This window comes from Bombina bombina, chromosome 11, assembly GCF_027579735.1.
Source record: "Bombina bombina isolate aBomBom1 chromosome 11, aBomBom1.pri, whole genome shotgun sequence".
In the NCBI taxonomy this organism is placed as follows: Eukaryota; Metazoa; Chordata; class Amphibia; order Anura; family Bombinatoridae; genus Bombina; species Bombina bombina.
Window position 1 is genome coordinate 199643633 of NC_069509.1, and position 72089 is coordinate 199715721.

General features: G+C 44.0%; 1 long non-coding RNA gene across 1 annotated transcript; it reads left to right on the forward strand.

Annotated features, from left to right (window-relative positions):
- The first annotated feature begins 10679 nt into the window (after positions 1-10679).
- Positions 10680-58857, forward strand: LOC128642053 (uncharacterized). The gene is made up of 4 exons (XR_008399616.1): positions 10680-10844; positions 42507-42536; positions 49754-49811; positions 58648-58857. It is a non-coding gene; the product is annotated as an uncharacterized LOC128642053 (long non-coding RNA).
- The last annotated feature ends 13232 nt before the right edge of the window (positions 58858-72089 follow it).

A 72089-nucleotide genomic window follows, 5' to 3' on the forward strand; every position in this document is an offset into this window, starting at 1 on the left:
TAAAGGTCTAGCCCAGTGTCCCTTTTTATAAAGGTCTAGCCCAGTGTCCCTTTTTTTTAAATAAAGGTCTCGCCCAGAATCCCTTTTTATAAAGGTCTAGCCCAGTGTCCCTTTTTTTTTTTTATAAAGGTCTCGCCCAGTGTCCCTTTTTATAAAGGTCTCGGCCAGTGTCCCTTTTTATAAAGGACTCGCCTAGTGTCCCTTTTTATAAAGGTCTAGCCCAGTGTCCCTTTTTTTTAAATAAAGGTCTAGCCCAGTGTCCCTTTTATAAAGGTCTAGCCCAGTGTCCCTTTTTATAAAGGTCTAGCCCAGTGTCCCTTTTTATAAAGGTCTAGCCCAGTGTCCCTTTTTATAAAGGTCTTGCCCAGTGTCCCTTTTTATAAAGGTCTCGCCCAATGTCCCTTTTTATAAAGGTCTCGCCCAGTGTCCCTTTTTATAAAGGTCTCACCCAGTGTCCCTTTTTAAAAGGTCTAGCCCGGTGTCCCTTTTTATAAAGGTCTCGCCCAGTGTCCCTTTTTATAAAAGTCTCACCCAGTGTCCCTTTTTATAAAGGTCTAGTCTAGTGTCCCTTTTTATAAAGGTCTAGTCCAGTGTCCCTTTTTATAAAGCTCTAGCCCAGTGTCCCTTTTTATAAAGGTCTAGCCCAGTGTCCCTTTTTATAAAGGTCTGGCCCAGTGTCCCTTTTTATAAAGGTCTAGCCCAGTGTCCCTTTTTATAAAGGTCTAGCCCAGTGTCCCTTTTTATAAAGGTCTAGCCCAGTGTCCCTTTTAAAAAAAAAAAAAAGCTCTAGCCCAGTGTCCCTTTTTATAAAGGTCTAGCCCAGTGTCCCTTTTTATAAAGGTCTGGCCCAGTGTCCCTTTTTATAAAGGTCTAGCCCAGTGTCCCTTTTTATAAAGGTCTAGCCCAGTGTCCCTTTTTATAAAGGTCTCGCCCAGTGTCCCTTTTTATAAAGGTCTGGCCCAGTGTCCCTTTTTATAAAGGTCTGGCCCAGTGTCCCTTTTTATAAAGGTCTCGCCCAGTGTCCCTTTTTATAAAGGTCTCGCCCAGTGTCCCTTTTTATAAAGGTCTAGCCCAGTGTCCCTTTTTATAAAGGTCTAGCCCAGTGTCCCTTTTTTTTAAATAAAGGTCTCGCCCAGTGTCCCTTTTTATAAAGGTCTGGCCCAGTGTCCCTTTTTATAAAGGTCTTGCCCAGTGTCCCTTTTTATAAAGGTCTCGCCCAGTGTCCCTTTTTATAAAGGTCTGGCCCAGTGTCCCTTTTTATAAAGGTCTGGCCCAGTGTCCCTTTTTATAAAGGTCTGGCCCAGTGTCCCTTTTTATAAAGGTCTGGCCCAGTGTCCCTTTTTTATAAAGGTCTCGCCCAGTGTCCCTTTTTATAAAGGTCTGGCCCAGTGTCCCTTTTTATAAAGGTCTTGCCCAGTGTCCCTTTTTATAAAGGTCTAGCCCAGTGTCCCTTTCTATAAAGGTCTGGCCCAGTGTCCCTTTTATAAAGGTCTCGCCCAGTGTCCCTTTTTATAAAGGACTAGCCCAGTCTCCCTTTTTATAAAGGTCTAGCCCAGTGTCCCTTTTTATAAAGGTCTAGCCCAGTGTCCCTTTTTATAAAGGTCTAGCCCAGTGTCCCTTTTTATAAAGGTCTCGCCCAGTGTCCCTTTTTATAAAGGTCTAGCCCAGTATCTCTTTTTATAAAGGTCTAGCCCAGTGTCCCTTTTTATAAAGGTCTAGCCCAGTGTCCCTTTTAATAAAGGTCTCGCCCAGTGTCCCTTTTTATAAAGGTCTAGCTCAGTGTCCCTTTTTATAAAGGTCTAGCCCAGTGTCCCTTTTTATAAAGGTCTAGCCCAGTGTCCCTTTTTATAAAGGTCTAGCCCAGTGTCCCTTTTTTATAAAGGTCTCGCCCAGTGTCCCTTTTTATAAAGGTCTGGCCCAGTGTCCCTTTTTATAAAGGTCTAGCCCAGTGTCCCTTTTTATAAAGGTCTAGCCCAGTGTCCCTTTTTATAAAGGTCTCGCCCAGTGTCCCTTTTTATAAAGGTCTCACCCAGTGTCCCTTTTTATAAAGGTCTAGTCCAGTGTCCTTTTTTATAAAGGTCTAGCCCAGTGTACCTTTTTTTAAAATAAAGGTCTAGCCCAGTGTCCCTTTTATAAAGGTCTAGCCCAGTGCCCCCTTTTTTTTTTATAAAGGTCTTGCCCAGTGTCCCTTTTTATAAAGCTCTAGCCCAGTTTCCCTTTTTATAAAGGTCTCGCCCAGTGTCCCTTTTTTTTAAATAAAGGTCTAGCCCAGTGTCCCTTTTTATAAAGGTCTGGCCCAGTGTCCCTTTTTTAAAATAAAGGTCTAGCCCAGTGTCCCTTTTTATAAAGGTATAGCCCAGTGTACCTTTTTTTTTTATAAAGGTCTTGCCCAGTGTCCCTTTTTATAAAGGTCTAGCCCAGTTTCCCTTTTTATAAAGGTCTCGCCCAGTGTCCCTATTTTTTAAATAAAGGTCTAGCCCAGTGTCCCTTTTTTTAAATAAAGGTCTAGCCCAGTGTCCCTTTTTTTAAATAAAGGTCTAGCTCAGTGTCCCTTTTATAAAGGTCTAGCCCAGTGTCCTTTTTTTTAAATAAAGGTCTCGCCCAGTGTCCATTTTTATAAAGGTCTAGCCCAGTGTCCCTTTTTATAAAAGTCTCGCCCAGTGTCCCTTTTTATAAAGGTCTGGCCCAGTGTCCTTTTTTATAAAGGTCTAGCCCAGTGTCGCTTTTTATAAAGGTCTAGCCCAGTGTCCCTTTTTATAAAGGTCTAGCCCATTGTCCCTTTTATAAAGGTCTAGCCCAGTGTCCCTTTTTATAAAGGTCTGGCCCAGTGTCCCTTTTTATAAAGGTCTTGCCCAGTGTCCCTTTTTATAAAGGTCTAGCCCAGTGTCCCTTTTTATAAAGGTCTCACCCAGTGTCCCTTTTTATAAAGGTCTCACCCAGTGTCCCTTTTTATAAAGGTCTCACCCAGTGTCCCTTTTGATAAAGTTCTAGTCCAGTGTCCCTTTTTATAAGGGTCTAGCCCAGTGTCCCTTTTTATAAAGGTCTGGCCCAGTGTCCCTTTTTTTAAATAAAGGTCTAGCTCAGTGTCCCTTTTATAAAGGTCTAGCCCAGTGTCCCTTTTATAAAGGTCTAGCCCAGTGTCCCTTTTTATAAAGGTCTTGCCCAGTGTCCTTTTTTTAAATAAAGGTCTCGCCCAGTGTCCCTTTTTATAAAGGTCTAGCCCAGTGTCCCTTTTTATAAAGGTCTAGCACAGTGTCCCTTTTTTTTAAATAAAGGTCTAGCCCAGTGTCCCTTTTTATAAAGGTCTAGCCCAGTGTCCCTTTTTATAAAGGTCTAGCACAGTGTCCCTTTTTTTTAAATAAAGGTCTAGCCCAGTGTCCCTTTTTTTTAAATAAAGGTCTAGCCCAGTGTCCCTTTTTATAAAGGTCTCGCCCAGTGTCCCTTTTTATAAAGGTCTCGCCCAGTGTCCCCTTTTATAAAGGTCTAGCCCAGTGTCCCTTTTTATAAAGGTCTAGCCCAGTGTCCATTTTTATAAAGTTCTAGCCCAGTGTCCCTTTTTATAAAGGTCTCGCCCAGTGTCCCTTTTTATAAAGGTCTCGCCCAGTGTCCCTTTTTATAAAGGTCTCACCCAGTGTCCCTTTTTATAAAGGTCTCACCCAGTGTCCCTTTTTATAAAGGTCTCACCCAGTGTCCCTTTTTATAAAGGTCTAGTCCAGTGTCCCTTTTTATAAAGGTCTAGCCGAGTGTCCCTTTTTATAAAGGTCTAGCTCAGTGTCCCTTTTATAAAGGTCTAGCCCAGTGTCCCTTTTTATAAAGGTCTCACCCAGTGTCCGTTTTTATAAAGGTCTGGCCCAGTGTCCCTTTTTATAAAGGTCTAGCCCAGTGTCCCTTTTTTTAAAATAAAGGTCTTGCCCAGAGTCCCTTTTTATAAAGGTCTCGCCCAGTGTCCCTTTTTATAAAGGTCTCGCCCAGTGTCCCTTTTTATAAAGGTCTAGCCCAGTGTTCCTTTTTAGAAAGGTCTCGCCCAGTGTCCCTTTTTATAAAGGTCTCGCCCAGTGTCCCTTTTTTAAAGGTCTAGCCCAGTGTACCTTTTTATAAAGGTCTAGCCCAGTGTCCCTTTTTATAAAAGTCTAGCCCAGTGTCCCTTTTTTTTAAATAAAGGTCTCGCCCAGTGTCCCTTTTTATAAAGGTCTTGCCCAGTGTCCCTTTTTATAAAGGTCTAGCCCAGTGTCCCTTTTTATAAAGGTCTGGCCCAGTGTCCCTTTTTATAAAGGTCTCCCCCAGTGACCCTTTTTATAAAGGTCTAGCCCAGTGTCTCTTTTTATAAAGGTCTCCCCCAGTGACCCTTTTTATAAAGGTCTCGCCCAGTGTCCTTTTTTATAAAGGTCTAGCCCAGTGTCCCTTTTTATAAAGGTCTCACCCAGTGTCCCTTTTTATAAAGGTCTGGCCCAGTGTCCTTTTTTATAAAGGTCTAGCCCAGTGTCCCTTTTTATAAAGGTCTCACCCAGTGTCCCTTTTTATAAAGGTCTGGCCCAGTGTCCCTTTTTATAAAGGTCTAGCCCAGTGTCCCTTTTTTTAAAATAAAGGTCTTGCCCAGAGTCCCTTTTTATAAAGGTCTTGCCCAGTGTCCCTTTTTATAAAGGTCTCGCCCAGTGTCCCTTTTTATAAAGGTCTAGCCCAGTGTCCCTTTTTAGAAAGGTCTCGCCCAGTGTCCCTTTTTATAAAGGTCTCGCCCAGTGTCCCTTTTTTAAAGGTCTAGCCCAGTGTACCTTTTTATAAAGGTCTAGCCCAGTGTCCCATTTTTAAAATAAAGGTCTAGCCCAGTGTCCCTTTTTTTTAAATAAAGGTCTCGCCCAGTGACCCTTTTTATAAAGGTCTAGCCCAGTGTCCCTTTTCATAAAGGTCTCGCCCAGTGTCCTTTTTTATAAAGGTCTAGCCCAGTGTCCCTTTTTATAAAGTTCTAGCCCAGTGTCCCTTTTTATAAAGGTCTAGCCCAGTGCCCCTTTTTATAAAGGTCTCACCCAGTGTCCCTTTTTATAAAGGTCTGGCCCAGTATCCCTTTTTTTTAAAGGTCTCGCCCAGTGTCCCTTTTTATAAAGGTCTAGCCCAGTGTCCCTTTTTATAAAGGTCTAGCCCAGTGTCCCTTTTTATAAAGTTCTGGCCCAGTGTCCCTTTATATAAAGGTCTGGCCCAGTGTCCCTTTTTATAAAAGTCTAGCCCAGTGTCCCTTTTTATAAAGGTCTAGCCCAGTGTCCCTTTCTTTATAAAGGTCTAGCCCAGTGTCCCTTTTTATAAAGGTCTTGCCCAGTGTCCCTTTTTATAAAGGTCTAGCCCAGTGTCCCTTTTTATAAAGGTCTAGCCCATTGTCCCTTTTTATAAAGGTCTAGCCCAGTGTCCCTTTTTATAAAGGTCTCGCCCAGTGTCCCTTTTTATAAAGGTCTAGCCCAGTGTCCCTTTTTATAAAGGTCTTGGCCAGTGTCCCATTTTATAAAGGTCTGGCCCAGTGTCCCTTTTTATAAAGGTCTAGCCCAGTGTCCCTTTTTATAAAGGTCTCGCCCAGTGTCCCTTTTTATAAAGGTCTTACCCAGTGTCCCTTTTTATAAAGGTCTTGCCCAGTGTCCTTTTTTATAAAGGTCTAGCCCAGTGTCCCTTTTTATAAAGGTCTAGCCCAGTGTCCCTTTTTTTTAAATAAAGGTCTAGCCCAGTGTCTCTTTTTTTTAAATAAAGGTCTAGCCCAGTGTCCCTTTTTTTTTTTATAAAGGTCTCGCCCAGTGTCCCTTTTTATAAAGGTCTAGCCCAGTGTCCCTTTTTATAAAGGTCTCGCCCAGTGTCCCTTTTTATAAAGGTCTCGCCCAGTGTCCCTTTTTTATAAAGGTCTCGCCCAGTGTCCCTTTTTATAAAGGTCTCACCCAGTGTCCCTTTTTATAAAGGTCTCACCCAGTGTCCCTTTTAATAAAGGTCTCACCCAGTGTCCCTTTTTATAAAGGTCTAGTCCAGTGTCCCTTTTTATAAAGGTCTAGTCCAGTGTCCCTTTTTATAAAGGTCTAGCCCAGTGTCCCTTTTTATAAAGGTCTAGCTCAGTGTCCCTTTTATAAAGGTCTAGCCCAGTGTCCCTTTTTATAAAGGTCTAGCCCAGTGTCCCTTTTTATAAAGGTCTCGCCCAGTGTCCCCTTTTTTTAAATAAAGGTCTCGCCCAGAGTCCCTTTTTATATAGGTCTCGCCCAGTGTCCCTTTTTATAAAGGTCTGGCCCAGTGTCCCTTTTTATAAAGGTCTGGCCCAATGTCCCTTTTATAAAGGTCTCGCCCAGACCAGTGACCCTTTTTTTTAAATAAAGGTCTAGCCCAGTGTCACTTTTTTTTTTATAAAGGTCTAGCTGTGTCCCTTTTATAAAGGTCTAGCCCAGTGTTCCTGTTTTAAAATAAAAGTCTAGCCCAGTGTCTCTTTTATAAAGGTCTAGCCCAGTGTCCCTTTCTATAAAGGTCTAGCCCAGTGTCCCTTTTTTTAAATAAAGGTCTAGCCCAGTGTCACTTTTTTTTTTATAAAGGTCTAGCCCAGTGTCCCTTTCTATAAAGGTCTAGCCCAGTGTCCCTTTTTTAAAATAAAGGTCTAGCCCAGTGTCCCTTTTTTTAAATAAAGGTCTAGCCCAGTGTCCCTTTTTTTTTATAAAGGTCTAGCCCAGTGTCCCTTTTTTTAAATAAAGGTCTAGCCCAGTGTCACTTTTTTTTTATAAAGGTCTTGGCCAGTGTCCCTTTTTTTAAATAAAGGTCTAGCCCAGTGTCCCTTTTTTTAAATAAAGGTCTAGCCCAGTGTCACTTTTTTTTTATAAAGGTCTAGCCCAGTGTCCCTTTTTTTAAATAAAGGTCTAGCCCAGTGTCCCTTTTTTTAAATAAAGGTCTAGCCCAGTGTCTCTTTTTTTAAATAAAGGTCTCGCCCAGTGTCCCTTTTTATAAAGGTCTCGCCCAGTGTCCCTTTTTATAAAGGTCTCACCCAGTGTCCCTTTTTATAAAGGTCTCACCCAGTGTCCCTTTTTATAAAGGTCTAGTCCAGTGTCCCTTTTTATAAAGGTCTAGCCCAGTGTCCCTTTTTATAAAGGTCTAGCTCAGTGTCCCTTTTATAAAGGTCTAGCCCAGTGTCCCTTTTTATAAAGGTCTCACCCAGTGTCCCTTTTTATAAAGGTCTGGCCCAGTGTCCCTTTTTATAAAGGTCTAGCCCAGTGTCCCTTTTTTTAAAATAAAGGTCTTGCCCAGAGTCCCTTTTTATAAAGGTCTCGGCCAGTGTCCCCTTTTTATAAAGGTCTCGCGCAGTGTCCCTTTTTATAAAGGTCTAGCCCAGTGTCCCTTTTTAGAAAGGTCTCGCCCAGTGTCCCTTTTTAGAAAGGTCTCGCCCAGTGTCCCTTTTTCAAAGGTCTAGCCCAGTGTACCTTTTTATAAAGGTCTAGCCCAGTGTCCCTTTTTATAAAGGTCTAGCCCAGTGTCCCATTTTTAAAATAAAGGTCTAGCCCAGTGTCCCTTTTTTTTAAATAAAGGTCTCGCCCAGTGTCCCTTTTTATAAAGGTCTTGCCCAGTGTCCCTTTTTATAAAGGTCTAGCCTAGTGTCCCTTTTTATAAAGGTCTGGCCCAGTGTCCCTTTTTATAAAGGTCTCCCCCAGTGACCCTTTTTATAAAGGTCTAGCCCAGTGTCCCTTTTTATAAAGGTCTAGTCTAGTGTCCTTTTTTATAAAGGTCTAGCCCAGTGTCCCTTTTTATAAAGGTCTCCCCCAGTGACCCTTTTTATAAAGGTCTAGCCCAGTGTCCCTTTTTATAAAGGTCTCGTCCAGTGTCCTTTTTTATAAAGGTCTAGCCCAGTGGCCCTTTTTATAAAGTTGTAGCCCAGTGTCCCTTTTTATAAAGGTCTCGCCCAGTGTCCCTTTTTATAAAGGTCTCGCCCAGTGTCCCTTTTTATAAAGGTCTCGCCCAGTGTCCCTTTTTATAAAGGTCTGGCCCAGTATCCCTTTTTTTTAAAGGTCTCGCCCAGTGTCCCTTTTTATAAAAGTCTAGCCCAGTGTCCCTTTTTATAAAGGTCTAGCCCAGTGTCCCTTTTTATAAAGGTCTGGCCCAGTGTCCCTTTTTATAAAGGTCTGGCCCAGTGTCCCTTTTTATAAAAGTCTAGCCTAGTGTCCCTTTTTATAAAGGTCTAGCCCAGTGTCCCTTTCTTTATAAAGGTCTAGCCCAGTGTCCCTTTTTATAAAGGTCTTGCCCAGTGTCCCTTTTTATAAAGGTCTAGCCCAGTGTCCCTTTTTATAAAGGTCTAGCCCATAGTCCCTTTTTATAAAGGTCTAGCCCAGTGTCCCTTTTTATAAAGGTCTCGCCCAGTGTCCCTTTTTATAAAGGTCTAGCCCAGTGTCCCTTTTTATAAAGGTCTTGGCCAGTGTCCCTTTTTATAAAGGTCTGGCCCAGTGTCCCTTTTTATAAAGGTCTAGCCCAGTGTCCCTTTTTATAAAGGTCTCGCCCAGTGTCCCTTTTTATAAAGGTCTTACCCAGTGTCCCTTTTTATATAAAGGTCTCGCCCAGTGTCCTTTTTTATAAAGGTCTAGCCCAGTGTCCCTTTTTATAAAGGTCTAGCCAAGTGTCCCTTTTTTTTAAATAAAGGTCTAGCCCAGTGTCTCTTTTTTTTAAATAAAGGTCTAGCCCAGTGTCCCTTTTTTTTTTTATAAAGGTCTCGCCCAGTGTCCCTTTTTATAAAGGTCTAGCCCAGTGTCCCTTTTTATAAAGGTCTCGCCCAGTGTCCCTTTTTATAAAGGTCTCGCCCAGTGTCCCTTTTTTATAAAGGTCTCGCCCAGTGTCCCTTTTTATAAAGGTCTCACCCAGTGTCCCTTTTAATAAAGGTCTCACCCAGTGTCCCTTTTTATAAAGGTCTAGTCCAGTGTCCCTTTTTATAAAGGTCTAGCCCAGTGTCCCTTTTTATAAAGGTCTAGCTCAGTGTCCCTTTTATAAAGGTCTAGCCCAGTGTCCCTTTTTATAAAGGTCTCGCCCAGTGTCCCTTTTTATAAAGGTCTGGCCCAGTGTCCCTTTTTATAAAGGTCTAGCCCAGTGTCCCTTTTTATAAAGGTCTCGCCCAGTGTCCCCTTTTTTTAAATAAAGGTCTCGCCCAGAGTCCCTTTTTATAAAGGTCTGGCCCAGTGTCCCTTTTATTTAAATAAAGGTCTAGCCCAGTGTCACTTTTTTTTTATAAAGGTCTAGCCCAGTGTCTCTTTTTATAAAGGTCTACCCCAGTGTCTCTTTTTATAAAGGTCTAGCCCAGTGTCACTTTTTTTAAATAAAGGTCTAGCCCAGTGTCCCTTTTTTTAAATAAAGGTCTAGCCCAGTGTCACTTTTTTTTAAATAAAGGTCTAGCCCAGTGTCCCTTTTTTTAAATAAAGGTCTAGCCCAGTGTCACTTTTTTTTATAAAGGTCTTGGCCAGTGTCCCTTTTTATAAAGGTCTAGCCCAGTGTCCCTTTTTATAAAGGTCTAGCCCATTGTCCCTTTTAATAAAGGTCTAGCCCAGTGTCCCTTTTTATAAAGGTCTAGCCCAGTGTCCCTTTTTATAAAGGTCTCGCCCAGTGTCCCTTTTTATAAAGGTCTCACCCAATGTCCCTTTTTATAAAGGTCTAGCCCATTGTCCCTTTTTATAAAGGTCTAGCCCAGTGTCCCTTTTTATAAAGGTCTGGCCCAGTGTCCCTTTTTATAAAGGTCTGGCCCAGTGTCCCTTTTTATAAAGGTCTGGCCCAGTGTCCCTTTTTATAAAAGTCTAGCCCAGTGTCCCTTTTTATAAAGGTCTGGCCCAGTGTCCCTTTTTATAAAGGTCTCACCCAGTGTCCCTTTTTATAAAGGTCTAGTCCAGTGTCACTTTTATAAAGGTCTAGTCCAGTGTCCCTTTTTATAAAGGTCTAGTCCAGTGTCACTTTTATAAAGGTCTAGTCCAGTGTCCCTTTTTATAAAGGTCTAGCCCAGTGTCACTTTTATAAAGGTCTAGTCCAGTGTCCCTTTTTATAAAGGTCTAGCCCATTGTCGCTTTTTATAAAGGTCTCACCCAGTGTCCCTTTTTATAAAGGTCTAGCCCAGTGTCCCTTTTTATAAAGGTCTAGCCCAGTGTCCCTTTTTATAAAGGTCTAGCCCAGTGTCACTTTTATAAAGGTCTAGTCCAGTGTCCCTTTTTATAAAGGTCTGGCCCAGTGTCCCTTTTTATAAAGGTCTAGCCCAGTGTCCCTTTTTATAAAGGTCTAGCCCAGTGTCCCTTTTTATAAAGGTCTAGCCCAGTGTCCCTTTTTATAAAGGTCTAGTCCAGTGTCACTTTTATAAAGGTCTCGCCCATTGTCGCTTTTTATAAAGGTCTCACCCAGTGTCCCTTTTTATAAAGGTCTGGCCCATTGTCCCTTTTTATAAAGGTCTCGCCCAGTGTCCCTTTTTATAAAGGTCTAGCCCAGTGTCCCTTTAATAACGTTTAACCACCAGTGTTCTGTCGAAAACTCCACAGCATGCACAGCCAATCAAATATGTAATTGGAGATTTCGACGACTTGGAGTTTTTGACAGGACACCGGTCATTTCGGCGGTTTCTGGGGGCCGTAGTCTCCTTTCTGCACCGCTGCGCAGTAATGTAAATGATAAAACTACAAATCCCAGCATGCACTGAATGAAACATGCACTGCACGCAAGACAAACTCGTCATTAGTGGGCGGGTCTCTAGTATAAGCGTCCTCTAGTACCAAGAAAAAGGTACCATGGTAACTAGCTAAACTTTCCCTAACTTCCGGGAATTGACATACCAGAACCACGCCCCTCCAGGAAATAACGTTTACGAAGTAGAAAAAGCAGCATGTCCGGAGGTGAGAAACCAGCTAATTGCCTCAGTCAAGTGACTTATCCCTAGATAACCCTATAACTTTACCCTCACCCTGTCCCATCACGTGATCTCATCACCCAGACTCGGCACATGACCAGATTCGTGTCACGTGTCCCGGTGTACGGCTCATGATATTTTCTGCCTGGTGTAAATTGATCCCCAAAATCCCCTGTCATATCCCTTAGACTGGCCCCTTGCAGACCCTGTCATATCCCCCAGACTGGCCCCTTGCAGACCCTGTCATATCCCTTAGACTGGCCCCTTGCAGACCCTGTCATATCCCCCAGACTGGCCCCTTGCAGACCCTGTCATATCCCCCAGACTGGCCCCTTGCAGACCCTGTCATATCCCCCAGACTGGCCCCTTGCAGACCCTGTCATATCCCCCAGACTGGCCCCTTGCAGACCCTGTCATATCCCTTAGACTGGCCCCTTGCAGACCCTGTCATATCCCCCAGACTGGCCCCTTGCAGACCCTGTCATATCCCTTAGACTGGCCCCTTGCAGACCCTGTCATATCCCCCAGACTGGCCCCTTGCAGACCCTGTCATATCCCTTAGACTGGCCCCTTGCAGACCCTGTCATATCCCCCAGACTGGCCCCTTGCAGACCCTGTCATATCCCCCAGACTGGCCCCTTGCAGACCCTGTCATATCCCCCAGACTGGCCCCTTGCAGACCCTGTCATATCCCCCAGACTGGCCCCTTGCAGACCCTGTCATATCCCTTAGACTGGCCCCTTGCAGACCCTGTCATATCCCCCAGACTGGCCCCTTGTTGACCCTGTCATATCCCCCAGACTGGCCCCTTGTTGACCCTGTCATATCCCCCAGACTGGCCCCTTGCAGACCCTGTCATATCCCCCAGACTGGCCCCTTGCAGACCCTGTCATATCCCTTAGACTGGCCCCTTGCAGACCCTGTCATATCCCCCAGACTGGCCCCTTGTTGACCCTGTCATATCCCCCAGACTGGCCCCTTGTTGACCCTGTCATATCCCCCAGACTGGCCCCTTGTTGACCCTGTCATATCCCCCAGACTGGCCCCTTGCAGACCCCGTCGTATCCCCCAGACTGGCCCCTTGTTGACCCTGTCATATCCCCCAGACTGGCCCCTTGCAGACCCTGTCGTATCCCCCAGACTGGCCCCTTGCAGACCCTGTCGTATCCCCCAGACTGGCCCCTTGCAGACCCTGTCGTATCCCCCAGACTGGCCCCTTGCAGACCCTGTCGTATCCCCCAGACTGGCCCCTTGCAGACCCTGTCGTATCCCCCAGACTGGCCCCTTGCAGACCCTGTCGTATCCCCCAGACTGGCCCCTTGCAGACCCTGTCGTATCCCCCAGACTGGCCCCTTGCAGACCCTGTCGTATCCCCCAGACTGGCCCCTTGCAGACCCTGTCGTATCCCCCAGACTGGCCCCTTGCAGACCCTGTCGTATCCCCCAGACTGGCCCCTTGCAGACCCTGTCGTATCCCCCAGACTGGCCCCTTGCAGACCCTGTCGTATCCCCCAGACTGGCCCCTTGCAGACCCTGTCGTATCCCCCAGACTGGCCCCTTGCAGACCCTATCGTATCCCCCAGACTGGCCCCTTGCAGACCCTGAAAGATTCCTGAAAGGAGGATGTCTCAAATGATTAATCTGTTACTGTATATTCCAGTGATGATAATATGTAACTGTATATGCACTGGGTAGTACATACTGTGTCTCGCAAACCAGTAGTAATTAGTAACTGGATATGCACTGGGTAGTACATACTGTGTCTCGCAAACCAGTAGTAATTAGTAACTGGATATGCACTGGGTAGTACATACTGTGTCTCGCAAACCAGTAGTAATTAGTAACTGGATATGCACTGGGTAGTACATACTGTGTCTCGCAAACCAGTAGTAATTAGTAACTGGATATGCACTGGGTAGTACATACTGTGTCTCACAAACCAGTAGTAATTAGTAACTGGATATGTGCTGGATAGCACATACTCGCCTAGATTAAGAGTTCTGCGTTAGCCTTAAAAAGCAGCGTTAAGGGGTCCTAATGCTGCTTTTTATCTAACGCTGGTATTACGAGTCAGGCAGGAAAGGGTCTACCTCTCACTTTCTTTCCGCGACTCGAGGCTACCGCAAATCCCCTTACGTCAATTGCGTATCCTATCTTTTCTATGGGATTTACCTAACGCTGGTTTTACGAGTCTTGGAAGAAGTGAGCGGTAGAGCCTCTACCGACAAGACTCCAACCGCAAAAAAAAGTCAGTAGTTAAGAGCTTTATGTGCTAACGCCGGAACATAAAGCTCTTAACTACAGTGCTACAAAGTACACTAACACCCATAAACTACCTATGAATCCCTAAACCGAGGCCCCCCCCACATAGCAAACCCTATAATATAATATTTTAACCCCTAATCTTCCGACCGTACATCGCCGCCACCTACATTATCCCTATGAACCCCTAATCTGCTGCCCCTAACATTGCCGACACCTATATTATATTTATTAACCCCTAATCTGCCGCCCCAAACCTCGCCGCCACCTACCTACACTTATTAACCCCTAATCTGCTGACCGGACATCGCCGCCACTATAATAAATGTATTAACCCCTAAACCGCCGCACTCCCGCCTCGCAAACACTATAATAAATTGTATTAACCCCTAATCTGCCCTCCCTAACATCGCCGCCACCTAGCTTCAATTATTAACCCCTAATCTCCCGACCCCAACGTCGCCGCTACTATAATAAAGTTATGAACCCCTAAACCTAAGTCTAACCCTAACACCCCCCCTAAGTTAAATATAATTTTAATTAAACAAAATAAATTTACTATAATGAAAAAAATTATTCCAATTTAAAACTAAATACTTACCTATAAAATAAACCCTAATATAGCTACAATATAACAAATAGTTACATTGTAGCTATTTTAGGATTTATATTTATTTTACAGGCAACTTTGTATTTATTTTAACTAGGTATAATAGCTATTAAATAGTTAATAACTATTTAATTGCTACCTAGTTAAAATAATTACAAAATTACCTGTAAAATAAATCCTAAGCTAAGTTACAATTACACCTAACACTACCCTATCAATAAATTAATTAAATTAACTACAATTATCTAAACTAAAATACAATTAAATAAACTAAACTATAATACAAAAAACAAACACTAAATTACAGAAATTAAAAAAAAATTACAAGAAGTTTAAACTAATTACACCTAATCTAAGCCCCCTAATAAAATAAAAAAGCCCCCCAAAATAATAAAATGCCCTACCCTATCCTAAATTACAAAGTAATCAGCTCTTTTACCAGCCTTTAAAAGGGCTTTTTGCGGGGCATTGCCCCAAAGTAATCAGCTCTTTTACCTGTAAATAAAAATACAATACCCCCCAAAATTACAACCCACCACCCACATACCTCTACTCTAAAACTCACCCAAACCCCCTTACAAAAACCTAACACTAACCCCCTGAAGATCTCCCTACCTTGAGTCGTCTTCACTCAGCCGAGCCGAATTCTTCATCCAAGCGGGGCAGAAGAGGTCCTCCATCCGGTTGAAGTCTTCATCCAAGCGGGGCAGAAGAGGTCCTCCATCCGGTTGAAGTCTTCATCCAAGCGGGGCAGAAGAGGTCCTCCATCCGGTTGAAGTGTTCATCCAAGCGGCATCTTCTATCTTCATCCATCCGTAGCAGAGCGGCAGCATCCTGAAGACCTCCGATGCGGAACATCCATCCTGGCCGACGAATGACGGTTCCTTTAAATGACGTCATCCAAGATGGTGTCCCTCGAATTCCGATTGACAGGATTCTATCAGCCAATCGGAATTAAGGTTGGAAAAAACTGATTGGCTGATTCAATCAGCCAATCGGATTGAAGTTCAATCCGATTGGCTGATTGAATCAGCCAATCAGTTTTTTCCAACCTTAATTCCGATTGGCTGATAGAATCCTATCAGCCAATCGGAATTTGAGGGATGCCATCTTGTATGACGTCATTTAAAGGAACCGCCATTCGTCGTTCAGTCGTCGGCCAGGATGGATGTTCCGCGTCGGAGGTCTTCAGGATGCTGCCGCTCCGGATGGATGAAGATAGAAGATGCCGCTTGGATGAACACTTCAATTGGATGGAAGACCTCTTCTGCCCCGCTTGGACGAATACTTCAACCGGATGGAGAACCTCTTCTGCCCCGCTTGGATGAAGAATTCGGCTCGGCTGAGTGAAGACGACTCAAGGTAGGGAGATCTTCAGGGGGTTAGTGTTAGGTTTTTTTTAAGGGGGGTTTGGGTGGGTTTTAGAGTAGGGGTATGTGGGTGGTGGGTTGTAATGTTGGGGGGGTATTGTATTTTTATTTACAGGTAAAAGAGCTGATTACTTTAGGGCAATGCCCCGCAAATAGCCCTTTTAAGGGCTGGTAAAAGAGCTGATTACTTTGTAATTTAGGATAGGGTAGGGCATTTTAATATTTTGGGGGGCTTTTTTTATTTTATTAGGGGGCTTAGATTAGGTGTAATTAGTTTAAACTTCTTATATTTTTTTAATATCTGTAATTTAGTGGTGGTTTTTTTGTATTATAGTTTAGTTTATTTAATTGTATTTTAGTTTAGATAATTGTAGTTAATTTATTTAATTAATTTATTGATAGGGTAGTGTTAGGTGTAATTGTAACCTAGGTTAGGATTTATTTTACAGGTAATTTTGTAATTATTTTAACTAGGTAGCAATTAAATAGTTATTAACTATTTAATAGCTATTGTACCTAGTTAAAATAAATACAAAGTTGCCTGTAAAATAAATATAAATCCTAAAATAGCTACAATGTAACTATTAGTTATATTGAAGCTATATTATGGTTTATTTTATAGGTAAGTATTTAGTTTTAAATTGGAATAAGTTTTTTCATTATAGTAAATTTATTTCGTTTAATTAAAATTATATTTAACTTAGGGGGGTTTTAGGGTTAGACTTAGGTTTAGGGGTTCATAACTTTATTATAGTAGCAGCGACGTTTGGGTCGGGAGATTAGGGGTTAATAATTGAAGCTAGGTGGCGGCGATATTAAGGAGTGCAGCGGTTTAGGGGTTAATACATTTATTATAGTGGCAGCGATGTCCGGTCGGCAGATTAGGGGTTAATAAGTGTAGGTAAGGTAGCGGCGACGTTGGGGGGGGGCAGATTAGGGGTTAATAAATATAATATAGGTGTCGGCGATGTTAGGGACACCAGATTAGGGGTTCATAGCTATAATGTAGGTTGTGGCAGTGTCCGGAGCTGCAGAATAGGGGTTAATAATTAAATACAGGTGTCAGCGATAGCGGGGGCAGCAGATTAGGGGTTAATAAGTGTAAAGTTAGGGGTGTTTAGACTCTGGGTTCATGTTAGGGTGTTAGGTGTAGACGTGGAAAGTATTTTCCCATAGGAAGCAATGGGGCTGCTTTTTTGCAGGTGTTAGGTTTTTTTTTTTACAGCCAGCTCAGCCCCATTGTTTCCTATGTGGAAATCGTACACAAGCAAGTTTTTCAAGCTTACCGCTACCGTAGGAAACGCTGGTATTGAGAGTTGAAGTGGAGCTAATTTTGTCTCAACGCTCACTTTTCTGAAGCTAATGCAGCCATTCAGACAACTCGTAATACCAGCGTTGTCTTAAAGGGACAGTAAACCTTAAAAATAATGTTATATAATTCTGCACATAGTGCAGAATTATATAACATTATTTAGGTGATATAGCCATAAACGCCTTTTTTACAGTTTAATTAGCTAAAATACGGCGCTTTTACAGACCCGCTCTCTGCTCTCTGCTGAGCGGGTCTGTAATATTCAGTCAGCGCATCGGGCCAGCTGTATAGTCACAGCCCGGCCCGACCGCGCCATAAGACTAAGTGCAGCTCGCTCCTCGTATTTTAGCTAATTAAACTGTAAAAAAGGCGTTTATGGCTATATCACCTAAATAATGCACTATGTGCAGAATTATATAACATTATTTTTAAGGTTTACTGTCCCTTTAAGGGAACGCTGGAAAAAAAAGGCTCGTTAGCACCGCAGGTCTTTACCGACAAAACTCGTAATCTAGGCGACTGTGTCTCACAAACCAGTAGTAATGAATGTGTAACTGTATATGCACTAGGTAGTACATACTGTGCCTCACAAAACAGTAGTAGTAATTAGTAAATGTATATTCACTGGGTAGTCCATACTGTGCCTCACAAACCAGTAGTAATTAGTAACTGTATATGCACTCTGGGTAGTACATACTGTGTCTCACAAACCAGTAGTAATTAGTAACTGTATATGCACTGAGTAGTACATACTGTGTCTCACAAACCAGTAGTAATTAATGTGTATTTTTATATGCACTGGGTAGTACATACTGTGCCTCACAAACCTGTAGTAGTAATTAGTAACTGGAAATGCACTGGGTAGTACATACTGTGTCTCACAAACCAGTAGTAATTAGTTACTGGATATGCCCTGGGTAGTACATACTGTGTCTCACAAACCAGTAGTAATTAGTAACTGTATATGCACTGAGTAGTACATACTGTGTCTCACAAACCAGTAGTAATTAGTAACTGGAAATGCACTGGGTAGTACATACTGTGTCTCACAAACCAGTAGTAATTAGTAACTGTATATGCACTGAGTAGTACATACTGTGTCTCACAAACCAGTAGTAATTAATGTGTATTTTTATATGCACTGGGTAGTACATACTGTGCCTCACAAACCTGTAGTAGTAATTAGTAACTGTATATGCACTGGGTAGGACATACTGTGTCTCACAAACCAGTAGTAATTAGTTACTGGATATGCACTGGGTAGTACATACTGTGTCTCACAAACCAGTAGTAATTAGTAACTGTATATGCACTGAGTAGTACATACTGTGTCTCACAAACCAGTAGTAATTAGTAACTGGAAATGCACTGGGTAGTACATACTGTGCCTCACAAACCAGTAGTAATTAGTAACTGTATATGCACTGAGTAGTACATACTGTGTCTCACAAACCAGTAGTAATTAATGTGTATTTTTATATGCACTGGGTAGTACATACTGTGCCTCACAAACCTGTAGTAGTAATTAGTAACTGTATATGCACTGGGTAGCACATACTGTGTCTCACAAACCAGTAGTAATTAATGTGTAACTGTATATGCACTGGGTAGTACATACTGTCACAAACCAGTAGTAATTAGTAACTGTGTATGCCCTGAGTAGTACATACTGTGTCTCACAAACCAGTAGTAATTAGTAACTGGATATGCACTGGGTAGTACATACTGTGTCTCACAAACCAGTAGTAATTAGTAACTGGATATGCACTGGGTAGTACATACTGTGTCTCACAAACCAGTAGTAATTAGTAACTGGATATGCACTGAGTAGTACATACTGTGTCTCACAAACCAGTAGTAATTAGTAACTGTATATGCACTGGGTAGTACATACGGTGTCTCACAAACCAGTAGTAATTAGTAACTGGATATGCACTGAGTAGTACATACTGTGTCTCACAAACCAGTAGTAATTAGTAACTGTATATGCACTGGGTAGTACATACTGTGTCTCACAAACCAGTAGTAATTAATGTGTAACTGTATATGCACTGGGTAGTACATACTGTGTCTCACAAACCAGTAGTAATTAATGTGTAACTGTATATGCACTAGTTAGTATATACTGTGTCTCACAAACCAGTAGTAATTAGTAACTGGATATGCACTGGGTAGTACATACGGTGTCTCACAAACCAGTAGTAATTAGTAACTGTATATGCACTGGGTAGTACATACTGTGTCTCACAAACCAGTAGTAATTAGTAACTGTATATGCACTGGGTAGTACATACTGTGTCTCACAAACCAGTAGTATTTAATGTGTAACTGTATATGCACTGGGTCGTGACTGGTAGAACAAATCACATAAGTTCATTGCTTGAAGTAAAAATGTAGTAGTGCTTTCACCCTGGTGTCTGGTTTTTATCATGCCCTCTACTGAGTTGTCTTTTCATGTCCAAAAAAAACAAAACTTCATTGGGTCTGAGAAAACCATAAACTGACTCTGAGCCAATAGAAGTTGGAAGAAAAAGCTACAGCCGGTGTATTGTTATTAGCATTACTTGTCTTTCAGCATTGTTAGCCCATAGTCTCATCGTGGCATTGTTATTGGCCAATGCTGCATTAATCAGCTTACTTCTGGATCCGCAATGCTTCCTTTCCACTGATCTTTATGGTTTGTATTTTGTGGTTTCTGCTTCCTCCCCAACTTCCGTCCAATCTACAGTTTCTCACATGTTTCTAACTGTGGTATTCCAGGTAAGAGATTAATCTGGCAACTCCTGAAATGTAACTATTTACTGTCAGTGTTACTCTGGGGTTATATGACATCACTTGTGTCTCTGGGACACACAGCAGTGTAACGGTTTGTTACTCTGGGGTTATGACATCACTTGGGTCTCTGGGATACCCAGCAGTGTGACGGTTTGTTATTCTGGGGTTATATGACATCACTTGTGTCTCTGGGACACCCAGCAGTGTGACGGTTTGTTACTCTGGGGTTATATGACATCACTTGTGTCTCTGGGACACACAGCAATGTGACGGTTTGTTACTCTGGGGTTATATGACATCACTTGTGTCTCTGGGACACCCAGCAGTGTGACGGTTTGTTAGTCTGGGGTTATATGACATCACTTGTGTCTCTGGGATACACAGCAGTGTAGTTATATGACATCACTTGTGTCTCTGGGATACACAGCAGTGTGACGGTTTGTTACTCTGGGGTTATATGACATCACTTGTGTCTCTGGGATACACAGCAGTGTAGTTATATGACATCACTTGTGTCTCTGGGATACACAGCAGTGTGACTGTTTGTTACTCTGGGGTTATTTGACATCACTTGTTTCTCTAGGATACACAGCAGTGTGACGGTTTGTTAGTCTGGGGTTATATATCACTTGTGTCTCTGGGACACACAGCAGTGTGACTGTTTGTTACACAGGGGTTATATGACATCATGTCAGGGTTTTTTCCCTGTTTTGTTTGCCATGTGCTGCTGGCAGCCATTTTACTCGTCTCTCTTGCTGTCTGGTGCATACTGTGTGATGCTGCTCATTTCCTGCACTTCCTTTTATGGCCAGACTGGTGTGCATCATCCGTGGGAGACAGGATGCAGTCTCAGAATTGTGATGTCATCACTTATTATTTAAACTGCCTCTGTTCAGTATGCTTTGCCCTTGCGTTGTCTCAGACTTGTTTGTGAGAGCTCCTATGTATTACCTGGCTGTCTGACGTCCCTCCTGGTTCCTGATCCCTGGCTTGTTCCTGACTCTGCTGTTCTCCTTGTTCCTTATTCCGGCTCGTCTGACTACTCGCTTTGGCTCCTGACTCGACTCGTGTGACTACCAGCTCTGGTTTTGATTCCTGGCTTATTTGACTTGTGGACATTTTATTATTTTTTGCTATTAATAAAGGTGTGATTATTTTTGCACTTATCTTCTCAGTCTGATTCCTGGCTTCCTGACACATCACTTGTGTCTCTGGGACACACAGCAATGTGACGGTTTGTTACTCTGGGGTTATATGACATCACTTGTGTCTCTGGGACACACAGCAGTGTGACGGTTTGTTACTCTGGGGTTATGACATCACTTGAGTCTCTGGGATACCCAGCAGTGTGAGGGTTTGTTACTCTGGGGTTATATGACATCACTTGTGTCTCTGGGACACCCAGCAGTGTGACGGTTTGTTACTCTGGGGTTATATGACATCACTTGTGTCTCTGGGACACCCAGCAGTGTGACGGTTTGTTACTCTGGGGTTATGATATCACTTGTGTCTCTGGGACACCCAGCAGTGTGACGGTTTCTTACTCTGGGGTTATGATATCACTTGTGTCTCTGGGACACCCAGCAGTGTGACGGTTTGTTACTCTGGGGTTATATGACATCACTTGTGTCTCTGGGACACCCAGCAGTGTGACGGTTTGTTACTCTGGGGTTATATGACATCACTTGTGTCTCTGGGACACCCAGCAGTGTGACGGTTTGTTAGTCTGGGGTTATATGACATCACTTGTGTCTCTGGGATACACAGCAGTGTAGTTATATGACATCACTTGTGTCTCTGGGATACACAGCAGTGTGACTGTTTGTTACTCTGGGGTTATTTGACATCACTTGTTTCTCTAGGATACACAGCAGTGTGACGGTTTGTTAGTCTGGGGTTATATATCACTTGTGTCTCTGGGACACACAGCAGTGTGACTGTTTGTTACACAGGGGTTATATGACATCATGTCAGGGTTTTTTCCCTGTTTTGTTTGCCATGTGCTGCTGGCAGCCATTTTACTCGTCTCTCTTGCTGTCTGGTGCATACTGTGTGATGCTGCTCATTTCCTGCACTTCCTTTTATGGCCAGACTGGTGTGCATCATCCGTGGGAGACAGGATGCAGTCTCAGAATTGTGATGTCATCACTTATTATTTAAACTGCCTCTGTTCAGTATGCTTTGCCCTTGCGTTGTCTCAGACTTGTTTGTGAGAGCTCCTATGTATTACCTGGCTGTCTGACGTCCCTCCTGGTTCCTGATCCCTGGCTTGTTCCTGACTCTGCTGTTCTCCTTGTTCCTTATTCCGGCTCGTCTGACTACTCGCTTTGGCTCCTGACTCGACTCGTGTGACTACCAGCTCTGGTTTTGATTCCTGGCTTATTTGACTTGTGGACATTTTATTATTTTTTGCTATTAATAAAGGTGTGATTATTTTTGCACTTATCTTCTCAGTCTGATTCCTGGCTTCCTGACACATCACTTGTGTCTCTGGGACACACAGCAATGTGACGGTTTGTTACTCTGGGGTTATATGACATCACTTGTGTCTCTGGGACACACAGCAGTGTGACGGTTTGTTACTCTGGGGTTATGACATCACTTGCGTCTCTGGGATACCCAGCAGTGTGATGGTTTGTTACTCTGGGGTTATATGACATCACTTGTGTCTCTGGGACACCCAGCAGTGTGACGGTTTGTTACTCTGGGGTTATATGACATCACTTGTGTCTCTGGGACACCCAGCAGTGTGACGGTTTGTTACTCTGGGGTTATATGACATCACTTGTGTCTCTGGGACACCCAGCAGTGTGACGGTTTGTTACTCTGGGGTTATGATATCACTTGTGTCTCTGGGACACCCAGCAGTGTGACGGTTTCTTACTCTGGGGTTATGATATCACTTGTGTCTCTGGGACACCCAGCAGTGTGACGGTTTGTTACTCTGGGGTTATATGACATCACTTGTGTCTCTGGGACACCCAGCAGTGTGACGGTTTGTTACTCTGGGGTTATATGACATCACTTGTGTCTCTGGGACACCCAGCAGTGTGACGGTTTGTTAGTCTGGGGTTATATGACATCACTTGTGTCTCTGGGATACACAGCAGTGTAGTTATATGACATCACTTGTGTCTCTGGGATACACAGCAGTGTAGTTATATGACATCACTTGTGTCTCTGGGACACCCAGCAGTGTGACGGTTTGTTAGTCTGGGGTTATTTGACATCACTTGTGACTGTGTATTTTGTGGTACATTTCTCTGTGTCCCTGTGTGTTTTGTGCTACTTTTACAATAAGATCAGCACCGCTTCATCAGTAGTTGTGGCTTATGTTGTCACATAATGTTACCCTTAGTATTCCGATAGTCGTAAAAATCAGAGATGCGGAAGTAAACATTCACATAACAGGTTAGTAATAAGGCTCAATTACACACGAGACCCATAGGCGTGTTGTTTTAAAATGACGCAATATGACGCTGGGTATTGGCGGGAGGCAAGGGGAGAGGCATTCAGCCCTAGAAGATATGGAAACAAACATTTATACAACAAGTGAGATACAAAGTTTAATTACTTTCGATACATATCAACTTAAAGGGCCACTGTAAGTAAATATTTTCTATGCCTGTTACTAACTAACTACCCCAAATACGCTTTTTATCAATAGCATTTCATTAACATATCTCTACCGTATATCAGAAATCTTGTCTGCAAATTTAATTGTTTTCCAAACCCACTCCGTGGGTATCCTTTGCTCTGTACCAATCCGTTTACAATACCTAGGTTTCAAAATGGCGCTTTAAAAACAAAGTTATTGGTTTAAGTATTTTGAACACGCAGTGCTGAAAATAGTGGGCAGGATAACGTGACATCGGCGAATAAAAGATATAACTTTTAGAACGTTATGAAACTTCGTTTTGGAGAAAATATAGGTCAGTAGGTTTTAATTAATGTTTATTAACTTTAATATGTTAGTTGTTTAGCTTAAAAATTATAACAGAAAGTAATCCTTTAACCCCTTAATGACAACTGACGTACCAGGTACGTCCTGCAAAAACTAGCAGTTAGTGACAATGGACGTACCTGGTACGTCAGTTGTTTAAGAGAGTGGTGGAAGCGATCGCAATTGCTTCCAGCAGCTCTCAGGGTATTGCAGTGATGCCTCGATATGGAGGCATCCTGCAATACCTTTTAACAAGCCTCCGATGCAGAGAGAGCCACTCTGTGGCCCTCTCTGCACCGGTATCAATGGTGCAGTGTTCCGGGGGGAAGGGAAGCAAAGAGGCGGCAGCGTGCGGGCCGCGCGCGCATATTAGCCACTGACACCAATGGAAAAAAAAAAAGTTCAAAACATAAAAAAAAAATATATATATAAAAGGATCTGGGGGGGGTGGGGGTATTGAGGGGGGGCTGCTACACTACAGAAAAGTTTATAAATATTTTTGGGGGCAAAATTTATAAATATTTTTGGGGGCAAATTGGGTACTGGCAGACAGCTGCCAGTACCCAAGATGGCGGCAATTAAGTAGCAGGGAGGGTTATAGAGCTGTTTGGTGGGGGATCAGGGAGGTTGGGGGCTAAGGCAGGGCTCCATTACAGCAGAATACATTTTTAAAAAAAATAAAATAAAAAAAACTCCTTTTATTTTAGTACTGGCAGACTTTCTGCCAGTACTTAAGATGGCGGGGACAATTGTGGGGTGGGGGAGGGAAGAGAGCTGTTTGGGAGGGATCAGGGGGTGGGATGTGTCAGGTGGGAGGCTGATCTCTACACTAAAGCTAAAATTAACCCTGCCAGCGCCCTACAAGCTACCTAATTAACTCCTTCACTGCTGGGCATAATTCACGTGTTGTGCGCATCAGCATTTAGCGGCCTTCTAATTAACAAAAAGCAACGCCAAAGCCATATATGTCTGCTATTTCTGAACAAAGGGGATCCCAGAGAAGCTTTTACAACCATTTGTGCCATAATTGCACAAACTGTTTGTAAATAATTTCAGTGAGAAACCTAAAATTGTGAAAAATTTAAAGTTTTTTTTTATTTGCTCGCATTTGGCGGTGAAATGGTGGCATGAAATATACCAAAATTGGCCTAGATCAATACTTGGAGTTGTCTACTACACTAAACTAAAGCTAAAATTAACCCTACAAGCTCCCTACATGCTCCCTAATTAACCCCTTCACTGCTGGGCATAAAACACGTGTGGTGCGCAGCGGCATTTAGCGGCCTTCTAATTACCAAAAAGCAACCCCAAAGCCATATAAGTCTGCTATTTCTGAACAAAGGGGATCCCAGAGAAGCATTTACAACCATTTGTGCCATAATTGCAGAAGCTGTTTGTAAATAATTTCAGTGGGAAACCTAAAGTTTGTGACAAAATGTGTGAAAAAGTGAATTTTTTTTTTAATTTGATCGCATTTGGCGGTGAAACGGTGGCATGAAATATACCAAAATGGGCCTAGATCAATACTTTGGGATGTCTTCTAAAAAAAATATATATACATGTCAATCAATATTCAGGTATTCCTTACAGATATCAGGGTTCTAATGTAACTAGCGCTAATTTTGAAAAAAAAATGGTTTGGAAATAGCAAAGTGCTACTTGTATTTATTTCCCTATAACTTACAAAAAAAGCAAAGAACCTGTAAACATTGGGTATTTCTAAACTCAGGACAAAATTTAGAAACTATTTAGCATGGGTGTTTTTTAGTGGTTGTAGATGTGTAACAGATTTTGGGGTCAAAGTTAGAAAATGTGTGTTTTTTCCATTTTTTCCTCATATTTTATAAAATTTTTTATAGTAAATTATAAGATATAATGAAAATAATGGTATCTTTAGAAAGTCCATTTAATGGCGAGAAAAACGGTATATAATATGTGTGGGTACAGTAAATGAGTAAGAGGAAAATTACAGCTGAACACAAACACCACAGAAATGTAAAAATAGCCATTGTCATTAAGGGTAAGAAAATTGAAAAATGGTCCGGTCATTAAGGGGTTAAATAAGTTTTATGAGACTTCTACAACTACACCTTCAAGGTTTGTAACAATGATTAATTCATGTTCTTAGCAAATCCTGGCATTTTTATATATAACCAGGGAATAGGTCAATAGTAAATCGTACCACACGGGATGGATACTTTATAACAAGTTGATACAGATGAAATATCACGGGCTTGTTGCTACACACATCGGGAAAGGACATTATTATCTATTGTTCTTTGTATATGGGAAATGATCTATATTATACTTTGACATGATAGAGTGATATGGGTTATATGAAGAGTTAATTTGAGAACAATACATTTTTGGAAACACCTGTATGGGGGGAGGGTTCACATACTCATGTTTTGATTGGATAGGTTTAGTTAGGGTTTATATGCCTGATGAAACAGCGTGTAAGCTGAGAAATGCGTTGCAACATTTTATTACATAGTGGTGACTGTTGTACCCTATGGTTTTATATTGCATTTTATTAAAAGTGGATTTTATACTTTCACTTGACTGAGAGCCTGAGTTTTTTTACCTTGGGGAGACGCCCACAATGGAGGTGTGCAGGATCTGGGACACTGAGAGATCCCAGTAGTTGTTACTAAGCACAAGTGGGTGCTGCTTCCATTGTACCTGTCTTACATTGTGTTTGATTGTATACTGTGTAAACGATATTACACTAGGAGGCGCCCTTCTTTCTTGTGTGCCCCCACAGAATTGTTAAATGGATTCTGTCTTCCCGAGTCAGGGCTTCGGTAGTTGCTTATTTATGTGCTGTGTGAGTCTGGGACCCAGCAATAACCAGAAGTACTGCACACAGCCTGCAGTGCATTGGGCTTATACAGATAAGTTGGTACTGCCAGGGTGTGTGAGTGTCACTGGCCACTGTGGGGCTTAGTCTGACGTCAGTCTCAGTGTTTCACACCTCTGGAGTCTGTAACCAGAGATGATTGCAGGGTTGGGAGACAGGCTTCCTCTTTTTTTGCTGAGTCCTATTCTCCTCTGTGTCCTCTGTGGCTCAGAGTGGCGTCCTGCAGCCTGAGCTGGGTGCCCAGAGAGCTGCGGGCAGTGCATGCCACGCATTCCTTGTGAAACAAGTGTGACTGCTGGGATAAACTCCCCCTCCCAGGAGTGTCACTGCTCAACCTCATTTCTGAAAAAACATGGACAGAAAGCAAGGTATTATCTCTATGTGCAAGTTGCTTATTTTGTGCAAATGCACAGTAATTCATATGCAATTCTGTGTAATGCCATCTTATGATGCATGCTTGCATGTGCAGTATCTGTAAGATGTGTGCATTACACACACACACACACTGTACGTATGGCTGTAACTGCACACACTGGGGATATGCATGCACACACGGTGTACGTATAGGTGTAACTGCACACACTGGGGATATGCATGCACACACGCTGTACGTATAGGTGTAACTGCACACACTGGGGATATGCATGCACACACACTGTACGTATGGGTGTAACTGCACACACTGGGGATATGCATGCACACACACTGTACGTATGGGTGTAACTGCACACACTGGGGATATGCATGCACACACACTGTACGTATGGGTGTAACTGCACACACTGGGGATATGCATGCACACACGCTGTACGTATGGGTGTAACTGCACACACTGGGGATATGCATGCACACACGCTGTACGTATGGGTGTAACTGCACACACTGGGGATATGCATGCACACACACTGTACGTATGGGTGTAACTGCACACACTGGGGATATACATGCACACACGCTGTACGTATGGGTGTAACTGCACACACTGGGGATATGCATGCACACACACTGTACGTATGGGTGTAACTGCACACACTGGGGATATGCATGCACACACACACTGTACGTATGGGTGTAACTGCACACACTGGGGATATGCATGCACACACGGTGTACGTATAGGTGTAACTGCACACACTGGGGATATGCATGCACACACGCTGTACGTATGGGTGTAACTGCACACACTGGGGATATGCATGCACACACGCTGTACGTATGGCTGTAACTGCACACACTGGGGATATACATGCACACACGCTGTACGTATGGGTGTAACTGCACACACTGGGGATATGCATGCACACACACTGTACGTATGGCTGTAACTGCACACACTGGGGATATGCATGCACACACGCTGTACGTATGGGTGTAACTGCACACACTGGGGATATGCATGCACACACGCTGTACGTATGGGTGTAACTGCACACACTGGGGATATGCATGCACACACGCTGTACGTATGGCTGTAACTGCACACACTGGGGATATGCATGCACACACGCTGTACGTATGGGTGTAACTGCACACACTGGGGATATGCATGCACACACGGTGTACGTATAGGTGTAACTGCACACACTGGGGATATGCATGCACACACGCTGTACGTATGGGTGTAACTGCACACACTGGGGATATGCATGCACACACGGTGTACGTATGGGTATAACTGCACACACTGGGGATATGCATGCACACACTGTACGTATGGCTGTAACTGCACACACTGGGGATATGCATGCACACACACTGTACGTATGGGTGTAACTGCACACACTGGGGATATGCATGCACACAAGCTGTACGTATGGGTGTAACTGCACACACTGGGGATATGCATGCACACACACTGTACGTATGGCTGTAACTGCACACACTGGGGATATGCATGCACACACGCTGTACGTATGGGTGTAACTGCACACACTGGGGATATGCATGCACACACGGTGTATGTATAGGTGTAACTGCACACACTGGGGATATGCATGCACACACGGTGTATGTATAGGTGTAACTGCACACACTGGGGATATGCATGCACACACGCTGTACGTATGGGTGTAACTGCACACACTGGGGATATGCATGCACACAAGCTGTACGTATAGGTGTAACTGCACACACTGGGGATATGCATGCACACACGCTGTACGTATGGGTGTAACTGCACACACTGGGGATATGCATGCACACACGCTGTACGTATGGCTGTAACTGCACACACTGGGGATATGCATGCACACACGCTGTACGTATGGGTGTAACTGCACACACTGGGGATATGCATGCACACACGCTGTACGTATGGGTGTAACTGCACACACTGGGGATATGCATGCACACACGCTGTACGTATGGATGTAACTGCACACACTGGGGATATGCATGCACACAAGCTGTACGTATAGGTGTAACTGCACACACTGGGGATATGCATGCACACACGCTGTACGTATAGGTGTAACTGCACACACTGGGGATATGCATGCACACACGGTGTACGTATGGGTGTAACTGCACACACTGGGGATATGCATGCACACAAGCTGTACGTATAGGTGTAACTGCACACACTGGGGATATGCATGCACACACGCTGTACGTATGGGTGTAACTGCACACACTGGGGATATGCATGCACACACGCTGTACGTATGGATGTAACTGCACACACTGGGGATATGCATGCACACAAGCTGTACGTATAGGTGTAACTGCACACACTGGGGATATGCATGCACACACGCTGTACGTATAGGTGTAACTGCACACACTGGGGATATGCATGCACACAAGCTGTACGTATGGCTGTAACTGCACACACTGGGGATATGCATGCACACACGCTGTACGTATGGGTGTAACTGCACACACTGGGGATATGCATGCACACAAGCTGTACGTATAGGTGTAACTGCACACACTGGGGATATGCATGCACACACGCTGTACGTATAGGTGTAACTGCACACACTGGGGATGTGCATGCACACACGGTGTACTTATGGGTGTAACTGCACACACTGGGGATATGCATGCACACACGGTGTACGTATGGCTGTAACTGCACACACTGGGGATATGCATGCACACACGGTGTATGTATAGGTGTAACTGCACACACTGGGGATATGCATGCACACACGCTGTACGTATAGGTGTAACTGCACACACTGGGGATATACATGCGCACACACAGTGTACGTATAGGTATCTGCACAAACGGTGTATGTATAGGTGAAACTGCACACATTGGGGATATGCATGTGCACACACAGTGTACGTAGCGGCACACACTGGGGATATGCATACACACACGGTGTACGTATAGGTGTAACTGCACACACTGGGGATATGCATGCACACACTGTACGTATAGGTGTAACTGCACACACTGGGGATATGCATGCACACGCTGTACGTATAGGTGTAACTGCACACACTGGGGATATGCATGCACACACGGTGTACGTATGGGTGTAACTGCACACACTGGGGATATGCATGCACACACGGTGTACTTATGGGTGTAGCTGCACACACTGGGGATATGCATGCACACACGGTGTACGTATGGGTATAGCTGCACACACTGGGGATATGCATGTACACACGGTGTACGTATGGGTGTAACTACACACACTGGGGATATACATGCACACACGGTGTACGTATGGGTGTAACTGCACACACGGTGTATGTATAGGTGTAACTGCACACACTGGGGATATACATGCGCACACACAGTGTACGTATAGGTATCTGCACAAACGGTGTATGTATAGGTGTAACTGCACACATTGGGGATATGCATGTGCACACACAGTGTACGTAGCTGCACACTCTGGGGATATGCATACACACACGGTGTACGTATGGGTGTAACTGCATACACTGGGGATATACATGCACACATGGTGTACGTATGATTGTAACTGCACACACTGGGGATATGCATGCGCACACGGTGTACGTATGATTGTAACTGCACACACTGGGGATATGCATGCACACACGCTGTACGTATGATTGTAACTGCAAACATTGGGGATATGCACGCACACATGGTGTACGTATAGGTGTAACTGCACACACTGATGATATACATGCACACACGGTGTACGTATGGGTGTAACTGCACACACTGGGGATATGCATGCACACACGGTGTAAGTATCTGCATACACTGGGGATATGCATGCACACACGGTGTAAGTAGCTGCACACACTGGGGATATGCATGCACACACGGTGTACGTATGGGTGTAACTGCATACACTGGGGATATACATGCACACATGGTGTACGTATGATTGTAACTGCACACACTGGGGATATGCATGCGCACACGGTGTACGTATGATTGTAACTGCACACACTGGGGATATGCATGCACACACGCTGTACGTATGATTGTAACTGCAAACATTGGGGATATGCACGCACACATGGTGTACGTATAGGTGTAACTGCACACACTGATGATATACATGCACACACGGTGTACGTATGGGTGTAACTGCACACACTGGGGATATGCATGCGCACACAGTGTACATATAGGTGTAACTGCACACACTGGGGATATGCATGCACACACGGTGTAAGTATCTGCATACACTGGGGATATGCATGCACACACGGTGTAAGTAGCTGCACACACTGGGGATATGCATGCACACACGGTGTAAGTAGCTGCACACACTGGGGATATGCATGCACACACGGTGTATGTATGGGTGTAACTGCACACACTGGGGATATACATGCGCATACACACAGTGTACTTATGGGTGTAGCCGCACACACTGGGGATATGCATGCACACACGGTGTACATATGGCTGTAACGGCACACACTTGGGATATGCATGCACACACGGTGTACGTATGGCTGTAACTGCACACACTGGGGATATGCATGCACACACGGTGTACGTATGGGTGTAACTGCACACACGGTGTATGTATAGGTGTAACTGCACACACTGGGGATATACATGCGCACACACAGTGTACGTATAGGTATCTGCACAAACGGTGTATGTATAGGTGTAACTGCACACATTGGGGATATGCATGTGCACACACAGTGTACGTAGCTGCACACTCTGGGGATATGCATACACACACGGTGTACGTATGGGTGTAACTGCATACACTGGGGATATACATGCACACATGGTGTACGTATGATTGTAACTGCACACACTGGGGATATGCATGCGCACACGGTGTACGTATGATTGTAACTGCACACACTGGGGATATGCATGCACACACGCTGTACGTATGATTGTAACTGCAAACATTGGGGATATGCACGCACACATGGTGTACGTATAGGTGTAACTGCACATACTGATGATATACATGCACACACGGTGTACGTATGGGTGTAACTGCACACACTGGGGATATGCATGCACACACGGTGTAAGTATCTGCATACACTGGGGATATGCATGCACACACGGTGTAAGTAGCTGCACACACTGGGGATATGCATGCACACACGGTGTACGTATGGGTGTAACTGCATACACTGGGGATATACATGCACACATGGTGTACGTATGATTGTAACTGCACACACTGGGGATATGCATGCGCACACGGTGTACGTATGATTGTAACTGCACACACTGGGGATATGCATGCACACACGCTGTACGTATGATTGTAACTGCAAACATTGGGGATATGCACGCACACATGGTGTACGTATAGGTGTAACTGCACACACTGATGATATACATGCACACACGGTGTACGTATGGGTGTAACTGCACACACTGGGGATATGCATGCGCACACAGTGTACATATAGGTGTAACTGCACACACTGGGGATATGCATGCACACACGGTGTAAGTATCTGCATACACTGGGGATATGCATGCACACACGGTGTAAGTAGCTGCACACACTGGGGATATGCATGCACACACGGTGTAAGTAGCTGCACACACTGGGGATATGCATGCACACACGGTGTAAGTATCTGCATACACTGGGGATATGCATGCACACACGGTGTAAGTAGCTGCACACACTGGGGATATGCATGCACACACGGTGTAAGTAGCTGCACACACTGGGGATATGCATGCACACACGGTGTATGTATGGGTGTAACTGCACACACTGGGGATATACATGCGCATACACACAGTGTACTTATGGGTGTAACCGCACACACTGGGGATATGCATGCACACACGGTGTACGTATGGGTGTAACTGCATACACTGGGGATATACATGCACACATGGTGTACGTATGATTGTAACTGCACACACTGGGGATATGCATGCGCACACGGTGTACGTATGATTGTAACTGCACACACTGGGGATATGCATGCACACACGCTGTACGTATGATTGTAACTGCAAACATTGGGGATATGCACGCACACATGGTGTACGTATAGGTGTAACTGCACACACTGATGATATACATGCACACACGGTGTACGTATGGGTGTAACTGCACACACTGGGGATATGCATGCACACACGGTGTAAGTATCTGCATACACTGGGGATATGCATGCACACACGGTGTAAGTAGCTGCACACACTGGGGATATGCATGCACACACGGTGTACGTATGGGTGTAACTGCATACACTGGGGATATACATGCACACATGGTGTACGTATGATTGTAACTGCACACACTGGGGATATGCATGCGCACACGGTGTACGTATGATTGTAACTGCACACACTGGGGATATGCATGCACACACGCTGTACGTATGATTGTAACTGCAAACATTGGGGATATGCACGCACACATGGTGTACGTATAGGTGTAACTGCACACACTGATGATATACATGCACACACGGTGTACGTATGGGTGTAACTGCACACACTGGGGATATGCATGCGCACACAGTGTACATATAGGTGTAACTGCACACACTGGGGATATGCATGCACACACGGTGTAAGTATCTGCATACACTGGGGATATGCATGCACACACGGTGTAAGTAGCTGCACACACTGGGGATATGCATGCACACACGGTGTAAGTAGCTGCACACACTGGGGATATGCATGCACACACGGTGTATGTATGGGTGTAACTGCACACACTGGGGATATACATGCACACACGGTGTAAGTAGCTGCACACACTGGGGATATGCATGCACACACGGTGTAAGTAGCTGCACACACTGGGGATATGCATGCACACACGGTGTAAGTATCTGCATACACTGGGGATATGCATGCACACACGGTGTAAGTAGCTGCACACACTGGGGATATGCATGCACACACGGTGTAAGTAGCTGCACACACTGGGGATATGCATGCACACACGGTGTATGTATGGGTGTAACTGCACACACTGGGGATATACATGCGCATACACACAGTGTACTTATGGGTGTAACCGCACACACTGGGGATATGCATGCACACACGGTGTACATATGGCTGTAACGGCACACACTTGGGATATGCATGCACACACGGTGTACGTATGGCTGTAACTGCACACACTGGGGATATGCATGCACACACGGTGTACGTATAGGTATCTGCACAAACGGTGTATGTATAGGTGTAACTGCACACATTGGGGATATGCATGCACACACGGTGTACGTATGGGTATAACTGCATACACTGGGGATATACATGCACACATGGTGTACGTATGATTGTAACTGCACACACTGGGGATATACATGCACACATGGTGTACGTATGGGTGTAACTGCACACACTGGTGATATGCATGCACACACAGTGTACGTATGGGTGTAACTGCACACACTGGGGTTATACATGCACACACGGTGTACGTATGGGTGTAACTGCACACACTGGGGTTATACATGCACACACGGTGTACGTATGGGTGTAACTGCACACACTGGGGGTATGCATGTGCACACAAGGTGTACGTATGCACGTAGCTGCACACACTGGGGATTTGCATGCACACACAGTGTAAGTAGCTGCACACACTGGGGATATACATGCACACATGGTGTACTTATGGGTGTAGCTGCACACACTGGGGATATGCATGCACACACGGTGTACGTATGGGTGTAACTGCACACACTAGTGATATGCATGCACACACAGTGGACGTATAGGTATCTGCACAAACGGTGTATGTATAGGTGTAACTGCACACATTGGGGATATGCATGCACACACGGTGTACGTATGGGTATAACTGCATACACTGGGGATATACATGCACACATGGTGTACGTATGGGTGTAGCTGCACACACTGGGGATATGCATGCACACACGGTGTACGTATGGGTGTAACTGCACACACTAGTGATATGCATGCACACACAGTGGACGTATAGGTATCTGCACAAACGGTGTATGTATAGGTGTAACTGCACACATTGGGGATATGCATGCACACACGGTGTACGTATGGGTATAACTGCATACACTGGGGATATACATGCACACATGGTGTACGTATGATTGTAACTGCACACACTGGGGATATGCATGCGCACACGGTTTACGTATGAGTGTAACTGCACACACTGGGGATATACATGCACACACGGTGTACGTATGGGTGTAACGGCACACACTGGTGATATGCATGCACACACGGTGTACGTATTGGTGTAACTGCACACACTGGGGATATACATGTACACACGGTGTACGTATGGGTGTAACTGCACACACTGGGGATATTCATGCACACACGGTGTACGTATGGGTGTAACTGCACACACTGGGGATATGCATGCACACATGGTGTGCAGAACCTGACACTGTTCTTTTATGTGCAAGGGAATAGATACAGATAATAGTAATACAGTACCTAATGATACTGCTCTCAGAAAAGCCATCACCTAACTCAAACTCAGATAAGTAGTGGTAGTCTCATAAACACAGTGTGATTAGATAACATTAGTGGCAAGCGACGGGATGGTCCTCATCGCCCAGAAGAGCAACTACACATTCTGACCTAATGGAATACCGTATGAAAGGCTGAAAAGAGCCACCCTTAAAGACCTGCTAGAACAACGGGGCCGACAGCCCAGTAACCTCAGGAAGAGGGAGATTATTACAATACTGACCGAGATGGACGGAGCACCAGGGCTCGAAGGAACCAATGAGCCCAGCATATCAGACAGAACCCCCGAAGAAGCAAGCTTTGACCGGGCGGTTAAAATAAGACTGGCAAATTATGGCCCCAACCCGTCTGCCGACATTATCGATCGGGTCATAGCCATGGAGGCCAACCTACTTCGCCAATGCGGCGCTGCAGCAGCCCAAGTCACAGCAACCCCAGTGGAAAAGAGAAAAGTGCATTTTGCAGCCTTTAAAAACTTCAGTGAAACAGAAGGAGAGATTGATGGGTACCTTGCGGATTTTGAGAGGCAATGTGCACTACACAAGGTACCCGCAGAGGACTGGGTCACGATATTATCCGGAAAATGATCCGGCCGGGCCAGCGAGACTTTTCGGGCAATTCCAGATGAGGAAGTCAGAGATTATAATGTTGTAAAAGAGGCTCTGCTCTCCAGGTATGCGAATACACCGAAGGCATACAGGAGGCGGTTCAGAGACACTGTTAAACTAGCTGGAGATTCCTACGTCGAGTGGGCATATAAGGTGCACCGCACAGCAGCTCACTGGATAGCGGGTTGCCAAGCCGTATCTGGGGAAGAGGTGCTGCAGCTATTCCTGTTGGAACATTGCTTCGACAAGTTATCCGCAGGAGTTAGAGAGTGGGTTCGGGACCGTAAACCCTCCACTCTGCATGAAGCTGCTCGCCTGGCAGATGAGTATACGGATGCCCGCAAACTGGACACTGCTACCACTAAGATCCCTGCCAGATTGGAGTACAGACCCACAGTCACCCCAGCAGCTACCAATTACCAACCCCCGGCACACCGCTCTACCACACCGCCTTCAGCCACGAACTATCCTCAGACAGCCCGGTTCAACTCACGGGATTACTCACAGCCTATTCGGTGCTTTGGATGTAAGCAACTAGGGCACAAAAGACCAGAGTGTCCCCTAAACACAACGAACCAAGCACATTCCTGGAGAAGACCCGCCGGCGGAAACCCACGTAACTCTCAGCCTGCGGCCCACTACGTAGAGGAGGAAGAATGCTGGGGCATCCTACATGAAGCACACCCTGTGCAAGCTGCCCACCGGGATAACCGGCAACAGCACCGGCATCTGGTGAATGGGAAGGAGGTCAGTGGTCTACGGGATACTGGTGCTACCATGACCTTGCTCCAAAAGAACTTGGTGTCTGAGAACCAGCACACCGGAGACACTGTGGCTGTGAAGGTAGCAGGGGGCGCTGTGTTCCGCCTACCTGTTGCCCGGGTACATTTGGAGTGGGCTCTAGACATGTGAATGTGGGGGTCATGAAGGACTTACCAGCTGATGTTCTCCTTGGAAATGACTTGGCCCCCCCTTGTTTCTGCCTACGCTCCCATGGGACCCGCCGATGTTAACCCTGTGACTTTCCGTGCCGCAGAGACTGACCCACCTGCTGCTGAGCCCCAGGACGCTAAGCTCAGTAAATCTCTGTCCACTATTGATACGTGGAAGTCCCGTTACAATGCGCTGATGAAGGAGAAGAGTCAAGTAGAGGATGAAATGGTCACGTTAAACAATCACGTAACGGTGCTAGCAGGAGAAAAGAGGAGCGCAGAGGAAAAAGCGCGTTTAGAACGGGAATCTCTGCTAGACAAGCTGCACCAATAGACCGCAGAAAACACCAGCTTCAGAGTGGAACATGAAACATTAATGACAAACTTAGCGACACTGGAGGAGAAGCTGACGCTGGCTCATGGTGAGGTGCAGCAACTCAAGGGCACCCTACGTCAGTATGAAGGACTTGTGGATACCTATAAAGAGCAGGTACAGAAAACTCGTAAAGAAGCCGATGAGATTTGTCTCCAACTGGAAAGAAGCGTCTCTGAAAACAAAAACTTGAAGGACTGTTTAGCCCTGGTCTGGGCACTGAAGAAGTTGAACCCTTATTTATATGGACATGAATTCTCTCTCATAACGGGAATGCAGATGGATTGTCCTGGCAAACTGACATTCCTACCACCTCCTAGTCCGGTCATCCCCAAGTTGACCCGTAAAGGGTCAAGCCGAGTCTGCCGGAGTGTCCCACCAGGAGAGGGCCATGTTAAAGACCCCTCTGTCAACCTCCCTACGGATTATGGATTCAGGCATTATGTTAAGTCACCCTGTGCCCATTATAGGTACAGGGTGCAAATCCAACAGTACTGGAGGGGTTAACTTAAGTTTTGAGTAACTTGTTGGAGGGGTTAACTTCAGTTTTGAGTAACTGTTTTGTCTAAGACAGTTGGAGTTGTTTTTAAAACCAGAAGTAAGCAGGAGAAGGACTATAATCAAGTATCCGAGCAAAAGGACCTGATTTTAAAGAAAGCACAGAGCTCTGAGAGTTGAAGGAGAGTGTCAACCAGGTGGGAGACCTGCATAAATACCGGACATATAGCCCTCAATAAAGTAGATTCTGTTTTACCCTCAAAACGGAGCTTGGTCTCGTGTTTGTGGGGAAATTAACTGGATTTGTGTGTTGCTGATCCCATATTCAGGGCATCTTTCATCTGGTATTAACCCTCGATAACAGGGTTATATGTAACTGCACACACTGGGGATATACATGCACACACGGTGTACGTATGGGTGTAACTGCACACACTGGGGATATACATGCACACACGATGTACGTATGCACGTAGCTGCACACACTGGAGATATGCATGCACACACGGTGTACGTATGCACGTAGCTGCACACACTGGGGATATGCATGCACACACGGTGTATGTATGGGTGTAACTGCACACACTGGGGATATGCATGCACACACGGTGTACGTATGGGTGTAACTGCACACACTGGGGATATGCATGCGCACACGGTGTACTTATGGGTGTAACTGCACACACTGGGGATATGCATGCACACACGGTGTACTTATGGGTGTAACTGCACACACTGGGGATATGCATGCACACACGGTGTACTTATGGGTGTAACTGCACACACTGGGGATATGCATGCACACACGGTGTACTTATGGGTGTAACTGCACACACTGGGGATATGGATGCACACACAGTGAACGTATGGCTGTAACTGCACACACTGGGGATATGCATGCACACACGGTGTACGTATGGCTGTAACTGCACACACTGGGGATATGCATGCACACAAGCTGTACGTATAGGTGTAACTGCACACACTGGGGATATGCATGCACACACGCTGTACGTATGGGTGTAACTGCACACACTGGGGATATGCATGCACACACGCTGTACGTATGGATGTAACTGCACACACTGGGGATATGCATGCACACAAGCTGTACGTATAGGTGTAACTGCACACACTGGGGATATGCATGCACACACGCTGTACGTATAGGTGTAACTGCACACACTGGGGATATGCATGCACACAAGCTGTACGTATGGCTGTAACTGCACACACTGGGGATATGCATGCACACACGGTGTACGTATGGCTGTAACTGCACACACTGGGGATATGCATGCACACACGGTGTACGTATGGCTGTAACTGCACACACTGGGGATATGCATGCACACACGGTGTACGTATGGGTGTAACTGCACACACTGGTGATATGCATGCACACACAGTGTACGTATGCATGTAACTGCACACACTGGAGATATGCATGCACACGGTGTACGTATGGGTGTAACTGCACACACTGGGGATATGCATGCACACACGGTGTACGTATGGGTGTAACTGCACACACTGGGGATATGCATGCACACACGGTGTACGTATGGGTGTAACTGCATACACTGGGGATATGCATGCACACACGGTGTACGTATGGGTGTAACTGCACACACTGGGGATATGCATGCACACACGGTGTACGTATGGGTGTAACTGCACACACTGGGGATATGGATGCACACACGGTGTACGTATGGCTGTAACTGCACACACTGGGGATATGCATGCACACACGGTGTACGTATGGGTGTAACTGCACACACTGGGGATATGCATGCACACACGGTGTACGTATGGGTGTAACTGCACACACTGGGGATATGGGTGTACGTATGGGTGTAACTGCACACACTGGGGATATAGATGCAAATTGTAATAATACAGATAATATAAATGAACCAATATATAATAAACAATACACACATATACATAAGAAAAAAAGTTAAATAAACCATAAAGTAGAATATATGCACATATATAAAAAAAAATCATAATAAATAGAAATATATATATATATATATATATATATATATATATATATATATATCCAATGTGGTGGTACCAATAGATAGTGTGTCCTCAAATAAGCGATATATCATCATAGATAAAAGTTAGGCGACAGATAATTATGTGTCCTAGAATCATTTATAAAATATGAAGTTAGAGATAAAAAAAAAAAAAGGAAGTTGTGAGATGATCCCCAAAATTAAGAGTGGGATAAAGAGATCCTCATTAAAAAATGCCAAAAGTAAAAAAAAAAATAACAAAAATTAAATTAATTCTAATCTGTAGTGTGTCCAAGTGATCCCCACATTGATTGGAACCTAAGGAAATAAATACAACTGTGCAATACCAAAGTGATCATGCCTTAGCACTAAATGTGATAGGCTTTGCCAGACCCCTACAGTGGTAGTGGTGGAAAACTCAAGGTGGAAATGTCTGTAATAATCAACGCATTTCTGCCCTGAATAGGGCTTTTATCAAGACTATGCCAGTTTAAAATGATAGTGGAATATAAAGGGAGTATCTTGTAGTAGAAAAGACCTGCCATTCGGGACGAAATACGGTTGGATAAAACAGCATTTTATTGAAAGTCAATTAAAAAGCCAAACATGTCAGTCATGCAGGGTACAGGGACTGACAACCCTGGCGTGTTTTGCACTGCACTAGTGCTTAGTCATAGGTATAAAGATAATATACTCTAATCAAAATCTCACATCAATCACAGTTAGCCTTCCAAAAAATAGTTATACTTCTGTGTTGTCCGTATATTGGACCGCAAAATGTCACCACTTCCGTTTCCAGTCATGTAACCATGACTTCTGGTTTCGTCACGTCACTTCCGGGTATAGCTCAGTAATTTCCGGTTACGCCACATCTTTTCCGATTTCGGATTATTCCACCATTTTTAATGTGGGAAACAGACAATAATGTAATGTGAGATTATGTATTTGAACATGTTAATAACGTAAAGTACTTCTTAACTTCTGCTTGTTAAGAATGCACATATATGGGAGGTATTATATATAAAAACATGGAAAATTATTATAAGAATTATTAAAAAAAAATACTATAAAAATATAGTTTAAAAAAATTATATTGTAAAAATATAACAAACAGCTAGAGTTTTATTTTTTGGCGGGCTAACTGATTGATGTGAGATTTTGATTGGAGGATATTCCCTTTGTATTCCACTATCATTCTAAGCTAGCTTAGTGTTGATAAACACGTCATTGCCGAAACGCGTCGATTATTAGACATTTCCACATTGAGTTTTCCACCACTACAACTGTGGGGGTCTGGTAAGCCTATAACATTTAGTGCTAAGACATGATCACTTTGGTATTGTACATTGTTGTATTTATTTCCTTAGGTTCCGATCCACGTGGGGATCACTTGGACACACTACGGAATACAGTTATTTCTATTTTAATTTTTTTTTTTTTATTAACTTTTTTTGGTATTTTTGCCATTTCTTTAATGGGGAACTCTTTATCCCACTTTTAATTTTAGGGATCATCTCACGACTACCTTCTTTTTCTCTAACTTCACATTTTATAATTGATTCTAGGACACAGAATCATCTGTCTCCTAACTTTTATCTATTATGACATTATCGCATATTTGAGGACACACTGTCTATTGGGACCACCACATTGGATTAATATATATATTTTTATTCATATTTTTTTTATATATGTGCATATATTCTATTTTATTTTAATATTGTTTCCTATGTATATGATTGCATTGTTTATTATATATTGGTTTATTTATATTACTTATGTATTATTATATTATTATATTATATTATGTATTATTAGGATTTGCACAGTATACAAAATTAGTAAACTTGCACATTTATAATCACACCTAAGCCTTATCAGGCGCTATTGTGTTTTTTATGTGCATGGGGGCCTGTTTTATGTGTCCTTTGTCCGATGGGAATTTCCCGGGTTGGGGATACTCACACAGAACTACACACAGCTTTCTGTTCTCAGGGTTTCATATAATCAGCTTGGTGTACATTGTTGCATTACCTCTGAATTTGAGCCTTCTCAGGACTGAATACTTTACATTTCAGTTATGTTTTCCACTGTTATTCATTGTTATATTAGTGCAGTGGAAAAATTATATCTGCATTTTTACACGTGAGGTGAAACTAGGACTATTATTGCTGGGCCTAGAAGACAGAGGTGGGTCATTGGGTGCTCATTTATATCTTATATTATTTCATATCTGGATATTGACAATACCAGGAACGTGGCTTCTGCTGGTTTATCGTTTCTTTTTGTGTGCTGATGCGTAGGCCTGACAGATGTGAGCGGGTTGTGATTGTATTAGTGTGTGTAGCTACAGGAGCGTGCTGCGATTGGATCAGTGTGTGTAGCTACAGGAGCGTGCTGCGATTGGATCAGTGTGTGTAGCTACAGGAGCGTGCTGCGATTGGATCAGTATGTGTGGCTACAGGAGCGTGCTGCGATTGGATCAGTATGTGTAGCTACAGGAGCGTGCTGCGATTGGATCAGTGTGTGTAGCTACAGGAGCGTGCTGCGATTGGATCAGTGTGTGTTTGGCTACAGGAGCGTGCTGCGATTGGATCAGTGTGTGTAGCTACAGGAGCGTGCTGCGATTGGATCGGTGTGTGTGTGTGGCTACAGGAGCGTGCTGCGATTGGATCAGTGTGTGTGGCTACAGGAGCGTGCTGCGATTGGATTCAGTGTGTGTGGCTGCAGGAGCGTGCTGCGATTGGATCAGTGTGTGTGGCTACAGGAGCGTGCTGCGATTGGATCAGTGTGTGTGGCTGCAGGAGCGTGCTGCGATTGGATCAGTGTGTGTGGCTACAGGAGCGTGCTGCGATTGGATCAGTGTGTGTGGCTGCAGGAGCGTGCTGCGATTTGTATCAGTTTGTGAAGTGGCTGCCTGTGTCGTATGTTTGTAATATAAAGAGATTAATGTTGTATATAATATTTGTGTAGCTGTAGTTGTGCATACATGTGTATTCTGTGTCTGTATTTTCTCTCTCCTGACTGTGTCTGTGTTTCCCTGGCACAGGGCTATAAATACTTCATGTTCAGCAGGTGACAGGATTAACCCCATGTCTGCTGTGCATCTCTGATTCTGCTTGCTCAGCTTACTGACTAATCTGTCTCGTTATAGACTCTCTAATTAATCCCTTCTTGTTTTCTCTCTCTCCCTAGATCCTAAAGGGTCGCTGGACTCAAAGAAAAGTAAGCACTTGCAGCAGTCACTTGGCACAGGGGGCGGGGCCTCTCTCTGACATCACCCATCTTATGTTATAGTAGCGTTATTTACACGCGGAATTCCCAGACAGATACTTTAGTGCAGAACCTCCACCAATAAGCCATCGCCTATATTAGTTATTAAGCACCACTTTGTAGAAAGAAATCTATTCATTTAATACTCCTTTTATTACAGTTTACTTGGTTTTGTAAAGAGCAGTTCAGGGATATACCTCTTGAAAAGCCGGTGGGATTTATGTTTCTGTTTTCTTTTCCCAGTGAAGAATAAATGTAAATAAGCTGTGCTCTATACTTATGACTGCAGCACCACAGCATCTCAGCAGGGAGTATTGTTTTATTTCCCTTAATAAACATTTTAGAGCGAGATTAGATGTTAAGTGCAATGTCCCTTTAAGGCTCTGGTGTAAACAAACATGCACTTCCGGTTGGTTTCAAAATAAAGAGCTGTTACTTAACCCTTTTTATGCAAGAATATATACCAGAACAGATTAGCACAATGTCACGCATACCAGGCTGCAAGGGTTAAACCTCCACCCCCTACTACCTAGTCCCCTCCTGTTTCTCAGCAGGGCTTTTAAGAGCATACGCGATCTCCCAGACCCTTGGTTTGCTTTGTTTTGTGCTTTGAACATTGTCAGGAAAGAGCTGATCTCTAACTGGAAAAACCCTCCTTGACTGACCTGGCTCCTGGAACTGCCGGTCGGTCACATTACCCGGACACCCGCTAACCTTTACCCCAGGTCGCTCCAGCGGCCCCTTGCCCTAGAGCTCCGCTCTTTTGGGGATTGGTAGCCCCTAGGGAGGACCAGAGGGGGGGTGATTGCCAGAAGGGCGCTTCCTTGGGAACCGGGGGTTTTGGACACCCCCACCTCCATATCTTTACCAGGCTGTAACTCCGGATCATGCCACTTTTTGGACTGTGGCATCTGGGGACCAAGAGTTTTCCAATGACATCCTGGAAGTGCTGCGGCTCCCCCGGGATCACCCAGAAACAGCGACCTAGGTACTGTGGGGCTCTATGGGACTGGGACTCCTATGGAGGCGCCGGACTGTCTGGAGGGGCGGGAATGGTGGGAGATTTTGGAGTCAGATAAGACCCTTTGTGTGTGTATATCAGCAGAGTGTGTTTCCCAATAAAGTTAGCTCTTGTTTAACCTGAATACTAGTATGTCTAGTTATTTGGGTGGGCTCCTGAATACTGGTATTTGGGTGGGCTACGGGCTATAATCGCTTGACAGCTACACAGCTGCAGTCTCCAGGGAGGAAGCATGACCCTTTTGGTGGAACTACCCAGTCGGGGTTGCCGGGTTCAGTCACATTGGCTGGCAGCGGTGGGATGCTTCCATCTACCTAGAACGTCCAAACCACCTACTGAAGACTTCTTTGGATGGAACAGCAGTATACTGGGCCCCGAAAGGAAACACTGAAGGACTTGCTGAAAGCTCGGGGGAAAGTTACTGGCCACAAATACAAGACAGTTATCATCGCTGAGCTTATGGAGGACGATCGGGCTAACGAGCCGACTGGTGGGTCCGATAGCGACCAGAGCAGTAAGCAGCCCAGTATGGCGTCCACTGTAGAGTCGGCACTGTCCGAAGTACAGAGAGAAGTCCAGTGGCAACTGGCGCTCTATGACACCACCCCACCAGCGGAGGTCATCACCCAGATAGTATCCGAAACCACACAGCTCAAGCTAGCCGGCTCCCTCAAATCTACCCTCCCGGCCAAAGAAGTTCCCTCATGGGGCTTTCCGAGCCTTCAAAGACGAGGAGGAAGAGATCTACAGCTATCTCTAAGTCTTTGAGACACAGTGCGAGCTGCAGGGGGTCACAGATGCCAACCGAGTTACTATCTTGCTCGGAAAGCTGTCCGGCCGAGTCCTGGAGACTTTTCACACTGTTCCTTCAGGGGACAGAAAAGATTGTGACAAAATTAAGGAGCGCATCCTTACCCAATATGGCCTCACGCCGGAAGCTCACCGGCAGAAATTCAGGGAGCTAAGGAGGCAAGAGGGGCTGCCTTTCTCAGAGTGGACACACCGGTTCACCTGTGCTATGTACTCTTGGTTCACCGGCTGCAAAGTAACCACCTTGGCCGAAGCCATACAGCTCATCCTGCTGGAGCACTTCTACAACCTTTCTCCGGCAGAGATAAGAGAACGGGTCCACGATCGGCGACCCGAAACAGCAGACCAAGCAGCCATCCTGGCTGACTAATATCTTGATGCCCGGCGTCAGGTCTGCCCTGAGCCACAGCCAGTGACTCACCCTGCTTCAGCCCCTGTCCATCTCGCGGCGGCTCCCCATCAACCCCCGACCCAACCAGCACCTTGCCGGGCCCAGTGCACCCTGAAGATGGTACAGGTGCGGGCTGGTGGGCTACTTCAGAAAGGAATGTCCGGCGCAGCTGCCAAGGAATCTCCCTCCGGCTCAATGGACAAGGGCTCCTGTCAGAAGTTACCTAGCTGCCGCCCAATGTTTGTATGCAGAGGGCCCTATGGAATATGCTGACTGGACAGAAGAAGAGGTTGGAGTCCTGCATGAGGTGAACCCGGCGACAACCGTCAGCACCATTGCCAGGAGGTCTGGGTCAACGGGCAGTCAACCCGGGGACTACGAGACAGTGGAGCTACAGTTACACTGATCCAGCTGCACCTGGTCCCCACCTCGGACCGACCAGGGAGGTCTCTCACAGTTCGGGTGGCTGGGGGTGCAGTACTATGGATTCCCACGTCACGGGTGCACCTGGATTGGGGTGTTGGCTCCCATGCTGTAGAAGTGGGAATCATGAGCCATCTGCCCGCCGAGGTCTTGCTGGGGAACGACCTCGGCCACCTTGCCTCAGCCTTTGTGTGGGATAACCCCACGGATGTTTGCCCGGTCACCACCAGACAGCAAGCCAGATGCCAGGCCACGACACACGATCTGGGGACCCAGGTAAGGCACTCCGCCCTGACTCCTGCCCTGCCCCCCGACCTGGTTTCTTGGGGGTCCCCCACTGACTTTGCCCAGAAGACATTGAGTGACCCAACCCTAGCCCCTTACCGTGACCGAGTAGGGACTGACCCCCAGGTTAGTTTTGAGTGGGAGAAAGGGCTCCTGTATCGGATCCCTGAGAGGAGAAAAGGGCCGGTGCCCAAATGCCAGCTGGTAGTACCGCAGAAATATCGGTACAACCTGCTGTGGATAGGGCATGACATCCCCCTAGCAGGAAATATGGGGAAGTCTAGGACCCATCACCTACTGACCCAGACATTCTTTTGGCTAGGGATTACAGTTGATATTAAGCTGTATTGTTAGACCTGCAATGTATGCAGAAAGTAGGAAAGACCACTCCAAAGCCGCCTTGCACCCCCTCCCCATCATTGATGAACCCTTCAGCAGGGTTGCTGTAGATATCATTGGTCCAGTCCAGCCCCACAGGGAAAAAGTATATACTCACAGTGGTAGATTATGCCACTCGGTACCCGGTGGCAATCCCTTTGGCTACTATCCAGGTGGAGACAGTGGCAGATGCAATGCTCTTGATATTCACCAGGGTAGGCTTTCCCTGGGAAGTGATCTCCAACCAGGGAACCCAGTTCACTGCGGAGATCACCCGGCAGTTATGGAAACTGTGTGGGATCTAACCCCTGCACAGTGCCCCCTACCACCCCTAGACTAATGGGTTATGTGAGAGGCTCAACGGGACCCTGAAGCAGTTACTTAGGTCGTTCTCGGCCTCTCAAAAGGACTGGGAAAGATACCTGACGCACCTCCTATTTGCATACAGAGAGGTGCCCCAGGAATCTACGGGATTCTCCCCTTTTGAACTAGTACATGGCCGGAATATAAGGGGGCCCCTAGACCTATTGATAGCCCACTGGGAGGGATCAACAGAAGAGGAGGGACATTCCGTGGAGTACGTTCTCGAATTCAGGGACCGACTGAAGGACCTCGCCGAAAGTGTGCAAGAGCACCTTCAGGTCGCTCAAAACAGACAGAAGCGGTGGTACAACCGGAATGCCCGTAACCGGACCCTGGCAGTGGGGCAGAAGAAAAAAATCTGGTAAGCTACAGGCCTCCTGGCAGGGACCCTACTGAGTGGTATAGCAGCTGAATGACACAACCTATCTGGTAGCTAAATGTTCAGATGAAGGGGTCCGCCGGACCTTTCATGTGAACATTCTAACGGCATACCTAGAGAGGGCCAGGGACGAAGCCACCATTTGTGCTCCGGCTGTGGAGGACTCTGAGAGTCTTCCCATGCCGAAGCTCCCCAGGCAAGATGAGGTACCCCCAGGGGTAGGAGACATACAGCTGGACGAGAGGCTAGGGACTAGGCAGAAGGAGCAAGTCCGGCAAATGCTAGAGGACAGGCTAGACATGTTCTCCACTACCACTGGGTACACCACGGCGGCAATACACCAAGTGGAGACCCTGGGGCAGGCGCCCCTGCAACAGGCAGCGTACCGGGTCCCCGAGGCAGTAAGAGAAAGTATGCACCGGAAGCTCAGGGAAATGCTGGACCAAGGTTCCATCCAACAGTCCCTGGGCCTCCCCAGTGGTGCTGGTACCCAAGCGGGACGGGACCACCAGAATCTGCATCGACTACTGTAGGTTTAATGACAGAACCACGACTGACACTTACCCCATGCCCCGGGGCGATGACCTACTAGACCGGATCGCCCATGTCCACTTCCTGACCACCCTAGACCTCAGCAAGGTATACTGGCAGATCCCCTTGGACCCAAGGTCCATCCCAAAGTTGGCATTCATCACCCCCTTTGGCCTACACCAGTTCATGGTCATGCCATTTGGGATGAAGAATTCTCCGGTGACCTTCCAGAGAATGGTAGATCACCTCCTGGATGGTCTCCAGGACTATGCCTGCACATACCTGGATGACATTGCGATCTACATGGACACCTGGGAGGACCATTTGGTCCACCTAGGCATCGTTCTAGACCGCATCAGGGCCGCCGGTCTGACCCTGAAACCCGACAAGTGTACGATAGGGCGCTCGGAGGTCCAGTACCTTGGGCACCGGGTGGGCTGCGGGAAGCAGCGGCCGGAGCCGGCCAAGATTAAGGCACTCACCAACTGGCCCACCCCCAAGACCAAAACCCAAAGTCTTAGCTTTCCTAGGGACCACAGGGTACTATCGCAAATTTGTCCCCTATTACAGTTCCCTGGCCAAACCCCTGACCGACTTAACCCGACAGGTCCTGAAGACTGCATTGATCTCTGCCCCTGTCCTGGCCACTCCTAATCCAACCAAACATTTTTGTGTCAACACAGATGCCTCCATGTTCGGGTTGGGAGCAGTACTGAGCCAGGTGGATGAGGAAGGGCAGGACCACCCCGTAGCCTACATCAGCCAGAAGCTGTTGCCAAGGGAGGTAGGCTATGCGGCGGTTGAGAAGGAGTGCCTGGCCCTGGTGTGGGCCCTTAAGCTTCAACTGTACCTCTATGGAAGGCCCTTCACTGTCCTCACAAATCACAATCCCCTAGTCTGGCTCAACCTGGTTTCTCGGGACAATGGACGCTTGTTACGGTGGAGCTTTGCCTTGCAGCCCTTTAACTTTGACATCCAATACTGGCTGGGAAAAAACAATGGGAAAGCTGATGGACTTTCCCGGCAAACGGAATTGGAATAACTCCTCGGACAACCCCAGGCTGACCCGTGTGTGGATCTAGCCAGGTCTACTGAACTGGAAGGGGGGAGCTGTCACGGATACCAGGCTGCAAGGGTTAAACCTCCACCCACTACTACCTAGTCCCCTCCTGTTTCTCAGCGGATCTGGGCTTTTGAGAGCATACGCAATCTCCCAGACCGTTGGTTTGCTTTGTTTTTGTGCTTTGAACATTGTCAGGAAAGAGCTGATCTCTGAAAACCCTCCTCGTCTGGCCGGGCTCCTGGAACTGCCGGTCGGCTGCATCACCCTTGACACTTGCCTAACTCCTCTCTGGCTGGCCTGGCTCCTGGAACTGCCGGTCGGCCACATCACCCCAGACACCCGCTAACTTTTACCCCAGGTCACTCCATTGGCCTCTTGCCCCAGAGCTCCGTTCTTTTAGGGATTGGTAGAACCAGAGGTGGGGTGATTGCTGGAAGGGAGCTCCCTTGGGAACCGGGGTATTGGACACCCCCACCTCCATATCTTTACCAGGCTGTAACTCCAGTAACGGATCATGACGCTTTTTGGACTGTTGTATCTGGGGACCGAGAGCTTTCCAATGAAGTGCCGCCACTCCCCCGGGATCCCCCGGGACTGTCTGTAGTGGCGGGAGATTTGGGAGTCAGATAAGACCCTTTGTGTGTGTATATAAGTAGAGTGTGTTTCCCAATAAAGTTAGTTCTTGTTTCACCTGAATACTAGTCTGTCTAGTTATTTGGGTGGGCTCCTGAATACTGGTTCTTTCTGGTAGGCTCTAATCACTTGTCAGCTACTCGGCTGCAGTCTCCAGGGAGGAAGCAGGACCCTTTTGGCGGAGCTACCCAGTCGGTGTAGCCGGGGTCCGTCACACACAAGATCCCAGACATTCACCTGCTTGTGCTGTTATGTGTAGTGTATTCTAACCCATCCATAACATAAGGTGATGCATCTCGCTCACCCTGCAGTGTTATTAAGTTTTCTTCCACTTTTATAACCTTTATTTACCCCTAAAACATTCATAAATCCTGACTGCTTTATCTCCTGTTGCATATCTTGTCTTTTTCCCTTTACCTGTGACCTATTTTTTTCTGAGAGCCGCCCATGACCTGAGTTTTTCTGAGAGCCGCCCCTGACCTGAGTTTTTCTGAGAGCCACCCCTGATCTGAGTTTTCTGAGAGCTACCCCTGACCTGAGTTTTCTGAGAGCCGCCCCTGACCTGAGTTTTTCTGAGAGCCGCCCCTGACCTGAGTTTTTCTGAGAGCCGCCCCTGACCTGAGTTTTTCTGAGAGCCGCCCCTGACCTGAGTTTTTCTGAGAGCCACCCCTGACCTGAGTTTTTCTGAGAGCCGCCCCTGACCTGAGTTTTTCTGAGAGCCGCCCCTGACCTGTGTTTTTTTATTTTTTTTGTTTTTTGGGCCTCCCCTGACCTGTGCTATTTTTTTCGAGGGCCATCCATCGCCTGTGTATGTTTTCAAGAGATGCCCTTGACTTATGTTTTTTCAAGAGATGCTCCTGTGTTCATTGTGTTTCTTTTATCACAAACTAAGGAAGAAGGCGAAAACCTGATGTGAAGGTGACTGTCACTGAAGTGCAAGTGAACCCCACGTAAGTGAGCCGTGAGGCTGTGCAGAATGATCACATTAAAGAAAGAACCGGAAGGCATGATGAGGGCGGTAAAATAAGATATGACATGAGGGGTGCAATAAGATATAATGTGAGGGGTGCAATAAGATATAATGTGAGGGGTGCAATAAGATATGACGTGAGGGGTGCAATAAGATATGACGTGAGCGGTGCAATAAGATATAACGTGAGGGGTGCAATAAGATATGACGTGAGGGGTGCAATAAGATATAACGTGAGGGGTGCAATAAGATATAACGTGAGGGGTGCAATAAGATATGACGTGAGGGGTGCAATAAGATATGACGTGAGGGGTGCAATAAGATATGACGTGAGGGGTGCAATAAGATATGACGTGAGGGGTGCAATAAGATATGACGTGAGGGGTGCAATAAGATATGACGTGAGGGGTGCAATAAGATATAATGTGAGGGGTGCAATAAGATATGACGTGAGGGGTGCAATAAGATATGACGTGAGGGGTGCAATAAGATATAATGTGAGGGGTGCAATAAGATATGACGTGAGGGGTGCAATAAGATATGACGTGAGGGGTGCAATAAGATATAATGTGAGGGGTGCAATAAGATATAATGTGAGGGGTGCAATAAGATATAACGTGAGGGGTGCAATAAGATATGACGTGAGGGGTGCAATAAGATATAATGTGAGGGGTGCAATAAGATATAATGTGAGGGGTGCAATAAGATATGACGTGAGGGGTGCAATAAGATATGACGTGAGGGGTGCAATAAGATATGACGTGAGGGGTGCAATAAGATATAATGTGAGGGGTGCAATAAGATATAATGTGAGCGATGCAATAAGATATGACGTGAGGGGTGCAATAAGATATGACGAGAGGGGTGCAATAAGATATGACGAGAGGGGTGCAATAAGATATGACGTGAGGGGTGCAATAAGATATAACGTGAGGGGTGCAATAAGATATGACGTGAGGGGTGCAATAAGATATGACGTGAGGGGTGCAATAAGATATAATGTGAGGGGTGCAATAAGATATGACGAGAGGGGTGCAATAAGATATGACGTGAGGGGTGCAATAAGATATAACGTGAGGGGTGCAATAAGATATGACGTGAGGGGTGCAATAAGATATAATGTGAGGGGTGCAATAAGATATGACGTGAGGGGTGCAATAAGATATGACGTGAGGGGTGCAATAAGATATAATGTGAGGGGTGCAATAAGATATGACGTGAGGGGTGCAATAAGATATGACGTGAGGGGTGCAATAAGATATGACGTGAGCGGTGCAATAAGATATAATGTGAGGGGTGCAATAAGATATAATGTGAGGGGTGCAATAAGATATAATGTGAGGGGTGCAATAAGATATAATGTGAGGGGTGCAATAAGATATGACGTGAGGGGTGCAATAAGATATAATGTGAGGGGTGCAATAAGATATGACGTGAGGGGTGCAATAAGATATGACGTGAGGGGTGCAATAAGATATAATGTGAGGGGTGCAATAAGATATAATGTGAGCGGTGCAATAAGATATGACGTGAGGGGTGCAATAAGATATGACGTGAGGGGTGCAATAAGATATGACGTGAGGGGTGCAATAAGATATGACGTGAGGGGTGCAATAAGATATGACGTGAGGGGTGCAATAAGATATGACGTGAGGGGTGCAATAAGATATGACGTGAGGGGTGCAATAAGATATGATGTGAGGGGTGCAATAAGATATGACGTGAGGGGTGCAATAAGATATGACGTGAGGGGTGCAATAAGATATGACGTGAGGGGTGCAATAAGATATGACGTGAGGGGTGCAATAAGATATGACGTGAGGGGTGCAATAAGATATAATGTGAGGGGTGCAATAAGATATAATGTGAGGGGTGCAATAAGATATAATGTGAGGGGTGCAATAAGATATAATGTGAGGGGTGCAATAAGATATAATGTGAGCGGTGCAATAAGATATGACGTGAGGGGTGCAATAAGATATAATGTGAGGGGTGCAATAAGATATAATGTGAGGGGTGCAATAAGATATAATGTGAGGGGTGCAATAAGATATTTATTTATTTATTTATAAAATATTTTACCAGGAAGGATACATTGAGATTTCTCTCGTTTTCAAGTATGTCCTGGGACCACAAAACATTGCATTGATACAATAGGGTACAATAAAATACAAAAACAATAATAATACACAATGTATGCAAACATTTAACATAGAGCAGGTAGGAAATATTTAATCAACCATGACAGGAGCATTCTGTTTTGAGATATGTAGAGAGGGATCTCTTAAAGGATTTTAGGCTTGGGGAAGTTTTTAAAGTGTGAGGGAGGTCGTTCCATAATTGTGGCGCTCTGTAGGAAAAGGAGGATCGAGCTGCTTTCTTTTTGTATTGAGGCAAGCTAAATAATGTGCTGGTACTGGATCGGAGGTTATAGGAGGTGGGAATAGCAGGGGAGAGCATTCTGCTCAGGTAGAGTGGGAGGGGTGCAATAAGATATGACGTGAGGGGTGCAATAAGATATGACGTGAGGGGTGCAAGAAGATATGACGTGAGGGGTGCAAGAAGATATGACGTGAGGGGTGCAATAAGATATAATGTGAGGGGTGCAATAAGATATGACGTGAGGGGTGCAATAAGATATGACGTGAGGGGTGCAAGAAGATATGACGTGAGGGGTGCAAGAAGATATGACGTGAGGGGTGCAATAAGATATAATGTGAGGGGTGCAATAAGATATGACGTGAGCGATGCAATAAGATATAATGTGAGGGGTGCAATAAGATATGATGTGAGCGGTGCAATAAGATATGACGTGAGGGGTGCAATAAGATATGACGTGAGCGGTGCAATAAGATATGACGTGAGGGGTGCAATAAGATATGACGAGAGGGGTGCAATAAGATATGACGTGAGGGGTGCAATAAGATATAATGTGAGGGGTGCAATAAGATATAATGTGAGGGGTGCAATAAGATATGACGTGAGGGGTGCAATAAGATATGACGTGAGGGGTGCAATAAGATATAATGTGAGGGGTGCAATAAGATATGACGTGAGGGGTGCAATAAGATATGACGTGAGGGGTGCAATAAGATATGACGTGAGGGGTGCAATAAGATATAATGTGAGGGGTGCAATAAGATATGACGTGAGGGGTGCAATAAGATATGATGTGAGGGGTGCAATAAGATATGACGTGAGGGGTGCAATAAATTATGACGTGAGGGGTGCAATAAGATATGACGTGAGGGGTGCAATAAGATATGACGTGAGGGGTGCAATAAGATATGACGTGAGGGGTGCAATAAGATATGACTTGAGGGGTGCAATAAGATATGATGTGAGGGGTGCAATAAGATATAATGTGAGGGGTGCAATAAGATATGACGTGAGGGGTGCAATAAGATATGACGTGAGGGGTGCAATAAGATATGACGTGAGGGGTGCAATAAGATATGACGTGAGGGGTGCAATAAGATATGACGTGAGGGGTGCAATAAGATATGACGTGAGGGGTGGAATAAGATATAATGTGAGGGGTGCAATAAGATATAACGTGAGCGGTGCAATAAGATATAATGTGAGGGGTGCAATAAGATATGACGTGAGGGGTGCAATAAGATATGACGTGAGGGGTGCAATAAGATATGACGTGAGGGGTGCAATAAGATATAATGTGAGGGGTGCAATAAGATATAATGTGAGCGGTGCAATAAGATATAATGTGAGGGGTGCAATAAGATATAATGTGAGCGGTGCAATAAGATATAATGTGAGGGGTGCAATAAGATATGACGTGAGGGGTGCAATAAGATATAATGTGAGGGGTGCAATAAGATATAATGTGAGGGGTGCAATAAGATATTTATTTATTTATAAAATATTTTACCAGGAAGGATACATTGAGATTTCTCTCGTTTTCAAGTATGTCCTGGGACCACAAAACATTGCATTGATACAATAGGGTACAATAAAATACAAAAACAATAATAATACACAATGTATGCAAACATTTAACATAGAGCAGGTACGAAATATTTAATCAACCATGACAGGAGCATTCTGTTTTGAGATATGTAGAGAGGGATCTCTTAAAGGATTTTAGGCTTGGGGAAGTTTTTAAAGTGTGAGGGAGGTCGTTCCATAATTGTGGCGCTCTGTAGGAAAAGGAGGATCGAGCTGCTTTCTTTTTGTATTGAGGCAAGCTAAATAATGTGCTGTTATTGGATCGGAGGTTATAGGAGGTGGGAATAGCAGGGGAGAGCATTCTGCTCAGGTAGAGTGGGAGGGGTGCAATAAGATATGACGTGAGGGGTGCAATAAGATATGACGTGAGGGGTGCAATAAGATATGACGTGAGGGGTGCAATAAGATATGACGTGAGGGGTGCAATAAGATATAATGTGAGGGGTGCAATAAGATATGACGTGAGGGGTGCAAGAAGATATGACGTGAGGGGTGCAAGAAGATATGACGTGAGGGGTGCAATAAGATATAATGTGAGGGGTGCAATAAGATATGACGTGAGCGATGCAATAAGATATAATGTGAGGGGTGCAATAAGATATGATGTGAGCGGTGCAATAAGATATGACGTGAGGGGTGCAATAAGATATGACGTGAGCGGTGCAATAAGATATGACGTGAGGGGTGCAATAAGATATGACGAGAGGGGTGCAATAAGATATGACGTGAGGGGTGCAATAAGATATAATGTGAGGGGTGCAATAAGATATAATGTGAGGGGTGCAATAAGATATGACGTGAGGGGTGCAATAAGATATGACGTGAGGGGTGCAATAAGATATAATGTGAGGGGTGCAATAAGATATGACGTGAGGGGTGCAATAAGATATGACGTGAGGGGTGCAATAAGATATAATGTGAGGGGTGCAATAAGATATGACGTGAGGGGTGCAATAAGATATGACGTGAGGGGTGCAATAAGATATGACGTGAGGGGTGCAATAAGATATAATGTGAGGGGTGCAATAAGATATAATGTGAGGGGTGCAATAAGATATGACGTGAGGGGTGCAATAAGATATAATGTGAGGGGTGCAATAAGATATAATGTGAGGGGTGCAATAAGATATAATGTGAGGGGTGCAATAAGATATAATGTGAGGGGTGCAATAAGATATGACGTGAGCGGTGCAATAAGATATAATGTGAGGGGTGCAATAAGATATAATGTGAGCGATGCAATAAGATATGACGTGAGGGGTGCAATAAGATATAATGTGAGGGGTGCAATAAGATATAATGTGAGGGGTGCAATAAGATATAATGTGAGGGGTGCAATAAGATATGACGTGAGGGGTGCAATAAGATATGACGTGAGGGGTGCAATAAGATATAATGTGAGGGGTGCAATAAGATATTTATTTATTTATAAAATATTTTACCAGGAAGGATACATTGAGATTTCTCTCGTTTTCAAGTATGTCCTGGGACCACAAAACATTGCATTGATACAATAGGGTACAATAAAATACAAAAACAATAATAATACACAATGTATGCAAACATTTAACATAGAGCAGGTAGGAAATATTTAATCAACCATGACAGGAGCATTCTGTTTTGAGATATGTAGAGAGGGATCTCTTAAAGGATTTTAGGCTTGGGGAAGTTTTTAAAGTGTGAGGGAGGTCGTTCCATAATTGTGGCGCTCTGTAGGAAAAGGAGGATCGAGCTGCTTTCTTTTTGTATTGAGGCAAGCTAAATAATGTGCTGGTACTGGATCGGAGGTTATAGGAGGTGGGAATAGCAGGGGAGAGCATTCTGCTCAGGTAGAGTGGGAGGGGTGCAATAAGATATGACGTGAGGGGTGCAATAAGATATGACGTGAGGGGTGCAAGAAGATATGACGTGAGGGGTGCAATAAGATATAATGTGAGGGGTGCAATAAGATATAATGTGAGGGGTGCAATAAGATATAATGTGAGGGGTGCAATAAGATATGACGTGAGCGATGCAATAAGATATGACGTGAGCGATGCAATAAGATATAATGTGAGGGGTGCAATAAGATATGACGTGAGGGGTGCAAGAAGATATGACGTGAGGGGTGCAATAAGATATGACGTGAGGGGTGCAAGAAGATATGACGTGAGGGGTGCAATAAGATATAATGTGAGGGGTGCAATAAGATATAATGTGAGGGGTGCAATAAGATATAATGTGAGGGGTGCAATAAGATATAATGTGAGGGGTGCAATAAGATATAATGTGAGGGGTGCAATAAGATATGACGTGAGGGGTGCAATAAGATATGACGTGAGGGGTGCAATAACATATAATGTGAGGGGTGCAATAAGATATGACGTGAGGGGTGCAATAAGATATGACGTGAGGGGTGCAATAAGATATGACGTGAGGGGTGCAATCAGATATGACGTGAGGGGTGCAATAAGATATAATGTGAGGGGTGCAATAAGATATGACGTGAGGGGTGCAATAAGATATGACGTGAGGGGTGCAATAAGATATAATGTGAGGGGTGCAATAAGATATGACGTGAGGGGTGCAATAAGATATGACGTGAGGGGTGCAATAAGATATGACGTTAGGGGTGCAATAAGATATGACGTGAGCGGTGCAATAAGATATGACGTGAGGGGTGCAATAAGATATGACGTGAGCGATGCAATAAGATATAATGTGAGGGGTGCAATAAGATATGACGTGAGGGGTGCAATAAGATATAATGTGAGGGGTGCAATAAGATATAATGTGAGGGGTGCAATAAGATATGACGTGAGCGGTGCAATAAGATATGACGTGAGGGGTGCAATAAGATATGACGTGAGGGGTGCAATAAGATATGACGTGAGGGGTGCAATAAGATATAATGTGAGGGGTGCAATAAGATATGACGTGAGGGGTGCAATAAGATATAATGTGAGGGGTGCAATAAGATATGACGTGAGGGGTGCAATAAGATATGACGTGAGGGGTGCAATAAGATATGACGTGAGGGGTGCAATAAGATATGACGTGAGGGGTGCAATAAGATATGACGTGAGCGATGCAATAAGATATAACGTGAGGGGTGCAATAAGATATGACGTGAGGGGTGCAATAAGATATAATGTGAGGGGTGCAATAAGATATGTGAGGGGTGCAATAAGATATGACGTGAGCGGTGCAATAAGATATAATGTGAGGGGTGCAATAAGATATGACGTGAGCGGTGCAATAAGATATAATGTGAGGGGTGCAATAAGATATGACGTGAGGGGTGCAATAAGATATGACGTGAGGGGTGCAATAAGATATGACGTGAGCGGTGCAATGAGATATGACGTGAGGGGTGCAATGAGATATGACGTGAGGGGTGCAATAAGATATGACGTGAGCGGTGCAATAAGATATGACGTGAGGGGTGCAATAAGATATGACGTGAGCGGGACAATAAGATATGACGTGAGCGGGACAGTAAGATATGACGTGAGGGGTGCAATAAGATATGATGTGAGCGGTGCAATAAGATATGACGTGAGCGGGACAGTAAGATATGACGTGAGCGGGACAGTAAGATATGACGTGAGGGGTGCAATAAGATATGACGTGAGGGGTGCAATAAGATATGACGTGAGGGGTGCAATAAGATATGACGTGAGGGGTGCAATAAGATATGACGTGAGGGGTGCAATAACATATAATGTGAGCGGGACAATAAGATATGACGTGAGCGGGACAATAAGATATGACGTGAGCGGGACAATAAGATATGACGTGAGCGGGACAATAAGATATGACGTGAGGGGTGCAATAAGATATGACGTGAGGGGTGCAATAAGATATGACGTGAGGGGTGCAATAAGATATGACGTGAGGGGTGCAATAAGATATGACGTGAGCGGGACAATAAGATATGACGTGAGCGGGACAATAAGATATGACGTGAGCGGTGCAATAAGATATAATGTGAGGGGTGCAATAAGATATGACGTGAGCGGTGCAATAAGATATGACGTGAGCGGTGCAATAAGATATGACGTGAGCGGTGCAATAAGATATAATGTGAGGGGTGCAATAAGATATAATGTGAGGGGTGCAATAAGATATAATGTGAGGGGTGCAATAAGATATAATGTGAGGGGTGCAATAAGATATGACGTGAGGGGTGCAATAAGATATGACGTGAGGGGTGCAATAAGATATGACGTGAGCGGTGCAATAAGATATGACGTGAGCGGTGCAATAAGATATGACGTGAGGGGTGCAATAAGATATGACGTGAGGGGTGCAATAAGATATGACGTGAGGGGTGCAATAAGATATAATGTGAGGGGTGCAATAAGATATGATGTGAGGGGTGCAATAAGATATGACGTGAGGGGTGCAATAAGATATGACGTGAGGGGTGCAATAAGATATGACGTGAGGGGTGCAATAAGATATGACGTGAGGGGTGCAATAAGATATAATGTGAGCGGGACAATAAGATATGACGTGAGCGGGACAATAAGATATGACGTGAGCGGGACAATAAGATATGACGTGAGCGGGACAATAAGATATGACGTGAGCGGTGCAATAGGATGCGATAAAGGGGAGAAAGAGGGGGAGGGGTGATACCGTGTGATAAGGGGCAGTTGGCCGTGATGGGGTCAGCTGGGAGTCATTGCAGAAGGGGCACAGCATTGTGGGATGTACTGTGAGGGTCTAATATAAGGGGCTTTATGGTCTGATAAAAGGCACAGTGGGCTACTATTTCAGGTAGGGAGGGTACTCTGGATCACCATGATAGACGTTTTTGCTGACTTATAGACACCATATTTATATAAAATGCTTCTTCTGTTCAGGCCTCCTAGGAACTTGGACTCTCGTACATTTATTACAATTGGTGAGAAGGTAAGTTGCTCGGTCTCCGTGCCGTCTAGTTCTGATTCTCTCTAATTTTGTGTTTCCTCCACTTAATCAGCACAATACCGAGCGAATTAGCTGCTGATGACACCCATATCTCTTGCTTCTTCTTGTTATCTAAACATACACGTCCTCACTCTCAATGAGTTAAGTCTCCTCCAAACCTTAAAGGGACATGAAACCCAAAGAATTTTCTTTCATGATATAGAAAGAGCAGTAATTTTAAACAACTTTTTAAGTTACTTCTGTTATCTAATTTGCTTCATTCTCTTGATATCCTTTGCTAAAAAAGCATATCTAGATAGGCTCAGAAGCTGCTGATTGGTAGCTGCACATAGATGCATTGTGTGATTGGCTCAACCATGTGCATTGCTATTTCTTAAATAAAGGATATCTAAAGAATGAAGCAAATTAGATTATAGAAGTAAATTGTAATGTTGTTTAAAATTTGTTTTATCTACCTGCATCATGAAAGAAAAATGTTGGGTTTAACCCCTTAAGGACTGGGCATTTCAGACAAAAACTTCCCCAAAAGACCCGAGCATTTTTTTTTCCAATTATTTTTATTCAGAGACAGGATATGGTTACAGTAAACATAAAATAGAGTTGTTTCCCCCATAGGTCATGATATGAGTGATTCACAGATCACCAACAACACATAATCAGTATTAGATGAAACATACATAAACCCCATGTACAAGCTATATCAACACAGAGGGGCATATTTATTAAAGGCCTGTCCGACATGATCCGATCAGCGGATCCTGTCCGACAGACCTCGCTGAATGTAGAGAGCAATACGCTCTCCGTATTCAGCATTTGCAACGCCGCCCCCTGCAGATTTGCGGCCAATCAGCTGCCAGCAGGGGGTTGTCAATCAACCCAATCGTACTCGATCAGGTTGATTTGTGGCAATTTCTGTCCGCCTCTTTAGAACGCTGCTCCATAACTGGTGTTTCTGGCGAGTCATACGGAGCTTGATAGATATGCCCCAGAATATCTTTAATACCCTCTTCATGATACCAATATCATTCTACAAGAAGGAATCTATGTAACAAACCATTGGCACGGGCCTATTATATGGCGTTTTAATCGGGGGGGAAAGAGCCAGTGTGTTTAATAACATTAAACAAAGAGAGCGGCAACAACAACAAAGTCAAAGTGTATTCCTCATTTCTGTTAAGTGATTTATTAAGGCTATGCTCCCAATAATGCATGTAGGTTACCTTGAATTATTGTGGTCTTAAGTATCACTAGGGAGTGTGCAGTGCATTTCTGTATCATAGCATTGAAGCACTTGCGAACAGTCAATTCTTACATCAAACAGAAATCCTATATATCCCCACACTATGCTCATGCTAAAGAAATGAATATAACCAGGGTTCTCTGTAGCTAGCACACAATAAGTAAATGAGTCCTATAACAGCATTCAGGAACTCAGGTAGACAAAGTAGTGCTGAACCAGAGGGGAGCAGAACAACTATAAAGTTACCCATCTGAATAATACATTGTTATCCCATTTATAAAGATAAGATAAGAAAACATAAAAAAGAGAACAATATAACAGCCAACAGGGCTATACAATTAAGAAAATTAAGGTGCCCATTTATTTATTTCCTACTAAAAATTGTAGAGTTGTATGGACTGAACCAGCAGCTGGGAATTACTAGCAAAATCCTTGAAATAGGAGGTGGATTAAGTCATAATGAAGCCCCTGTAAAAATATCAGTTATTAAACAGGTAAAGCAGAAGCTCCAAATGAAACAAACAAAGATATTAAGGTAAAATGGGCAATGATATCAAATCGTGTAGTAGATGTATACTAAGCAGCTAATCATGACCTGAGGTAATAAAGCGGTAATCTGTTTATGTCATAAGTAAGAGATTACAGTTCAACCAACACCCGTACGAGCCTGCCCCGGCCGACATATGCAATGCTACTGTACTCTGAACTGGCTTGCAGTGAGATCTGTTCCATCCTGTAAGTCCGAGTGAACTGTTAGACGGCACAAGAACTGTGGATTGATGCAAGTCCTGCCGCATGTTCCTCATACATTCCTTTGGGTCAGCACTTTCCCAAATTAATTGCGTCTTATATACTTGCTGCGCCACAACTTAGACAGGTAACGGTTACAGCGAATATTTCATGCCTGTACAAAGCAATCCAGCCTAGATGGTTTCCGTACTATTTCCCCTTCACTGACAGAAATTGAGTAGCGGGAAACAGATAGAGAGCGGAGACTAATATCTCATTAATATAATTGTGGTCAGATGCAAGTTGTGTAGTAGCTGATGTTGTTGCAAAAGCTTCCATATTGAGCTGTCTTACCCTTCTCCCTTATTTCCACGTGTAGAGCTTCACATTTTTTAATATTATGTAGTGCCAGAATCAGCAACTCTGATAGCTCTTTGACCATATAAGTCATTCTGATTGTCTTGCTTCAGATTCTTAGATATAGAGAAGACTTCTTGATCTTGGGTCTTAACAATCAGTCTTGAACTTTGCTGAGACAGAATCCTCCTTCAGAGGTTAACTTGCCTTCTGGGGTAGAAGAGATGACTTTACCCCTATCTGTATTAAGTTTCCGGACACTTTGCTTGTCAAGGGAGACACCAATGGCTTCAGATGCTAGCTGCTGTGTATAGAGAGTTTTTTTCTCTAAGTTGTAGAGACTTGCAGCCATCTTAGAGAGCCGCGCACTGGAAGTCGACCAGAGCGTTTTTAGCATTTTTGCCATCACTACATTTAAACAGAAATAGAGCCTTTCTCCTGTTAAGTGTAGTCAGTCCACGGGTCATCATTACTTATGGGATATTAACTCCTCCCCAACAGGAAGTGCAAGAGGATCACCCAAGCAGAGCTGCTATATAGCTCCTCCCCTCTACGTCACACCCAGTCATTCTCTTGCACCCAACTAATAGATAGGATGTGTGAGAGGACTGTGGTGATTAAACTTAGTTTTTTATATCTTCAATCAAAAGTTTGTTATTTTAAACGACACCGGAGTGTGTTGTTTCCTTCTCAGGCAGAATTTGAAGAAGAATCTACCTGAGTTTTTGTATATGATCTTAGCGGACGTAACTAAGATCCGTTTGCTGTTCTCGGCCATTCTGAGGAGTAAGGTAACTTCAGATCAGGGGACAGCGGGCAGGTTCACCTGCAAAGAGGTATGTTGCAGTATATTATTTTCTAAGGAATGGAATTGACTTTGAAAATACTGCTAATACCGATATAATGTAAGTACAGCCTTAAATGCAGTAGTAGCAACTGGTATCAGGCTGACATGTATATAGGTTTACACTTAAGTATTTCTGGGGAATGGCACTTCACTGGGAAAATACTGTATGCATATAACTTTTAGCCTAACTTGCAGTGTGAGCGACTAGCAGCAGGCTTTTTAATGACATCTCATATATTAGATTTTAAACGTTTACTGGCATGTTAAATCGTTTAATGATCTGAGGTACTTGGTGAAAATTGTTTTGGGCTTTATTTTCCACATGGCTGTCGTTGTTTTAAATTAAAACAGTTTACTGAGCTTCCCTCACTGTTGTAGTGTGAGTGGGAGGGGCCTATTTTGGCGCTTTTACTACGCATCAGAAATTCAGTCACAGTCTGTCTTTTTCTCCCTGCATGATCCAGGACGTCTCCACAGAGCTCAGGGGTCTTCAAAACTAGTTTTGAGGGAGGTAATCACTCACAGCAGACCTGTGAGACTGTGCTTGACTGTGATAAAAACGCGTATATTGTCAATTGTTATACGTTTTTTTCTGATATTAAGGGTTAATCATCCATTGCTAATGTGTGCAATCCTTTGCTAAATTTGGTTTATATAACTAATCCGGTTCATTTTTATTCAACTGTGTCAGTTTTTTGTGTGCTTCTTAAAGGCACAGTAACGTTTTTACATATTGCTTGTAAATTTAGTTGAAAAGTATTTCCAAGCTTGCTAGTCTAATTGCTAGTTGTTTAAACATGTCTGACACAGAGGAAACTCTTTGTGCAATATGTTCAAAAGCCAAGGTGGAGCCCAATAGAAATTTATGTACTAATTGCATTGATGCTACTTTAAATAAAAGTCAATCTGTACATGTTAAGCAACATTCACCAGACAACGAGGGGGAAGTTATGCCGACTAACTTGCCTCACGTGTCAGTACCTGCATCTCCCGCTCAGGAGGTGCGTGATATTGTAACGCCAAGTACATCAGGGCGGCCATTACAAATCACTTTACAAGACATGGCTAATGTTATGACTGAAGTTTTGTCTAAATTGCCAGAACTTAGAGGTAAACGTGATCACTCTGGGATGAGAACAGAGTATACTGATAATGCTAGGGCCATGTCTGATACTGCGTCACAATATGCAGAGCATGAGGACGGAGAGCTTCATTCTGCGGGTGACGGATCTGATCCAAATAAATTGGATTCAGACATTTCAAATTTTAAGTTTAAGCTGGAAAACCTCTGTGTATTGCTAGGGGAGGTGTTAGCGGCTCTGAATGATTGTAACACAGTTGCAATCCCAGAGAAAATGTGTAGGTTGGATAAATATTTTGCGGTACTGACGAGTACTGACGTTTTTCCTATACCTAAGAGACTTACTGAAATTATTACTAAGGAGTGGGACAGACCCGTTGTGCCTTTCTCACCCCCTCCTATATTCAGAAAAATGTTTCCAATAGACGCCACCACACGGGACTTATGGCAAACGGTCCCTAAGGTGGAGGGAGCAGTTTCTACTTTAGCTAAGCGTACCACTATCCCGGTGGAGGATAGCTGTGCCTTTTCAGATCCAATGGATAAAAAGTTAGAGGGTTACCTTAAGAAAATGTTTGTTCAACAAGGTTTTATATTCCACCCCTTGCATGCATTGCGCCTGTCACGGCTGCGGCAGCATTTTGGTTTGAGTCTCTGGAAGAGACCCTTGACTCAGCGACATTAGATGAGATTTCACTTAAGCTTAAAACCCTTAAGCTAGCTAATTCATTTATTTCTGATGCCGTAGTACATTTAACTAAACTTACGGCTAAGAATTCCGGATTCGCCATTCAGGCACGCAGAGCGCTGTGGCTAAAATCCTGGTCAGCTGATGTAACTTCTAAATCAAAACTACTTAACATACCTTTCAAGGGGCAGACTTTATTCGGGCCCGGTTTGAAAGAAATTATCGCTGATATTACGGGAGGTAAAGGCCATGCCCTGCCTCAAGACAGAGCCAAACCCAGGGCTAGACAGTCTAATTTTCGTGCCTTTCGTAATTTCAAGGCAGGAGCAGCTTCAACTTCCTCTGCTCCAAAACAGGAAGGAGCTGTTGCTCGCTACAGACAAGGCTGGAAACCTAACCAGGCCTGGAACAAGGGCAAGCAGGCCAGAAAGCCTGCTGCTGCCCCTAAGACAGCATGAAGTGAGGGCCCCCGATCCGGTAACGGATCTAGTGGGGGGCAGACTCTCTCTCTTCGCCCAGGCTTGGGCAAGAGATGTCCAGGATCCCTGGGCGTTGGAGATCATATCTCAGGGATATCTTCTGGACTTCAAAGCTTCTCCTCCACAAGGGAGATTTCACCTCAAGGTTGTCAACAAACCAGATAAAGAAAGAGGCGTTTCTACGCTGTGTACAAGACCTTTTACTAATGGGAGTGATCCATCCAGTTCCGCGGTCGGAACACGGACAAGGGTTTTACTCAAATCTGTTTGTGGTTCCCAAAAAAGAGGGAACCTTCAGACCAATATTGGATTTAAAGATCCTAAACAAATTCCTAAGAGTTCCATCATTCAAGATGGAAACTATTCGGACAATCTTACCCATGATCCAAAGAGGTCAGTACATGACCACAGTGGATTTAAAGGATGCTTACCTTCACAGAGAACATTACCGGTATCTAAGGTTTGCCTTCCTAGACAAGCATTACCAATTTGTAGCTCTTCCCTTCGGGTTGGCTACGGCTCCAAGAATCTTTACAAAGGTTCTGGGTTCTCTTCTGGCGGTACTAAGACCGCGAGGAATTTCGGTAGCTCCGTACCTAGACGACATTCTGATACAAGCGTCAAGCTTTCAAACTGCCAAGTCTCATACAGAGTTAGTACTGGCATTTCTAAGATCACATGGGTGGAAAGTAAACGAGGAGAAGAGTTCTCTCTTACCACTCACAAGAGTTCCCTTCTTGGGGACTCTTATAGATTCTGTAGAAATGAAAATTTACCTGACAGAGGACAGGTTAACAAAGCTTCTAAATGCTTGCCGTGTCCTTCATTCCATTCAACACCCGTCAGTGGCTCAATGCATGGAGGTAATCGGCTTAATGGTAGCGGCAATGGACATAGTTCCTTTTGCACGCCTGCACCTCAGACCGCTGCAATTGTGCATGCTAAGTCAGTGGAATGGGGATTACTCAGATTTGTCCCCTACGCTGAATCAGGATCAGGAGACCAGAGATTCTCTTCTATGGTGGATTTCTCGGCCACATCTGTCCAGGGGGATGCCCTTCAGCAGGCCAGACTGGACAATTGTAACTACAGACGCCAGCCTTCTAGGTTGGGGCGCTGTCTGGAATTCCCTGAAGGCTCAGGGATCATGGACTCAAGAGGAGAGTCTCCTTCCAATAAACATTCTGGAATTGAGAGCAGTTCTCAATGCCCTTCTGGCTTGGCCTCAGTTAGCAACTCTGAGGTTTATCAGGTTTCAGTCGGACAACATCACGACTGTGGCTTACATCAACCATCAGGGAGGGACAAGAAGTTCCTTAGCGATGATGGAAGTATCAAAGATAATTTGCTGGGCAGAGTCTCACTCTTGCCATCTGTCAGCGATCCACATCCCAGGAGTGGACAACTGGGAGGCGGATTTCCTAAGTCGCCAGACTTTTCATCCGGGGGAGTGGGAACTTCATCCGGAGGTCTTTGCCCAAATACTTCGTCGTTGGGGCAAACCAGATATGGATCTCATGGCGTCTCGCCGGAACGCCAAGCTTCCTCGTTACGGGTCCAGGTCCAGGGACCCGGGAGCGGTCCTGATAGATGCCTTGACAGCACCTTGGACCTTCAGGATGGCTTATGTGTTTCCACCCTTCCCGATGCTTCCTCGTTTGATTGCCAGGATCAAACAGGAGAAAGCATCAGTGATTCTAATAGCGCCTGCGTGGCCACGCAGGACCCTGGTATGCAGATCTAGTGGACATGTCATCCTGTCCACCTTGGTCTCTGCCTCTGAGACAGGACCTTCTAATTCAGGGTCCTTTCAAACATCAAAATCTAATTTCTCTGAAGCTGACTGCATGGAAATTGAACGCTTAATTTTATCAAAGCGTGGATTTTCGGAGCCAGTAATTGATACCTTAATACAGGCTAGGAAACCTGTTACCAGGAAAATTTACCATAAAATATGGCGTAAATACTTACACTGGTGCGAATCCAAGGGTTACTCATGGAGTAAGGTTAGGATTCCTAGGATATTGTCTTTTCTACAAGAAGGTTTAGAAAAGGGTTTATCTGCTAGTTCGTTAAAGGGACAGATCTCAGCTCTGTCCATCCTTTTACACAAGCGTCTGTCAGAAGTTCCAGACGTTCAGGCTTTTTGTCAGGCTTTGGCCAGGATTAAGCCTGTGTTTAAATCTGTTGCTCCGCCGTGGAGCTTAAACTTAGTTCTTAACGTTTTACAGGGTGTTCCGTTTGAACCCTTTCACTCCATTGATATCAAGCTGTTATCTTGGAAAGTTCTGTTTTTAATGGCTATTTCCTCGGCTCGTAGAGTCTCTGAATTATCAGCCTTACATTGTGATTCTCCGTATCTGATTTTTCATTCAGATAAGGTAGTTCTGCGTACTAATCCTGGGTTCTTACCTAAGGTAGTCACTAACAAGAATATCAATCAAGAGATTGTTGTTCCATCATTGTGTCCTAACCCTTCTTCAAAGAAGGAACGACTTCTGCACAATCTAGATGTAGTCCGTGCCCTGAAATTTTATTTACAGGCAACTAAAGATTTTCGACAAACTTCTTCCCTGTTTGTCGTTTATTCTGAACAGAGGAGAGGTCAAAAAGCATCTGCTACCTCTCTATCCTTTTGGCTTCGTAGCATAATACGCTTAGCCTATGAGACTGCTGGACAGCAACCTCCTGAAAGGATTACAGCTCATTCTACTAGAGCTGTGGCTTCCACTTGGGCCTTTAAGAACGAGGCCTCTGTTGAACAGATTTGCAAGTCTGCAACTTGGTCTTCTCTTCATACTTTTTCCAAATTTTACAAATTTGACACTTTTGCTTCTTCGGAGGCTGTTTTTGGGAGAAAGGTTCTTCAGGCAGTGGTTCCTTCCGTATAGAGATCCTGCCTGTCCCTCCCGTCATCCGTGTACTTAGCTTTTGGTATTGGTATCCCATAAGTAATGATGACCCGTGGACTGACTACACTTAACAGGAGAAAACATAATTTATGCTTACCTGATAAATTCCTTTCTCCTGTAGTGTAGTCAGTCCACGGCCCGCCCTGTTTTTTAAGGCAGGTCTAAATTTTTTAATTATTCTCCAGTCACCACTGCACCCTATAGTTTCTCCTTTCTCGTTTGGTTCTCGGTCGAATGACTGTGTGTGACGTAGAGGGGAGGAGCTATATAGCAGCTCTGCTTGGGTGATCCTCTTGCACTTCCTGTTGGGGAGGAGTTAATATCCCATAAGTAATGATGACCCGTGGACTGACTACACTACAGGAGAAAGGAATTTATCAGGTAAGCATAAATTATGTTTTTTTATATTAACCTATTAAAACTATATATATATATATTTTAGTAGACAACCCAAAGTTTTAATCTAGGCTAGGGTTGCCACCTTTCTTGGAAAAAAATACCGGCCATGCTAATTAACATAAATGTGCATAACTAATTAAACAGCATAACTAAAAAAACTAAAGCTGATAGGACTGATTTTAAATGCTCATTTGTTTATAACTTGTATTCATCACACATAGAAGAAGGTTCATTTTGACAGGGGCTTTCTTTCAATATTTATTAATTATTTTCTACATTGACATGAACCTTGAAAATACCGGTTGTGTCAGTAAAATACCGGTCGTGTCAGTAAAATACCTGTCGTGTCAGTAAAATACCGGTCGTGTCAGTAAAATACCGGCTGGGTGGCAACCTTAATCTGGTATATTTCATGCCACCATTTCACTGCCAAATGTGATTATATAAAAAAATGGTTAAACTTTTTTTCACAATTTTGTTTCTCACTGAAATTATTTACAAACAATCATGGCACAAATGGCTGTAAATGCTTCTCTGGGATCCCCTTTGTTCAGAAATAGCAGATATATATGGCTTTGACATTACATTTTGTTAATTAGAAGGCTGCTAAATGCTGCTGCTTACCACACTTGTATTATGCCCAGCAGTGAAGGGGTTAATTAGGTAGCTTGTAGGGTTAATTTCAGCTCTCTAACGGCTCACATCAAACCATCTACTTTACATACAAACATAGATTTTGATAGCAGATAAGAACCATAGGCCCAACAAGTATGCCCATATTTATGAATTAAGTGCTACTTAATTAGTACGTAGGATAGCCTTAAGCTTACGTCAGGCAGTAATTAGTACGTAGGATAGCCTTATGCTTATGTCAGGCAGTAATTAGTACGTAGGATAGCCTTATGCTTATGTCAGGTATTAATTAGTACATAGGATAGCCTTATGCTTATGTCAGGCAGTAATTAGTACGTAGGATAGCCTTATGCTTATGTCAGGCAGTAATTAGTACGTAGGATAGCCTTATGCTTATGTGAGACAGTAATTAGTACGTAGGATAGCCTTATGTTTATGTCAGGCAGTAATTAGTACATAGGATAGCCTTATGCTTATGTCAGGCAGTAATTAGTACGTAGGATAGCCTTATGCTTATGTCAGGCAGTAATTAGTACGTAGGATAGCCTTATGCTTATGTCAGGCAGTAATTAGTACATAGGATAGCCTTATGCTTATGTCAGGCATTAATTAGTACGTAGGATAGCCTTATGCTTATGTCAGGCAGTAATTAGTACGTAGGATATCCTTATGCTTATGTCAGGCAGTAATTAGTACGTAGGATAGCCTTATGCTTATGTCAGGCAGTAATTAGTATGTAGGATAGCCTTATGCTTATGTCAGGCAGTAATTAGTACGTAGGATAGCCTTATGCTTATCCCAGGTAGTAATTAGTATGTAGGATAGCCTTATGCTTATCCCAGGCAAAAATTAGTACATAGGATATCCTTCTACATACTAAATAATGTCTGGGATAAGTGTAAGGCTATCCTATGTACTAATTACTGCCTGACATAAGCATAAGGCTATCCTACATACTAATTAATGCATGGGATAAACATTAGGCTATCCTACATACTAATTAATGCCTGGGATAAGCATAAGGCTATCCTACATACTAATTAATGCCTGGGATAACTATGATAGCCTTATGCTTTTCCCAGGCATTAATTATTAAGTAGGATAGCCTTATGTTAATTCCAGGCATTAATTAGTATGTAGGATAGCCTTATGTTTATTCCAGGCAGTAATTAGTACTTAGGATAGCCTTATGTTTATTCCAGGCATTAATTAGTACATAGGCTAGCCTTATGCTTCTCCCAGGCATTTTTTTGTACATCTTAAAATCATGACCACTTGTTCTGGTGTTCCTTTAGCCACCAATCAGCAATCAGTACCCAGGTTCTGAACCACAAATGGGCCAGCTCCTAAGCTTTACATTCCTGCTTTTCAAATAAAGATAGCAATAGTATGAAGAAATAATGATAATAGGAGTAAATTAGAAAATTTCATAAAATTGCTGATCTATCTGAATCATGAAAGAAAAAAATGTGGGTCCCTTTAAACACGTTTGTAGCACTACTAGTGATAAAATGACATGCTGTAACAAATTAGATAATATATTATCGTATCACCTCTCTCCTCTGAGCTATACATCGTTAGCTATATAATATTATATGATTAATATACAGCACCTAATGTTGATGTTTGTCTGTGCTATATAATATTATATGATTAATATACAGCACCTAATGCTGATGTTTGTCTGTGCTATATAATATTATATGGTTAATATACAGCACCTAATGCTGATGTTTGTCTGTGCTATATAATATTATATGATTAATATACAGCACCTAATGCTGATGTTTGTCTGTGCTATATAATATTATATGATTAATGTGCTCTACACCTAATGCTGATGTTTGTCTGTGCTATATAATATTATATGATTAATATACAGCACCTAATGCTGATGTTTGTCTGTGCTATATAATATTATATGGTTAATATACAGCACCTAATGCTGATGTTTGTCTGTGCTATATAATGTTATATGATTAATGTGCAGCACCTAATGCTGCCGATTGTCTGTGCTATATAATATTATATGATTAATGTGCTCTACACCTAACGCTGATGTTTGTCTGTGCTATATAATATTATATGATTAATGTGCTCTACACCTAATGCTGATGTTTGTCTGTGCTATATAATATTATATGATTAATGTGCTCTACACCTAATGCTGATGTTTGTCTGTGCTATATAATATTATATGATTAATGTGCTCTACACCTAACGCTGATGTTTCTGTGCTATATAATCTTATATGATTAATGTGCTCTACACCTAACGCTGATGTTTGTCTGTGCTATATAATCTTATATGATTAATGTGCTCTACACCTAACGCTGATGTTTGTCTGTGCTATATAATATTATATGATTAATGTGCAGCACCTAATGCTGATGTTTGTCTGTGCTATATAATATTATATGATTAATGTGCAGCACCTAATGCTGATGTTTGTCTGTGCTATATAATATTATATGATTAATGTGCTCTACACCTAACGCTGATGTTTGTCTGTGCTATATAATCTTATATGATTAATGTGCTCTACACCTAATGCTGACGTTTGTCTGTGCTATATAATATTATATGATTAATGTGCAGCACCTAATGCTGATGTTTGTCTGTGCTATATAATATTATATGATTAATGTGCTCTACACCTAACGCTGATGTTTGTCTGTGCTATATAATATTATATGATTAATGTGCAGCACCTAATGCTGCCGATTGTCTGTGCTATATAATATTATACGATTAATGTGCTCTACACCTAACGCTGATGTTTGTCTGTGCTATATAATATTATATGATTAATGTGCTCTACACCTAATGCTGATGTTTGTCTGTGCTATATAATATTATATGATTAATGTGCTCTACACCTAATGCTGATGTTTGTCTGTGCTATATAATATTATATGATTAATGTGCTCTACACCTAATGCTGATGTTTGTCTGTGCTATATAATATTATATGATTAATGTGCTCTACACCTAATGCTGATGTTTGTCTGTGCTATATAATATTATATGATTAATGTGCTCTACACCTAACGCTGATGTTTGTCTGTGCTATATAATCTTATATGATTAATGTGCTCTACACCTAACGCTGATGTTTGTCTGTGCTATATAATATTATATGATTAATGTGCAGCACCTAATGCTGATGTTTGTCTGTGCTATATAATATTATATGATTAATGTGCAGCACCTAATGCTGATGTTTGTCTGTGCTATATAATATTATATGATTAATGTGCTCTACACCTAACGCTGATGTTTGTCTGTGCTATATAATCTTATATGATTAATGTGCTCTACACCTAATGCTGACGTTTGTCTGTGCTATATAATATTATATGATTAATGTGCAGCACCTAATGCTGATGTTTGTCTGTGCTATATAATATTATATGATTAATGTGCAGCACCTAATGCTGATGTTTGTCTGTGCTATATAATATTATATGATTAATGTGCAGCACCTAATGCTGATGTTTGTCTGTGCTATATAATATTATATGATTAACGTGAAGCACCTAACACTGATGTTTGTCTGTGCTATATAATATTATATGATTAATGTGCTCTACACCTAATGCTGATGTTTGTCTGTGCTATATAATATTATATGATTAATGTGCAGCACCTAATGCTGATGTTTGTCTGTGCTATATAATATTATATGAATAATGTGCAGCACCTAATGCTGATGTTTGTCTGTGCTATATAATATTATATGATTAATGTGCTCTACACCTAATGCTGATGTTTGTCTGTGCTATATAATATTATATGATTAATGTGCTCTAACCTAACGCTGATGTTTGTCTGTGCTATATAATATTATATGATTAATGTGCTCTACACCTAATGCTGATGTTTGTCTGTGCTATATAATCTTATATGATTAATGTGCTCTACACCTAATGCTGATGTTTGTCTGTGCTATATAATATTATATGATTGTGCAGCACCTTATGCTGATGTTTGTCTTTCTGTGCTATATA